The following is a 72,089-nucleotide window of genomic DNA, read 5'->3' as shown; positions in this document are numbered from 1 at the left end:
ATGGGTTACAGAATCTTTAACGTGCATATTTGATCTTCTGCATGCATGTATGTATACACACGAAGGGGGTTCAGGCGCTAGCAGGTCTGCAAATTATGTTGTTGACATGGGAGATCGGAAAAATCTCCACCCTTTACACACCAGGCGCCGTCACCGGGATTCGAACCCGGACCCCCAGATTGAAAGTCCAACGCTTTAACCACTCGGTTATTGAGCCTGTCAAATGAACATATGTTACATGGAAATCTCCGATATGTTCATTCGCACCCAAAGGCTTATAAATTGTTTGGGGGAAAAAACTATGTTAATTTCGTTGTTATGGTTTGTTTATGCATTTTTCTCTAATGCCATTAAGTTTAGGCACAATTACTGTTTCTGACGCATGGCGAGATGCGGTGATCTTCGGATACTTGCGTAAAATTTCGAAACAAGTCAACTTGTTGTTGTTCGATAAGACTGCTTTCAGTTCAATACTTGTTGCATCTAACGTTCCCAACAACAAAGTTCAAAGTAGAAAATTACCCACATTTAATTACCTTGGTTCTGGCTTATGCTGTATTGTGAAGTCTTATCACAAAATGATCTATTATCAGTTCACGTTACAGACGGAGTGTGGAATAAAAAAAAAAATATAAAAAATCGTTTTTATCCGAAACACTTCAGTCCATACAATCTTGTCGTTTTTCAGAATTTGATTTAGAACAGCCACGTTTTACATCACACAAAAACTAAACTACGCACTGATTGTGAATGATTTTTTTGAAAATTAAGTTTGAAGTTTTTCACGATTAGAAGTCTTTGAGAGTGAAGTCAGGTGTTACGTTCGGACACGGAACACGTCTTGTTCTTCCGTTCTGCTTTAAGCAGGTGATAACATTACATTTTCTCATTCTTAGTTCTTATAATAATAATAATAATAATAATAATGTACATTTATATAGCACCCTTTCTCTCTAAGAGCTCAGGGCGCTTTACATGAAAGAAAAATATTACAAGTTACATAAAACATTCATGTTGTTTTCCTTGTTGCTGTTTCTTTATTTTTGTTGTTTTTTTTATCATAGTTTTACTTTTATTACATTTTGGTTGTTTATGTAATCCTACACATTTATTCACTCTGAGGATAAAGCTGATCAGTTTTCTGTTTATTGATCGAATAAAAAGATACTAAGATTACGGTGTTTTTATCACAATTCTTCAGATAAAGAGGATAACTTTTGTCACTGAGTGATTTTGATTATACTGTTCCCATTTCATAATAAAAGGAGCAGTAGTACTTTAAACAGTTAAAAATTGGAGAGAATTAATGTGAAAATGGAGTGCCTGCAATGCTTCTGAAAATGATAAAATCATCCAGGGTGAAAAAGTTAGTTTAGGTATTTTGGGTTCCATGTTACATAATTCATAAGGTTTTAGGTAATCATTAATAAAACACTTAACTATGCGCAGACTTTGTTGATTTCATTGCATGGGCTTAGGATTGCATGATCGATTCATTATTATCATTCGTGGAGTGATGGCCTAGAGGTAACGCGTCCGTCTAGGAAGCGAGAGAATCTGAGCGCGCTGGTTCGAATCACGGCTCAGCCGCCGATATTTTCTCCCCCTCCACTAGACCTTGAGTGGTGGGCTGGACGCTAGTCATTCGGATGAGACGATAAACCGAGGTCCCGTGTGCAGCATGCACTTGGCGCACGTGAAAGAACCCACGGCAACAAAAGGGTTGTTCCTGGCAAAATTCTGTCGAAAATTCTACTTCGATAGGAAAAACAAATAAAACTGCACGCAGGGAAAAAAAAAAAAAAGGGTGGTGCCGTAGTGCAGCGACGCGCTCTCCCTGGGGAGAGCAGCCCGAATTTATCTGTTGTGATAAAAAGAAATACGAATACAGATTATATCAGTATTATTATGAATCCAGTAATTCAACATCTATTTTGGGAAAGTTAGTTTGGGTAACTTGGATTCAATGTTACACATGCTACAACAAAGTGTTATGTAATCATTAATAAAACACGGTCCATTCTTATTATTATCATTATTATTGTAATTATGATTGTCATTATTATTATTTACATCCCACGCTAAATTGACGTCTACTGCGTCAGGGTTCACGAGTCACTTTTGCAAATGCCTTTTCATTTCAAAAGAAAAATACGTATTTCATATCGTTCTTTTCACACCAAGACATGATGTTGGTCGATTTTGCCATCATCTGCTTTCCATACTTTCCGAGTTAATTGTCTGGACAGTGTTTCCACAATGTCCATTCAAACAAACCTGGTTAACACATATGTAGATATTTATATTCTACACGTTAATAAGCAGAGCCTGAAGTGTTTCCAAGCTGTGCATTGCATAAAATTTCAACAAAATTGTACTTACGAACTAAATCAGTAAATGATCTCATGCTGAAACTGGAAACTGGAAAACGTTCATGAAAGCAAATTCGCGTCTTCTACCAATTTAGTGTAAAATACATGAAAATGTTTGTTTCCTTTTGACCCCAAAGAGCTACCTTAATAGCTTTCTGTACAGTATCTGTTGTCTGCCACAGTGTCCTGACAACAGAGCAGCATCAGCGCAGCAGTCAGTCAGTCACATGTACTATTACCGTGCTAAACGCTTTCCTCAGCGCTTGCATAACCTTCACATGCTCTTGCCCTGCGACTTTTTGTAAGGCGCTCTCACACTGGCAGAAGCAATAAAACCACATGAATCTTGACATCAAAAATCAAAATCTATGTTCCCGGCCCACTACAGTGGTAAACTTTATATCAGTGTGACCAGTATGATTTATTCTATTTTATAGTAAAAAGAACGGTTTTGTTGCTTACATTTGGACCAAACGCAAATTTTAATCTAAATTCCCTTGCCTACTACCCTATGAACATGCAGGCTGCAACAGAGCGGTGCGAGAACGACTGGCCAGTCCGAAACACGTCATCACACTGGCCTAGCGAGCACACTTCCTCACGCACTCAACTGAAATTCTGACAAGCGCCCTCTCATAGGGTAGAATTAGTCCCACATTCAAGAGAGCACTCAAAACATATCTTTTCAAACGGTACTTCTCACACTGAAAGTTTTCCATCTGCATGTGCTTGCTGGGATTTTTGTTGCTGGATGTGCTCTCTGTGTTGGTCTGTATGCATCTGTGATGATTTTGGTGTGTTTTTCGTGATACCTGGTTCCCGGGTGTTTATTTTTGACAATGGTGAATGTGATGTGCTTTGCTTTGCTGTGCTGTGATTTGCACCTGTGTGATTTCCTGTGATGGCGCCTGTGTTGATTTACATTTTCAAATTTTTTTATGTCACTTAGTCCTACAAATGTATATTTTAGCCAATGTCGGCGTAACTGTGTTGACTTTGTACATATTTTACGATACTTGGTCTTAAATTTGTATATTTTATTGTAAAGCGCGGTGAGCCCCATCTGAGATGGGGGGAATGCGCTATATGAGCCTACATTCTATTATTCATTATTATCAATAAACTGATCAAACAAGACTTTCCTGGAACATGAAGTCTAATCAGAGTTCTTTCCTATGTGAGGGCGCCCCGAAAGAATTACGGTTTGAGTGTGCGCGCAGTCATGGATTTCTCCAAACTCAGTGACGCCTCCTTGAGAAAGCTGACACCGTGCACATGTCTACAATGCTGCAGGTATTACTACAGCCAGGACGTGTACCACAACCGGTCCCTGTGCGGGGGACGGATGTACGTGTGGCTGGTAATGACGATGACGGGGAAGATCCTCCTCAGCAAGAGCCGGCGGCGGCCTCGCTACTGGGGTCCGGTCCTGGAGCACCGCGACTTCCTGCACTGCCTCGCCGAGCCCCAGGCCTGCGACTGGGTCCACAGGTAAACTTCACACACACACACACACACACATACACACAACACAGCACAACACACACACACACATATCCAGGGTCGTGGTAAGTCGCACAACTCGCCTCAGTATTTCTAATCCTGTCCCAGTCGGTCCTTGTCCAACCCTGGTAATGAACCCTCCCCCATCCCGACCACCACCAGCCCCCCCCCCCCCCACCCCCCGCCCCAGGCCCTCCACCTCTCCCCCATACCCCACTCTCTCCCCACTTCCTCCATTTTGTTGAGAAAAAATATTCTTACAATATCGCGCTGTCATTGAGTGAAAAAAAAAACTTATGATCTGTAGACATTTTATTGACAAATGATTTTTCTGTCTATATATAATTTTTTTTTTTTTTTTTTTTTTTTTGAAGGACTGATGTTTTCCCAATGAATGAAAGATGTTGTCACGACATGTAGACATATCTATTGACAAATGATCTGTTTTCTGTCGGTTTATTTCTTGAAGGGCGGTTTCCATCGAAAAAGCCATGACGACGATAGAAAGTGTCTACTGCTTGGGTCGACCCACTGAGCAGGTTAGTGCATGAGCCAAAGTTTCACTTTCACGTTCTCAAGGAGGCGTCACTGCGTTCGAACATATCAGTCCAGGTCAGTATAATATAAGCTGTACATCTGCCAGACAGATACCTGACATACAGCAGCATAACCCGACGCGCGCTTACTCAGGCGTGGGGTGAATGCATACATGTATTTGTGTATCTATCAGAGTAGATTCCTTTTACAGACGGGCGCAATAGCCGAGTGGTTAAAGCGTTGGACCATCAATCTGAGGGTCCCGGGTTCGAATCGCGATGCGCCTGGTGGGTAAAGGGTGGAGATTTTTCCGATCTCCCAGGTCAACATATGTGCAGACCTGCTAGTGCCTGAGCCCCCTTCGTGTGTATACGCAAGCAGAAGATCAAATGCGCACGTAAAAGATCCTGTAATCCATGTCAGCGTTCGGTGGGTTATGGAAACAAGAATATACCCAGCATGCACACCCCCGAAAGCGGAGTATGACTGCCTCCATGGCGGGGTAAAAACGGTCATACACGTAAATGCCCACTCGTGTGCATACGAGTGAACGTGGGAGTTGCAGCCCACGAACGCAGAAGAAGAAGAAAAAAAGAAGATTCCTTTTACAGAATTTTGCCAACTGAGGACAACACTCTCGTTGCTATGGGTTCTAACTTCTTTTTCAGTGCGCCAAGTGCTTGCTGCACACTGGACTTCGGTTTATCGTCTCATCCGAATGACTAGACGCTCAGTTTGATTTTCCAGTCAAACTTGGGAGAAAGAGCAAGATCGTGATTCGAACCCAGACCCTCACGGACTCTCACTTATTGGCAGAAGAGCGTCTTAACCATTCTGCCACATACCCGGTCTACCTGCATGACACAAGGCAACTGGACTGAGGAGGAGGTAGGAGGGGATGTACTGATGTTATTCTCCAGCTGTGACTTCGTCGGTGTACTAGTACCATCATTTTGCACCCTGCCCTCTCTACTCCCCACTTCCTAAACACCCCTTGATTCGACCCTTCTTATGTCATATATATATATATATATGTAATTGTATTTCTTTTTATCACAACATATTTCTCTGTGATAAATTCGGGCCGCTATCTCCAGGGAGAGCGTGTCGCTACACTATAGCGCCACCCATTTTTTTGTATTTTTTTTCCTGAGTGCAGTTTTATTTGTTTTTCCTATCGAAGTGGATTTTTCGACAGAATTTTGCCAGGAACCGTTTTGTTGCCGTGGATTCTTTTACGTGTGTTAAGTGCATGCTGCACACGGGACCTTGGTTTATCGTGTCTTCCGAATGACTAGCGTCCAGACCACCACTCAAGGGCTAGTGAAGGGGGAGAAAATATCGGCGGCGCTCAGATTCTCTCGCTTCCTGGGCGGACGCGTTGCCTCTGAGCCATCAGTCCATATATGTAAATCCGTTGAGAAAATCGGGGGAGGGTGGGAGGGGGGGGGGGGGGGGGGGGGGGGGGCTCCGACCGACGAAGGTTTCACGAACGTTGTCCGACCGATTGACAAGACAGACCCAAAGCGTTTGCTAAAATGCCCCATATTCGGATAAGCGAACCAATTGAGAATAAGTGTTCCGTTGCTCCTCCGTCATCATCCAGCTTATCCGTATTCGGTCAGGATTACAAAACTTTCGCTCGCGGGCTACACGATTTGTAAAGATACCTGATTCCGTCGATCGTCTTCAAGAATTGATAAATTAGAAAACTCACAAAGGATAAGATTTTTGCAGCAGATATCGATAAAGGAGTGAAAATAAGTGGAATAGGGCCTGGTAAGATGAGATCGTGAAAACAGAAGTGAAGAACAAAAAAAAAATAATACTGATAATAACTTTACGGGTAGGCAACGCTATTCACAAAATCGACGCCGTGGGCAAGGCCAAGTGCGATTGGTGTCAGATTGTATGGGTGCAACTTTTCAGTCTAGTTTCGGAAATCTGTTTTCAGATGTACATTAAAAACGGAGCGTCCGTTTTCTAGAAGAAAAAAGAAAAGCCGTTGCCGGGCCGTTCCGTATCGTTTACCGATGATCTGTCAAAAAATGAAAACGGAATGCTCTTTCGAAAGCGTCGTTTGTTGACTCCTTGAGAGGCGATCCAGTGGCTTGTCAGAGCAGCAAAATCGAAGTCAGAAACTTTCCAAACGGTCGATTGAAGTTGTCAAAATGCCGATAACGAAAGGCGATCCCTACTGTGACACGGCACGCGTTGATATCACTGTGAAAAGCGGCACACACGCGCCGGCACATGCACACACATCTGCAGTCGATCACACACACACACACACATACACAGACATTTGAGCGCGCGCGCACACACACACACACACACATACAAACCGTAGTTGCGCGCACGCACAAATACACGTAAGCGTTGGTCACGTGCGCGAGATCTCCATCCCGGTCAAGCTACAAGGGCCGAGGGTATATCTGCTTGACCCTCTGTTCATTCAGCAAAAGCTGCAAACGTTTGCCACTTTATGCACAAGTAACATTGTTGCGATTGAAACAGAAACTTTGTAGCAATTGACGTCAGTGCCGCAGGCTTTTTCTGACCGGCACAGCCGATGCTGCGGTACTGACAGTTCAGTCAGCTTAGATTTGAGACCTATAGACAGGTTTCCAAAGTCACACACGCACGCACAGACGGACACAGAGCTGAATTGAATGCGCGCGCGCGCACACACGCACACACACACACACACACACACACTTTGAAAACTGAAAAATCACACAAATGCACTCACATATATACACATACTCTGTTTTTGATTTTATCTCCACATACTCTGTTTTTGATTTTATCTCTCTCTCCTTCACACTTGCACATATGCACACACGTGAGCGCTCACACAATCACACAGAGCTTAATAACATACACATGCACACTCTTTCTCTCATTCTCGCACACACACACACACGCGGAGATTGAAAACGCGCGCGCGCGCACACACACACACACACACACACTGTATCACTTTTAAGTATCCCACAGGGTTCAACACATAAATGAAACTAGCTCTGCGGTGCATGGCGTTGTAACAGCATAATACTAGTCATAATAATGTTAATGAAAATGATAATAAAAAGAAGAAGAAGTAATAGTAGTAGGGGTAGTAGAATTATTCCCCATAATCGTTCATAACAGATTACTGCTCGTCGCAGCTTTTTACTATGGTGGTACAGTTCAACTCGTCAGTTGATGGTCATCTTTTTCATTCTGTGGTTGTTTTTTTTCTATCCACATTTTTAATGTTTCTACTTGCCTTGTTCCTTGTAAAGCTGTAGATGTTTCTTCCTAACTCGTATTTAGATCACAACGAACAAAGATGTATGTTTTTTAACTATGGACATAGGACATGGGAGTTGTTAATGTATGATAATGTCATGTCTGGGTCTCTTTATCTTGTATTGTTATTGCTATGTACGTATTTATGTTAGGATATATATATATAAATTATTATTACTATCATTATCATTATTTTTATTAGGTCAAATTTTAATTACACATACTATACCGTGACCCACTGGTGCAGACTCTGGCAAGGATTCTGATACATTATTCTATGCAAACTGCAACCCCACTGAAGGGGTGAAAACGAAAGTAGATGCAGCCACTTACCTCCTCCCCATAGATTACCTCCCCTGTGCGTGCAGAAGAGGATGGAAGCGCAGAAGGACGCCACGGTCCTTCTGGAGCAGCAGCTGGTGGAGTTCACGGACAGGGTGTCCCTCAGCCAGGACTTCCTCCGCCTGGTGCAGCCCCGCAGCCTGACCCGCTTCGTGGATGAGGTGAGGATGGTGGTGGTGATCATGAGGATGGTGGTGATGGTATGATGGTGGTGGTGATGATGATGTCAGATGATGGTAATGATAATGTCAGATGATGGTGATGATGATGATGATGATGATGTTGACTTCCTTCACCTGGAGCAGCCCCTCAACCTGACCCGCTTCGTGCAGGAGGTGAGGATGATGGTGAGGAGGAGGAGGAAGACGATTAGGAGGAGGGTGATGATGATGATGATGATTAGGAGGAGGAGGACGACGATTAGGAGGAGGGTGATGATGATTAGGAGGAGGAGGACAATTAGGAGAAGGGTGATGATTATGATTAGGAGGAGGAGGACGACGATTAGGAGGAGGGTGATGATGATGATTAGGAGGAGGAGGACGACGATTAGGAGGAGGGTGATGATGATTAGGAGGAGGAGGACGACGATTAGGAGGAGGGTGATGATGATGATGATTAGGAGGAGGAGGACGACGATTAGGAGGAGGGTGATGATGATTAGGAGGAGGAGGACAATTAGGAGAAGGGTGATGATGATGATTAGGAGGAGGATGACGACGATCAGGAGGAGGGTGATGATGATTAGGAGGAGGAGGACGATGATTAGGAGGAGGGTGATGATGATGATGATTAGGAGGAGGAGGACGATGATTAGGAGGAGGAGGACGACGATTAGGAGGATGATGATGATGATGATTAGGAGGTGGACGACGACGATTAGGAGGTGGACGACGACGATTAGGAGGAGGGTGATGATGATTAGGAGGAGGAGGACAATTAGGAGAAGGGTGATGATGATTAGGAGGAGGATTACGACGATTAGGAGGAGGGTGATGATGATGATGATTAGGAGGAGGACAACGACGACGATTTGGAGAAGGGTGATGATGATGATGATGATTAGGAGGAGGACGACGACGATTAGGAGGAGGGTGATGATGATGATTAGGAGGAGGACGACGATTAGGAGGAGGGTGATGATGATGATTAGGAGGAGGACGACGACGATTAGGAGGAGGGTGATGATGATTAGGAGGAGGACGACGACGATTAGGATGAGGGTGATGATGATGATGATTAGGAGGATGACGACGATTAGGAGGAGGGTGATGATGATGATTAGGAGGAGGAGGAGGACGACGATCAGGAGGAGGGTGATGATGATGATTAGGAGGAGGAGGACGACGATTAGGAGGAGGGTGATGATGATTAGGAGGAGGATGACGACGATCAGGAGGAGGGTGATGATGATGATTAGGAGGAGGAGGACGACGATTAGGAGGAGGGTGATGATGATGATTAGGAGGAGGAGGAGGACGACGATTAGGAGGAGGGTGATGATGATGATTAGGAGGAGGAGGACGACGATTAGGAGGAGGGTGATGATGATGATTAGGAGGAGGAGGACGACGACGATTAGGAGGAGGGTGATGATGATGATGATTAGGAGGAGTACGACGACGATTAGGAGGAGGGTGATGATGATGATTAGGAGGAGGATGACGACAATTAGGAGGAGGGTGATGATGATGATTAGGAGGAATACGACGACGATTAGGAGGAGTACGATGACGATTAGGACGACGACGATGACAATTAGGAGGAGGGTGATGATGATAATGATTAGGAGGAGGACGATGATTAGGAGGAGGGTGATGATTAGGAGGAGGACGACGATTAGGAGGAGGCTGATGATGATTAGGAGGGTGATGATGATGATTAGGTGGAGGAGGACAACGATTAGGAGGGTGATGATGATGATGATTAGAAGGAAAACGACGACGATGGTGAGGATGATGATGATGATGGTGATGAGGATGATATCAGAGGAGTAGGAAGAGGACAATGATAATGATGTCCATGATGATGCTGAGGAAGAGGAGGACATTGATGACATTGATGATGAGAAAGACTGTGATGATGAGGAGGAGGAAGATGAGGAGGCGAAAGACAACGATGAGGAGGGAGAGGAAGAAGAAGATGAGGAGGACGACGACGATAAATGAGAACGGCGACGACAACAATGATGATGAGGACGATGAGGAGGAGGCCGACGACGATGACAGTGACGTCGACGAAGATGATGATGAAGATATGGACATAACATATAGCGCCTATCCGCGATCAGAGTCCAAGCTGGAAGTGCTTTACAAACACGGAATCATTTGTGCAACAGGCTGCCAACCTGGGTAGAGCCGATGGAGAGCTGCCTTCGGGCGCTCATCATTTTTTTTTCTGCAACATTCAATCAGGTTTCGGTGAAACACACACACACACACACACATACATATATATAAAAGAAGAAAAAGAAAAGAAAAAAGAAAGATAAGAGAACACCGGCCATAGATACACATGTAAAAAGGATGTGTGTGTGTGTGTGTGTGTACTCTATTATGTAGGCTGCCATGCCCCACTTGCGAGGGATGTGTGCGTATTCTGGTATGCTGAGCATATATCCTTGTTGTTTCTATAAACCCACTGACATATATCCCACTGACACTAATCGCTGATGACGACCAGGTGCAGGAGGAGAAGCATCGTGCCCGGGCAATGCTGATGGGCATGGTCCGCATCCTCTTCTCCAGGTCCCAGGATGTGGGGGCTGAGCACGAGCGGCAGGCACAGTGGACAGCGAAGCTCGTGAAGGAGCTGGTGCATATGGCCAGCAGGGCCTTGCCCTGCCTCACCGGGGAGCACCGGCCCAGCAGCAACAGCAGCAGCAGCAACAACAGCGGCACCTCAGGCTCGGGTCCGGCACAGGGAAGCCAGCTGTGTGTGAACAAGGTGAGGTTTTGGCAGAGGGTGTCAGTCACACGCTAACACACACGCACTTGCACGCGCACTCACACGCGTGCGCCCGCATGTACACACACACACACACACACACGTGTGCACACACACACACACACACATACACATTGTTTGGTGGTGGTGGTGTAAGCGTTGTTTTCGGTTTCGTTTGTGTGTGTGTGAGCGCCCGTGTGTGTGTGTGTGTGTGCGTGTGGTATTTATAAAAGTGAAGGTAATAGATCTAGCTACCGACATTTCTGAGCTGAGGATATCTAAAGCCAGGGCAGACTTTCAGTGATGACACTTTACAGGATTGATATTACCGCTGAGCATTGAACTCGCAGGCTTAACCTGTGCAGACCTCCATTGTACAAGACAAAAAGTCATGATAATAATAATATTGCAGTAACTCTAGACACCGCAATAATTCTGTTAAGATCACGTAAATCTGAAAAGTGATTTGTCTGGAGGTTGGTTGGGAGCCGGATGTGGGTAAAGGGATGCTGGTTTGCCGGGCTGCTACAACTGCTAATAATTATCACAGTCCGTATTCATTATGTTAGGGTCTATGGCAGTGATATCACTGCATGCCGTTTTGTAACGACTTGAATGTTTGCTGAAGTATGCATGTGAATATTTTAGAGTAGAAAGGACTTTTGGTGCCATATATACTGTACCATGTCAAACTGATACAAACTAGGCCTATTAGTTTGCTCTGTTCTGCCAGTTTTTTCTTTCTTTCTTTCTTTTTCTTTCATTCTTTCTTTTTTTCTTTTTCTTTTTTTTTTCAAATTTCAGACAGTTGAAATCACCACCACCAAAACTACTTTAACTAGACTATTTCTTTATTTTTAATCTTTTTTTATTATTATTATTTTTAATTGTTGCCATCACACACACACACACACACACACACACACACACACACACACACACACACAGATAGTTTATTTTCAACTGATAGATACATGTAACAATCGTTCTATTTCCACTTCAGGCGATTAAAATCTTGACGAAGCTGCCTCCAGAGTTCATCATCCCTGAGTTATGCTCCCTGATCTTCAGAAGCAGGAGGTCTGAGTTCCTTCGGGAAGTGTGTGGCGCTGTCCTGCAGGACTCCCGTCACTCGAGTCACTTCAAGGACCACATTTCTCGCGGACTTCCGGCGTTCAGGCAGTCCACTGTCGGACACTTTGAGTTCAACGAAGTGCTGTCGTGGGCGCTTGAGTTGCTTGGAGACGTGCCCGTGAAGAGCCTGGTGGAGGTGCTGTGTGCCTCTGTGTTGCTTCTGGAGCCAATTTTCGAGTAGGTTTAAAAAAGCAAACTTGCGTATGTTTGGTAGTCTGGTTTTGTTGTTTGTTTCAAGTAGATAGTTTACGGGAATGATGTTGAAATATTATGTTATCTGTATTGTGTTAAATTTGTGTAGGAAAAGTTGTATGTGCAAAGTCAAGAAAGGGACAAAACTGATGTGAAAATTCAACTGACAAACAGGGACTGTCACTCCTTGGTCAAATGAAATAAAAGGTAAATAGACTTAAAGACCATTGAGGCTTATTGCTTCGTATCAGCAAGCATACAGGTGAATATGAAGGTACGGAAAAATGAATTCAGAAAAGAAAAGCAGCTCTGAGCCCATCAGTGTCAACCAGAACCTTTCTTCTGACATGTGGTGATGTACACATACAAACAATGTATGTAAATACAAACAGCAGTTAGTCAAAACTAGCCAATGCCCTTTGGTCTGCTCATCAATTCACCTGGGATATCGGAGTGGAAAAAATACCCACCTTTTACCCACCAAGTGCCCCCAAACCGGGACTCGAACCAAGGACTCTCAAATTTTATTTTTTTTAAATAAAATAATATAAGCGCTTTAACCACTCAGCTGTTGTGCCTGTGATGGCAGGTGATGAAGAATCAGTGCTCAGGAATGGAAGAGTGGTGAAGTATGACACATGCAAGTTACAAGCACAACAGTATAATACACAACATAAAAACATGCAGCAAAGTCAAAGCAAACCTAGTATATAAAAACAAAAAAAGTATCTTCACTTTTCCTTATGTACTCTCTCTCTCACACACACACACACACACACACACACAGAACTCTCTCTCTCTCTCTCTCTCTTCTCTCTCTCTTTCTCTGACTCAAATAAGCGCAATCATACACACACACTCACACACACTCCATGCAATTCAAGCACAAAATCTTGGACAAATGAAAAGGTAATTCACACACACACACACACACATTTCCACACTAAAAATAAAATAAGATAAAAGAATTTTTTTTAAATTTAAAAACCAACTTAACACCACCCGCCGTTTTCAATTACCCATCCAGCCACAGGGATCGAAAGGAGATTATGCACCTGATGAAGGGCCGCCTGCAGGCGCTGTACTTGCTGCACGAGGCTGTCAAACAGTGCGGTGGCCCCGCCCTCAATACCGGGGAGGAGATGAAACTACTGGTGAAGGAGGTGGACCACCTCGTGTTTGGGGAAGACGACTTTGCCGCGGAGTACGACAAACCCAGTACGAGTCAGTCTGGAGATGATGAGAGTAATTCGTCCTGCCTGCTGCAGTGAGAATGAACGGTGGTGGTGTTTTGGCCGGGTATGTGCTTTGTGTGTGTGTGTGTGTGTGTGAATGGGGAGCTGAGGGTTGGGGGAGGGATGGGGTGGAGGTGTGTGTGGTAGCCCAGAGACGATGAGAGTGTTGACAGTGACTCGCCCTGCCTACTGCAGTGTGAAGTTACAAATGGTGGTGGTGTTTTGGCTTCAGGGTATGTGTTGTGTGTGTGTGTGTGTGTGTGTGTGTGAGGGGGGGGGGGTTATGTGGTGGTGAATGTGTGTGGGGGAGCCTGCAGATGAGTGACTGTGACACGTCCTGCCTGCCGCAGTGAAGGAACGAAAGGTGGTGGTGTTTTGGCTGCCGGGTATGTGGTGTGTGTGTGTTTGTGTATGGGAGGCGGATGATGTGGCGATGAGGTTGTAGAGGTGTTTGTGGGAGCCTGGAGACGATGATTGTGACTGCCTGCTGCAGTGAGTTGGAACAGTGGTGGTGTTTTGGCCGGGTATGTGTTGTGTTTGTGTGTTTGTAGGGGAGGAAGGGTGGGTGGTGCGTGGTTGTGGAGGTGTGTGTGGGAGCCTGTAGCCGATGAGAGTGTTGACAGTGACTCGCCCTGCATGCTGCAGTGTGAAGGAATGAAAGGTGGTGGTGTTTTGGCTTCTGGGTATTTGTTGTGTGTGCGTATGTGAGAAGGAACGGTGGCGGTGTTTTGGCTTCTGGGTATTTGTTGGGGGGGGGGGGGGGGGCTTCGAAGGGGGTTGAGTGGAGGTGGATGTGTGTGGGGGAGCCTGCAGACAATGAGGGTGACTGTGACATGTCCTGCCTGCTGCAGTGAAGGAACGATAGGTGGTGGAGTTTTGGCTGCCGGGTATGTGGTGTGTGTGTGGGGGGGTGGGGGTGGGGGGGGGGAGGGAGGCGGTTGATGTGGTGGTGTTGTAGGTTGTAGAGGTGGTGGTGGGAGCCTGGAGACAATGATTATAACTGCCTGCTGCAGTGAGAAGGAACAGTGGTGGTGTTTCGGCCGGGTATGTGTTGTGTTTGTGTGTGTGTGTATGTGGGTCAGGTTGGTGCATGGTGGCGGAGGTGTGTGTGTGAGAGCCTTCAGACAGTGACTGTGACTCGTCCTGTCTTCTGCAGTGAGAAGGAACAGTGGCAGTGTTTTGGCCGGGTATGTGTTTGTGTGTGTGTGGGAGGGGGGCGGGGGCGGTGGGGGGGTGCATGTTGGTGGAGGTGTGTGTGGGAGCCTGGAGACAATGAGAGTGTTGACAGTGACTCGCCCTGCCTGCTGCAGTATGAAGGAACAAAAGGTGGTGGTGTTTTGGGTTTGCAGGGTATGGTGTGTGTGTCTGTGTGTGTGAGAGAGAGAGAAAGAGAGAGTGTGTGTGAGGGAGATCTCGAAAGTTTGTGAAAGGGGTGGAGCGGTTGGGTGGCATGAGGGAAAGAGACACTGAGTGTGTGAATGTGTAAGTGTTTGTGTGTGTGTGTGTGTGTGTGTGTTTGCACGCAAGTGTGTGTTTGTGTGTGTGTGTTTTCTTGTGTGGATTGGTTCTGACTGATGTGTTATTGCAAAGGTGTTTAAATATGCAATTCAAATGTATGTTTGTTGTTTTTAAAACAGTGAATGCCAAACGATGTGAATGATATGCCTGATTTGAGTAGAATTGTTCACACTTCTGCACAAAGCCCATCCATTCAAAAAAACAACTGCAACTCGTTTTCTGAAGGTGACTAAAACGCATCATTTGGATCATTTTGTTTAGTTTTACACATAACAGTTTTGCAGTAATTCAAAATATATGTCCTTTATAGATCTAAGATTAATCTGAAACAATGTCACTAAATCAATAATGTTCTGTTTGAAATATTTGACAAGCTGCTGAAGTATTCAAGCCAGACAGTTATGATTATATAGGAAGGAAAAGGTTGAAACATTGTTAGATGTGACAGAAAAATATACCTAGATATCAAAACGTGACATGCTGAAAATGTTTACCGCCATAAGTGTAAACGTTCACATCCCAGCACACATCTTTCGTTTTGTGGCAAAGAGCGAAAGATACAGACTGGGTCAGCTGATGAAACTGATACTTCTTAAAAAGAAATATGCATGATTTTCATGCTTTCATTCATGTTTTGAGGGGTGGGTGGGGGGGTTGTTTTGTTTTTGTTGGGTTTTTTTTGTTGTTTTTTTTGCTACTCTCAAACAACGGAAATGCTGTTCATCAGTGTAGTTAAGGATTGCAGGCTGAAATGTTCTTTCTCTTCACAGGACACATAGTCACTCTTTCTATGTTTTGAATTTCTTTCCAGTTCCCCAAGTCTTCAGAGGAACACGGAGGAGAGAACACCACCTTCCCAGAGAATGAGAGATGCACGTGTGATTCCCATCCATGGAAGTACTGTACACGGCCTGGGGAAGACAGAAAATCCGTCACCTTCAGTGGTTGCTGGACGACAATTCAGTGCCAATGAGGCCGATACGTATCCGACACACGTCACCACATCACCTTAATTAAAAGAATTATGAATGAATGTCGGGAGATGAATGAGCAAGGTGTTGGGAGTTGGGGAGGGGGGAGCGGGGGGGGGGTAGGGTTGGCGCCTGACTCATGCATAGATCCAATAGGTATACGTCTTGGGAGCCTACACTGCAGTACCAGAAGCTACACTGAATAGGAATGAAGGAGATGAGCAAAAAGCACCGTCGCTTCAGAAAGGACCGTCATTGCCATAAGGGAATGGACTTTTTCACTCGAACAAAGGAGAACTGTATGTCTGTGGTGACTTTATTCCGTTCTGAACTTGCACTGACCTATGACGACACTTCAGCTGATGATATCACTTCCTGTCACACCACTTCACTTCCGTTGATGTCACTTCTGCTGATTACGTCACTTCTGAGATCCCTCTGCATAATCCTTTTTATGTTAATCTAGTCAGTGTGCCAGTGTGTGTGTGTGTGGCTTGTTTTGGTCTATTGACAGTTATTGTGGATTTTTTTAAACACGTTCTGATCTCCATTGATTTTTTTAAACACGTTCTGATCTCCATTGATATGTGCCTTATCATTTTATGCGTGTGTTCATATTGGGAAGTGACTGCACAAATGAATTTCCCATGTGGATTTTTTTTTTTAATTAAGTGTACTCAGTTTGATTTGAGGAGAGTTGGTGAGTGGAAGAGATTGGTCAGTAAAATTCTGAAGAAAAAAAAATCCTTTGAAATAGGAAAACAAATAAGATTGCTTGCAGAAAAAAAACGCAAAAAATGGGTGGTGCTCTTGGTGTAGCGACACGCTCCTAGGGTGAGCAGCCCGAATTTCACACAGAGGAATCTGTTGTGACTAAAAGAATAATACAATACAGTACAATACAATACAATATGTGCGAGGAATTGAATATCAGAAATTACCATTCAGTCCCAGTAGTGGTCCTGGCTCAAGCCATATCCTGGGTGCCAGAATCAGTCAGGAACCACGAGCAGACCCGCTAAAAACGAAGTTTGGTTTACCTTTTTGAATTAGTGGCCATAATTGTGTTTTGATGATGCGGGTTTGTGATGTTGCTCTTATATTGATTGTGCATGAATTGGAACAAACAAGTCCTCATCGTTAACGATTAAGTTGGCCCGTGAGGTTAAAAGTATTCTTCAACTTTCACAACGAACTGGAAGAGAGAGGTTTTGTGAACGAATGCGATGTGAATCTCAGGCAAGCTAACATTTCTCTGTCTGTCGCTCTGCCAAAGTCCCCACAGGTATCTTTTACAAGATTCGTGCTAAATGATTGAAAGATGATAGACGAAACTTGACGTGGACATCCACAATCAAATTATATTCAATTTATTTGAATAGAGGGATGCACTCCGCATACAGTATAGGAGATTCATGGGCAAGGAAAAGACTGGCGATTGTTTTAAAAGACTGAAATGAATATCAGTATCAGTAGCTCAAGGAGGCATCACTGCATTCGGTCAAATCCATGATACGCTACACCACATCTGCCAAGCAGATGCCTGACCAGCAGCGTAACCCAACGCGCTTAGTCAGGCCTTGAAAAAAAAAATTTTTTCAAATAAAATAAATGAAAATAAAATAAAAATAAAATTAAATAAAAATAAATAATAATTAAAACAGAAAAATAAATAAAGTAAAAAATCACAAAAATTAAATAATGATTTTTAATAATAATTATTATTATTATTATTTAAAAAATAAAAATAGAATAAATAAATAAATTTTTAAAATAAAAATTCTGGAAAACAAAACACTGTAGCATAATCTGTTGAGGGCCAAGTGCAATAATATGTTTTACGTTTTCAGGCTTTAATTTCTGTGAGGATGAGATCTCATTTCGTTCGGAAGCATCAGATAGTAATTCCAAACAAGAGTTTAGCTGTCACTCCTATGAAGGGACAAGATTGAAAGTTGTACAACAAAAATTGTTCATCTTCTTTTGTGTGTATTTGAAGATGTTTGAAACACCAAAGTGTATGCACATATATATTCGAAAATACCAATATGTGTCTTTGTTAATCGATTTTATAATACATGTTTTGCATTGCTTGCTCAATCCGTAAATGAAACAGTCTTTCACGGACACGTTTCTGTTTCTCGTTTTTTGATATGCTGACTGTTGGATGTTTATTTGTACTATTCTACTGAAGTCTCTGTAAACATTCCGAACAAAAATAAAGTAATTGTTCACACCACGTTGATAGTGTGTGGACTCGTATGCGTCTGTCACAGATAGTGTGTGTGTGTGTGTGTGTGTGTGCACGATCGCACGCGCGTCGCGTTCTATGTGTTTTCTGTGTGCGTGTGTGTATGACTGTGTGTGTGTGTTTAGTGAGAGAAAGAGAGCTACGAGCAACCTGCGCACGCGCACACAGTTGCACGTTAGTTCATGAGAGGAAAAGAGATAAGAGCAGCCAGCGCCAAGTTCATGTTTTCATACGTGGGCTATGATAAGTAAGACTGCCAAGAAAGCTGATGGAAACTTAATCTCAGTGCTCAGTAGGAATCTCCGGTTCTGTTCCCAGAAACTTGATGCACAACACAAAACACACACACACACACACACACACACACACACACACAAGCAGCGTAGATACACCATGCACTCCATGGAGTGTCAGACTCATCCGGGGAATGGATTGCAGCTGAGCTCCATAGCACGGGATTCGTCAGTCCCTTCAAATACGAAAAGTTATGAGGAATGATAATTATGATTAGGATATAATTATATCATGCTTCTATGGTGCAATCTCCGCATACTTATAGCTGGCTCTAAGCGCCTCCCGTGTAGAAATACACATCAAATTCACAAGACATCTAATACAGATTGCAAACGTGAATCATCACATAAAAAAGCACAAAATATCATGTTTTACACACACAAATTCAAGTTTTGATTATCCTTTCACTCCTATTGGAGTATGGAGGGTTACTGCGAAATGTTTTCATGCCCAGAACAAACATTTCCAAATACACAACAATGTCACATAAAAGTTGAGAAAACACAAATGTCTTTTAACTCCAAAAGTGAAGCTAGGCAACATTTGCAAATCTAGTCATCTTATTTACAGCTAAAATGACTTTTTTCGCCTCCTTTGAGCATATTACAAATATTAAAAACCAATTGTGGAGACAAATATTTTTTAGGAACATATCTATTTCGTAACTGATCATAATTGGGACATTCCATTATAAAATGAAACTCATCCCCAATCACATGTACAAACCTTGCAAAGCCGTAACTCTCGTGGTATGCCTTTGTGTCTCCCTGTTTCTATCTCCAGCTTCTGATTATACTACTTCGAAATGTGAAGAAGCTGATAACTTAATTATCAGGCATTTGACTTAAATATTTTCTCTACCAAACCCACTTTTGAAATTTCGATAAAACAAACATTTACTACTTGCCTCTAGAGCATGTCTCCATAGATTTTGAAAACTATCTCTCAAAGCAATGTTGACATTTTAATTCTTGCAGAAAGATTCCCTCTCTAAGAAGAATTGAGCGCATCCCAAACACAGTCATACCCTGTTTCTATTAAAATTCGTCTGATATAACTCATCCATTTTGAAGAATAAATACCATTTCGATATAAATCAGGTAATATCAAACAGTATATTTTCCCAGAATATTTTTCTGTGTTTGATATCACTCACTCCTCCAAAATCGAATTGATCTCATTTTCACTAACACACTAACTGGATAGGTACCAGTTTCTCCACAAACAATTTGGGTCATAGTATTCCTGTTCAGTTTGAACAAGCGATTCAAATATTTCAAATCTAATTTTTCAAGTATATCTACATTTTCATAACCACTGACATATATTTCTGCATCATACAACAAAATAGGAACAATCATAGACTGGTACATGTCCAGAACGATATGTAAAGGTAAATCTTGATTTCTGGCTGACTGAAGTAACGAAAACATCGCTTTTTGAGCCTGTTCATAAAGCATTTTTTTTTTAGCTTTGTAAAATGTTCCGTTTCTACTAAATTCAATACCAATATATTTAACAGAATCGACAACATCCAAACATGTATCACCAAACTTAAAACAGGCTTTAGCTTGTTTGTAGAATTAAATATCATCACTTTAGTTTTCTTTACATTAACCACTTGTGATTTTAAACAATGTTTGTGAAAAACATTGATGGACTGCTGTAATCCTTCTTTCATCTCCGAAAGTAAAAACTGATTGTGTCATCCGTGTATACAAGAGTACAAATAATCGCATGTAACTATCCAAGTCTGAAATGTTAACATTCAATAAAAGATTAACAGATGGACTCTTATGTTCAGTCAAATACGACTCGAAATCATTGAGATACAGAGAAAAAAGCAATAAAGGCGAGAGATTTTCTCCTTGTCGTACACCCTTACAAATGCTAAAGAAATCACCATTTAAAAACACACATGACTTAATTCAATCATACATGTTCATTATGACACGCAAAATTTTACCATTCACGCCTTCATGAACAAGTTTTTGCCATAACCCACTTCTCCAAACTGAATCAAAGGCTTTTGTAAAATCAACAAAAGCACAATAAAGTTTCTTCTTTTTCATGGAGAAAATACCAATTAGTGATTTCAAAACAAACATTTGCTCTAATGTAGAATGGGACTGTCTAAATCCTGCTTGGGCCCCTGAAAGTTTTTGGTTTACATTGATATAATCAGTCAGTATAGCATTTAACACTGTATATATAGTGGATAGTTTTCCAACACAACAGAGCCAAGATTTTCCCCTATAATTATCACAGTCAAGTGTATCACCTTTGCATTCACACACACACACACACACACACACACACACACACACACACACACACACACACACACTGGCACACACACACACACACACACACACACACACACACACACACACTCACTCCTCACACGGCGAACACGCATGCACGCACACACTGAGAATACACACCTACATGCATGCGCACAGAACACACATGCGCACATTCGCACACACACACACAGAGTGAACAAACACTTAACGCGGAGGTGGAAAAGGAAAACGAGAAAAATTATATTAAAAAAGCAACAACAAAAACAAAAACAGATGACTATGCTTCATCACATAGAAGATTATAGGCCATGTTGAGCAGATATACATTTAAACTTGTATTGAGCAGATATTGGGTTACGCTGCTGGTCAGGCATCTGCTTGGCAGATGTAGTGTAGCGTATATGGATTTGTCCGAACGCAGTGACGCCTCCTTGAGCTCAGTACTGAAACTGAAACTGAAAATAGACAGCTGGTGAGTGACGAAGGTCCAGAACAAAAAAAGCCAACAAACAACAACAAATCCAGACAGCATTCAAGAGCTTGATACTGAAATGCCCTGTGACCAAATGTCCTTGGAGACTTGAGGACTTGAAGGAGCTTTGAAATATGGAGAGAAAAAAAACAAAAAAAAAAACAAACAAAAAAAACCATGAAGGGACGTAAAATTTAAAACGTAGAACAAGACAAATATTACAGGAGAGATCATTCGAAGTGACAATAATCTTATGTCAGGTTTTTACTTAATTCTGTACTGGCTCCGTAACCAAAGAAACTCACGTAAGATATGGCTAATCTGATTACACACACACACACACACACACACACACACACACAGATATATATATATATATATATATATATATATATATATATATACGCTTTTGCACTGCATTTTTCCAGACTCATCTGAAGGCGTGACGTCAAATCAACTGAAAAGCAAAGCAGAAGTACTCCGACAATCGCAGTTGTCAATACATAACACAATGTCAAGGAGTCATTGTTTTAACAGTCGATATACTGTTTAATTGTACGGTTGCACGGCGCAGCTCGACCTGTTTCATCATTCAGTACCCTGGCTGGTTATACTACATACAGTGTGCGTGGATTGCAATGCTCGAAGATCTTCAGCCGGAGACAGTGTCATCTAAACTTGATAGGCTTACTTGATATATTTGTTCTTAACTTCAACTCCCACCAGCTCCAAAGAGTGTTATGTAAATACTGAGGCCTTCTTGTTGTTCCCAACTTCAGTTCCCAAGACTCTATATAGTCCTTCGAACAACAAAGAGCCCGAGAAAAAGATTTTCTTGCACCAATGTGTGCCACGATGTTCAATGGTGTGGACAATTCACTCATCCCCTGCACAGCACTGGATATTATCAAAGACCAAAACACACTCATTATTCAGCAACTGAGACGAAAGTGAATATAAAGTTGTTTTTTGTTTTTTTGTTGTTGTTTTTTCTTTTTTTTTTTCTTTACTGAAGATTGTTTGGGGCTGGAACTGCCTTTATGAAGAAACTGTTTGTGATGAGACGATCAGAGCTTTCAAACACTGCCTCTTTTCCCATGCAAACCTTTTTTCTTTTTTTTTAAAATTTTCTTTTTTTTTTCTTTTTTTTTTTTTGTCCCCCGAACTTCTTTTCCCAACTGATATCAATAATACCAACGCATTAGACACATATGCATATTCTCCAGGCTTTTCCTATGTTTCTACGTCAGTCAAGTTTCTACAAACCCAATTTGATTTGTTGTTGTCCCCCCGCCGAACTGAACTTCTGTTTCCAACTGATATCAGTAATACCAACGCAACAGACACATAAACATATTCTCTTTTCCCGTGTTTCTACAACCCCATGCAGTTTGAATCAGTTTTCTCGTACACTGCATTACTATTCTGTAATAAGACACAGGCAACGCAACCGAAAACCGGAAGTTGTGTAATCGAAAGTAGAGAGCCACCATTTAGTAGGGGGCATAACTTTAAAAAGTTCGCGGGAAGAAAATGGAAGATGTTTGACGGACTTCGCTGGTGACTTTTATGCCCACAGAGCTTAGAAAGGTGGTCAAAGTATGAACAATTCATTGTAGAGGACAGCCGGCAAGCTTGACTGAAATTGCCATTTTATTTCTACTTTTTTGTTTCTTCTCTGGTAACGAAAAGAAAAACAAAAAGCAACAGAAGCTGACAGTGGATAAACCTCAGGTAAGATCAGAAACAATTATCCAATGTTCAATGATGTTATTTTAGGATCCATACTTGTTTTCACGAGCTCAGTCAGTGTTCCACAATGTCCTGTCATGGTGTTGCACAGCATAATTAGATATATATATATATATATATATATATATAACTAGTTTCTTGTGGGATACTAAAAGGCATAGATGTTTCCATTTAGGATCAAAATTAAACCACCGTAAAGTTCTATGTAGGTTTCCAAACATATTTGCTCATGTATATAGTATATTAAGAACACAGTTTAAATACATGCTGATTATACAGTGATAGATTGGTGACACTTGCATTCACACATTTTTGTGATGCATATCATGTAAATGTAAAACACTTTCGACACAAAGTGAACATAAAACTTAAAAGATTCAGGACCTTCAGTACTATGCAAAAAACACAGAAGAGTATTTATCACCTTATACTATCGGTATGTATTAGTAATACAGCCAGGCAGACTTTTTCACTTATCTTTTCCACTTGGTATGATCTTACACACACACGCAGAACACACACACATGCACACATGTATGGAAGACAGGCCATGGAAAACAAGAACGTCAAAAAGAAAAAATCTGTAAGAATTGAAATTCCTAAGTATTTTAAACTAAAGTGATAGTCATAAATTCTGGAGCGGGATGAATTTTTTTCATGCCACATACAGTTTTTTACTTGTAGTGACCACTGAGGTGATACATTTTTTTTTTAAACTGTAGTGACCACTGAAGTGTCACTTCACTTCATCATGGGGAGTGTGTGTTGGACATGTTCATGGTTCCATAGATAATCCACCAGTTCCTGACATAAAGTGATAAATGTACAGACTTTTTTTTTTCTTTTTTTAGCCCCCCCCCAAAAAAATACAACTAAGAGAATCAGAGTGGTGGGTGGCGCAGGATGGAGGTCCCCGATCATGTGAAAGTGAACATCCTGGCTGTAGTGGTGCTGAACGATGACAAGAAAGGCGTAGCGCTGGACAGGCTGGAGGCTCTGTACGAAGACCACTACAGGGAGCCTCTGGACTTCAGGGCTCTGGGCTTCTCCTTCCTCATGCAGCTCTTTCAGGCCATGCCTGACGTCTTCAGGTTCCTACAGTGCTTTTAACATTTTGTTGTTGTTGTTGTTGCTTTCTTCCTGATGCAGTTCTTTCAGGCCATGGCAGACATGTTCAGGTTCCTGCAGTGGTTTTAACTATTTAAGGTTGTTTTTTGGGTTGTTTTTTTCTTTCTTCCTGATGCAGTTCTTACAGGCCATGCCAGATGTGTTCAGGTTCCTGCAATGCTTTTAAAGTTTTTATTTATTTATTTATTTGTTTATTTAGATTGTTTTTCCTTCCTCATGCAGTTCTTTCAGGCCATGCCAGACATGTTCAGGTTCCTACAGTGCTTTTAACGTTTTTATTTGTTTTTTATTTGTTTTTATTTCATTTTTTTTCTTTCTTCCTCATGCACTCTCTCCAGGCCACACCAGACATGTTCAGACTCCTGCAGTGGTTTTAACGTTTTGTATTTTATTTTATTTTATTTTTATTTTTATTCTTCTAATACTAGGAGGCGCTGTGGCAGAATCGATTTGGCATTGGTTTTCGAGTCCAGTGTTCATCAGTAATTATGGTTTGAGGCTCAGTTTCAGCAAGGTGTTGTGTCCTTTGGGAAAGGCACTTTACACCAATTTTCCTCACTCCACCCAGGTGTGAATGGGTTCCTGAATTCAGTTGTGGAAGGTTAAAACAGTTGGAGAAGAGGATTGGGCCCTGCCTTTCAGTGCCGAGCCCTAGACACAGTGGATATCAGTTCACTGCCCTAGTGGCCGTAAAAAGCTTTTTTTAAGCATTAAAAAGATGACAGAAGTGCTAATCCATTTTTTTTTTTAAAGTGGTCTTCCATAACTGATATTACAAACATAAGATGTACAAACCCAAAGGACTGTATAATTAAAAGAAATTAAGTTCATTAGTTTTTTAAGTCTCCAATAATCAGTAAGTGATATTATTTCAAACATTAGTATTTAGATGCATGTGCACCGATGATTGGACTAGCTTTTTAGATAAAATATTTAAAAAAATCTTCTGAATCTAATCAGTGAAAAATATTACAAGCACATGCATGTACCCTCAGGACTGTACAGGAACTCTGTAGGGGAATTGTATTACTTAGTTTAGGGGCTGTACATTTTTTTTTCAGAAACTGATTATGCTTTTTGCTATCTTTAGATATTAAAAAAAAAAAGCTGTGTTGTAGACAAGAACAAAATTTCAAGTCTGTGGCAAATCTGCTTTTCAGTGATATACTGTATTACTTATTTAGTTATTTACTAACTCTATAACAACTTTGAAGAAGATAATGTTGGATGTGTGTATTGTGGAGTGGGTAACCTACAAACATGGCCAGTGAGTTTGCAAAGAATATTGGATTATTTTGAATGATTATAATTTGTGTATATTTTGAAAGCTGATTCCTGTTTTATTCATTTGCTTACAAAATGTCAGAAAGTAACATGAATGTCTGCTGAATGAACATCATTTTCTTCTCCCCTCTGCCCCAAACCCTCCACTTTTTTCTTTTCTTTTTCTTTCTCTCTTTTTTTTTTTTCTTTTCTTTTTTTCTTTCTTAATGATTGGATCAGCTGCTGTCTTGACTTTCACCGATTTCCCATGGATATCCAGCTTTGCAGAATCAGGAATTTTGTTTCCTAGAAATGTACGCTTAGTTTATAGAAAGAAGACAAAGGAGAAGGGGGAAAAAAGAAAGCACACAATAATCAAAACATAATCCATTATCATGAAAAAGAACTTAAGTGTTGACACATTGCAGAATCATCATTGTTGGGGTGGATTTTGAATAGACTGAAGTACCTGTGGAGAGATAATTATCATTGTTCGGGGTGGATTTGGGAACACTGGAAGTATGTGTGGAGAGATAATTATTGTTGGCGTGGATTTCGCGACAGACTAAAGTATGTGTGGAGAGATGATTATCATTGTTGGGGTGGATTTCCGACAGACTAAAGTATGAGTGGAGAGATGATTATCATTGTTGGGGTGGATTTCTGACAGACTGAAGTATGTGCAGAGAGATAATTATCATTGTTGGGGTGGATTTCCGACAGACTAAAGTATGTGTGGAGAGATAATTATCATTGTTGGGGTGGATTTCCGACAGACTGAAGTATGTGTGGAGAGGTTATCATTGTTGGGGTGGATTTTGGACAGAATTAAGTATGTGTGGAGAGAGAATTATCATTGTTGGGGTGGATTTTGAAAAGACTGAAGTAAATATGAAGAGATAATTATCATTGTTGGGGTGGATTTCCGACAGACTGAAGTATGTGCAGAGAGATAATTATCATTGTTGGGGTGGATTTCCGACAAACTGAAGTATGTGCAGAGAGATAATTATCATTGTTGGGGTGGATTTCGGACAGACTGAACTATGTGTGGTGAGATAATTATCATTGTTGGGATGGATTTCTGACAGACTGAAGTATGTGCGGAGAGAGGAATCGTGGAAGGTGTTTCCCCAGCTGAAGAGACACCCTCTGCTGCCCAAAAACACCATGAACACATTTCCCCAGCCAGAGGTGTTGTCAGGTCAGGACCATCCTCACACACTGGCCGGGTCCGCAGGTGAGATGTTTATTTTTGTTTATTCTCTTCTTCTTCTTCTTCTTCGTTCGTGGGCTGCAACTCTCAAGTTCACTCGTATGCACACAAGTGGTATTTTACGTGTGCGACCGTTTTTACCCCGCCATGTAGGCAGCCACACTCCGTTTTTGGGGTTGTTTTTGTTTATTTCTTGCTTTTAGTCCAGCCGACTGTACATGACCATAACAGGACTGACCACCTACACAAATGCTGAAAAGCATCAACACAAAACTGTCACATCTACAGAAGGAAAAAATCATCAAGACAAACCCTCAGAACACAGTTCATGACACGTTACCCTAACCATTTATTGATTTAGCTCCTTTGAGCAAATAAAACTAGGCCATGAGGAGGATGTCAGCCCTTCCACTTAATTTATCATCTATAGAAAACAAAAAATCGTGACAGTGTGTGAAAGTTGGTGAGTGTCGCTGATGACGTCCTGGTTCCTTTGCAGGGCAGGACACAAGCAACAACTGCAGCACTGAGGACGCTGACATCAAGTCTGACGACGTCAGCCACCTGACGCTGGTTCCTGATGCCAAGGGCATGTACTCTGTCTGCTTTCCTTCGGACAGAACACCTGAAGAGTGGACAGTAGGTTTCTCCCCACCTCCCCTCCCCCCACACCCCCACAATAAATGTTCATAGGTTTCAGGCTTTGGCACACAACTGGCAGACCTGGAGGAGTCTGGTGAACAGTTCTTCAGTGAGGCATCCCAACGACTCTTCACAGAGTTAAGGGAGAAGAAGAAGAAACATTTGTGGCATTGGATAATTACGCGAATGTGTATTCATTATGTGTTCATAGATTAAATTTCCGACATACACAGTGTGTATATTCAAACTGTGTATTCAGTATGATTGTGTTGATTAGCTTCTTTTCACATAAGTAGAGATAGCTGTTTTTTTACAGGTGCTCACAGAGTTCAGTGACAACTGACAATATTGTTACATCTGATGTGAAGTACTGTAGCATTTGCTCCCAGTTTGGACAGGGAGGGTGTGTGGTACGGACAGTGGATAGAATGGAGGATTAGGAATAGGTTGTTGCAAAGTCAGGGTGTGTGGTACAGACAGTGGATAGAATGGAGGATTAGGAATAGGTTGTTGCAAAGTCAGGGTGTGTGGTACAGACGGTGGATAGAATGGAGGTTGTTGCAAAGTCGCGAGACTGATTCAGAGCAGCGGTAGACACTGTGGTCAAAAGAGATGGATGTGAGAGTGCACACAATTTGGTGATTCGTACATGGGAAACTGGCCAATGATTGGGTCAATGCCTGATAGGTTAATGGAAGAACTCTTCACGCCTCAAGACATGGACTAGAACTAAACCCCAAAAACGGAGTATGACTGCCTACATGGTAAAAACGATCATACAGGTGAAAGCCCACTCGTGTACATACGAGTGAATATGGAAGTTGCAGCCCACGAACAAAGAAGAAAAGGACCAGAACTTTTTTGGGTGCCAAATAGCATGTGAGCTTTACTCATTGAGCTCTGTGTGGGAGCAATGCTCTGGGCTAAAAAAATTCTTCTCATTAACACCGTTTTCACGTTCCTACGTATGCATAAACCACACAGAAAGGGAATTAACTTCTGCAGTATTTTGGGATGTGTCCACATGTAATTTTGGAGGAAAAAACAGTATATTTTCTGCATTTTTTTCACATGAATATGGCAAGGAAGTCTGTCCAGGCTGTAAACTCCCTGGGTTGAATGGGTCAATGGGGGCCTGGGATGGGTTGCATACGTGAACTTAGCAGCGCTAAGTTTGCTTAGAGTTACGAATGTTCCTAAGTATATGGAGTTTTATCGTGGAGTTAGGAACGTTCTTAACGATTAAGTTTACTTATCGTTAAGAATGTTCCTAACTCCATGATAAACTCCATATGCTTGGGAACATTCCTAACTCTAAGCAAACTTAGCGCTGCAAAGATTGCCTTATGCAACCCGGCCCTGGTGCATGTGGCACTTTTGACAGAGTAAGGGGACATAACTTGGCCTTTTAGCATTCATGTAGCAGATATGTTGAATGTCCCAGTTTGTGAAGTTATGAATGCACATAACTTAAGTGTGTGTGTGTGTTAGCATTTCTTTCTATGTGTTTTGCCTGTTTGTTAGTATTAGTCTGTTGGTATTTGTGCAGGATGGTTTTGAATGAACATGACTTTGTGTGTGTGTGTGTGTGTGTGTTTTAGCATTTCTTTCTGTGGGTTTGCCTGTCTATTAGTGTTGGTATGTTTGCATGTGTGCAGGATGGTTATGAATGAACATGACTTGTGGGTGTGGGTGTGTCTGTGTTTTAGCACTTCATTCTGTGCGTTAGCCTGTCAGCTAGAGTTGGTCTGTTTGTGCCTGTGCAGGATCTGAAACAAATGTTCAGCTCGGCCGGACCTGTCGTGGAGATTCACAAAACCCTCAAGTGAGTACTGAGACTGGTTTTGGTGTAATTGCTCATTATGCCTGTTATAAAGATTGCTTACACACACAGAGACACTGGTTGACTCTGAAAACAGAATTCTGTATGGATTAGGAAAGGCTTTGGACACTCAAGTAAGTAATGTTGTTTTTGATTTTTGTGTTATTTTCTCTCTTTTTTGTGGCCTCAGTTGCGTGCAAGTCCATGGAGCACATGTTTTCTCTTTTTTTCTGTTTCTCTTGTTTTTTTACTTTCTGTCCGTTCTTTGTTTTGTTTGTTTTGAATGCTCAGTCTGATGCTTTCTTCACTGGTCCAAAAAAAAAACCCCACAAAATAACATACATGCATGCATGCGCTCACGCACACATGCACGCGCACACACAAGAAAACAGAAAAGAATATAAACAAAAGTGGAGACAAAAGATCCACGAGACACATGCACAACCCACATCTAGACACCCTTGCCCCATACCCCTCACACACACACTGACATCCTGGAAGACGAAATCCATCTTCTTGATCATTGTATTAAATATAAAACCTTAACTCACTCAGTACGACCAGTCCTCTCTTCTCCTCTACACAGACCCCTCAGATGTCCAGTGGGTGTCTGAATGACCCAACCTTTAGCTTCCGTCATCAGAATTGTGGTATTCTTTGTCAACATTCACGTCTTCAGTATAAGAGCCTTCCGCTTGCAATATTTTGATGATGGTAATTGCGGTGAAACGCTGTTAACGTCGTCTCTTTCGCCGTTCGTATGGAAAGAGTTAAGGCAACAAGGATATTCAAAATTCAAATAACACAGGACATATTCCCAGTCCGGTGATGCTAACAGATGATGAATATATACAAACAAGATTGGGAAAATTTGTTTATGAATGCTGCTGCAATTTACTGCATTAACTGATTGATTAATTGTGTTTTTTCATTCGTTCATTCATTTACCATTGCACTTGTGTCTTATAAACCTTACGGTTTCATGACAATAAAATCTATTCTATTCTATTCTATTCTGACTCAGGCTGTTATATGTCTGTATATTTCTGCTACAGTGGACAATTGAAGCATTCTTTAATGTTCGACATGTGTTTGAAATGTCTGGGTTTTTTTTTTTTACCTGTCCTAGTGAGTGGTGCATAATGTAGCATGTGTCTCTTTCTCTCATTTCCCATGATGATAATTTTTGGTGTGTGCGGTTGTTTTATTTATATTTGCCTACCTGAGCGAGCATGTGAGCGTATACTAAATATTGCTCGTAGGAAATAGGAGATCAGAAGAAATAAAGTTGTTGTTTTTTTATAAACACAATTATTTAAAGAAATAACTCTCCTGTTTTAAGTTGTGTAGATACTGGGTGAATTATTGTGTAGCTGTGTCAAAGCATATATTTATTTTTTGGTGGGTTATGGAAACAAGAACATAACCAGGATGCACACCCCCGAAGACAGTATGGCTGCCTACATGGCGAAGTAGACAAACAATAACAGTCATACACTTAAGATGTTACATGTCTGTGCGAGTGTGTGTGCATGCGTGCGTATGACTGAAACCTGATTGATTTGACACAGGAAACGAATGGTGCGCCCAGTAGCAGCTGTCATTTGGCTCTGCGCAGGTAGGCAGCCTGTTGTGCAGGTGAATGTTTGTAAAGCGGTTAGAGCTTGGTCTCTGACTGAGGATAGGTGCTAGATAAGTACCTATATCATATTCATCATCAAGTATATATTTACAAGCTTTTAGAGATGGTCAGTTGAAAGTGGTAACAGACACTGATGACCTGATTTTCATGTAAGTGGCAGGAAAACCTTTGCTGTTGGCCTAGAGGTAACATGTCCACCTAGGAAACAAGAGAATCTGAGTGCACTGGTTCGAATCACATCAGCAGTTGCCAGTATTTTCTCCCCCTCCACAAGACCTTGAGTGGTGGTCTGGACGCTAGTCATTTGGATGAGATGACAAACCAAGGTCCCATGTGCAGCATGCATTTAGTGCATGTAAAAGAACCCGTGGCAACAAAAGGGTTGTCCCTGGCAAGTAGATATCTGGGCAGTGAGAAAGTGACGGACAGAGTTAGGCCTTAAATAAGCCATACTTGATGCCCTTTCCCATGCTTTTTGTGTTTTTATGTGCTTGTGCTATGTTGTCTCTTTGAATGAAAGTTGTTTGAGAGCAAACATGAGGGACAGGTGACAGCAGAGCCTTGCCGGTTTCAGGACCACCTTCGTGCGATACAGTTCCCCGGATGTGGTTCACCTGGCTCTGAAGATGTTCCCCTACCTGCATCTGGCGGTGGCCAAGGTCAACGTCCTCAAACAGCCACCTGACCTGGCCTCCACAGCGCCTGTACCTGCAGGTAACTGGTGACAGTCGTTATAATTGTTGTTGTTTTTTTCATTTTTGTTATTGTTTGTTATTCTTATTGTTGTTGTTATTAGTATTGTTGTTGTTGTTACTACTACTACTATTACTGCTACTGTTGCTGCTACTACTTCTACTGCTGTGCACCTGCAGGTGACTGATAATAGTCATTTTGATGATTATTTTTGATAGTAGTAGTAGTGGTTGTAGTAGCAGTAATACTATTATTATTCAGGTAATGGATGATGAGCACCCAATGGCAGCCGTCAGTCAGTTCTACCCATGTAAGCAGCCTGTTGGGCAAAAGACCTCCTGTGTTTTTGTAGCGCTTAGAGCTTGGTCTCCGACCCAAGGATAGGCACTGTATAAGTATCCGTATCATTCATCATCATTATTGTTATTATTGTCATTGTTACTACTACTACTACTACTACTACTACTAGTACCACCACTACAATTTCAGGGTTTGCGAGCGTAGGGGGTAGTGGGGGTCTGGAGTCGACCGGAGGTAGCGGAGGAAGTGGAGGTGGCGTGGGGTTGGCGTTGCTGAGAGAGCCAGAGGTAGACGGCCCAGACTGATCGCGAATCGATTGCGATCGTACCTTAATTTTAGCCCAATCTCCCAATCAAGCTACATAATTGTGCGACCTGTTTGAAGACATAATTGGACACAAAACAGAAACGCCAAAGAATCGATAGACAGATAGAAAATGCGAAAAACTTAGCCGTATGAAGTTCACAGGAACAGGTGTCGAGATGGCTGCCGGAAAAAGAGGGCGCTAGCCAGGGGGACAAAGGGGACGTTACCTACTTCCAGGAGGTTATCGGCCGTAGTTCTCTCATTTTCTCCGCATAGGCGGATAGTAGTTTGCACAGGACAGGAATGTCAGACCCCTGCCGGAGTCTGCACTAGTTGGGTCACGGTAAGTATGTTATTTAAAGGTAATTTTAGATAGAAAATTTCCTTTCCACAACAGGGTATGCATTTTCAGAAATGACCTGCCTCCCAAACCGATCCTCCAGTCATAGTTTCTGAAAGAACTGGACTCATCCAGAGTGGTTATTGTGTGTAATTGATTAAACCTGAAAATACTTCTGGCAGTTTTTTTTTTAAAGTAATTTAACAAAGCCGAGAAGTCATGATAAAGCCAGGGTAAGTTTGAAACTTTGGTGGAGTTTTATTATGGTTGTAAAACAGTGAAAATGCTGATCAGTGTTGGTTGCTTTAACTTTGATTGATCTATATTATGATCGTAATACAATCAACGAAACGCAGATTGATTAGGGCTACTTAAGATGGAATTTGCTGGCAAAAGATTGGACGTGAGAGACGGGCGCAATAGCCGAGTGGTTAAAGCGTTGGACTGTCAATCTGAGGGTCCCGGGTTCGAATCACGGTGACGGCGCCTGGTGGGTAAAGGGTGGAGATTTTTACGATCTCCCAGGTCAACATATGTGCAGACCTGCTAGTGCCTGAACCCCCTTCGTGTGTATATGCAAGCAGAAGATCAAATACGCACGTTAAAGATCCTGTAGTCCATGTCAGCGTTCGGTGGATTATGGAAACAAGAACATACCCAGCATGCACACCCCCAAAAACGGAGTATGGCTGCCTACATGGCAGGGTAAAAACAGTCATACATGAAAAAGCCCACTCATGTGCATACGAGTGAACGTGGGAGTTGCAGCCCATGAACGCAGAAGAAGAAGAAGAAGAAGGATGTGAGAGATACGTTCTGTTGGCGAATAACAGTGCAACAAAAGAGATAGAAGTCTCAGGTCCTAAGGCATGCAATTGGTTCAGTATTATGATACTGGTATAAGTGTTGATATGAAATTGCATCATTTCGTTATTGTGATGTTTGATGCATATGTTGATTGTTACATTGTGTGTGATGTTTTTGAATGTGTACCATACTTCTTCAGCTTTCCCCAAATGTGTACCATACATAAGTTACTGTTGGTGTTTGATGGATGTCCGTGCGGGGTCAGGCATGTAAGTTGTTATGTTTGCGTTTCACTGCATGTTGTACACATTGGTTTTACACTATTCAGTGTAGTTGAGCTTGTTATACATGGAAAGGTGCTATGTAAATTAAATTACGATCATTGTTTTTACTGTAACAAAGCTTTGCTCAGCACTTCCGTCATATATCGGTCACACTCTGCCCCCTACAGGCCTGGCCAAGGGGGAACAACTCTCAGCACGACACACAACTTGCCCCTGGCACCTCCAGGCACAGAGATGCCAACTGTTAGGATTTCGCCGTATTAATTTACGCTGGATCGCAGTTTGATCCGACGTTACACCAACGTCAAAATTGTTCATTTTCGACTACATAGCATGGTCACATGCTTTCCTGTCGGAACATTACCCAGGCACTCTTGACCTATCGATCACGAGGCCAGGGCAGTCACTACTAACCCTGGTCTCACGTGATTATGCTCAGCTAATCACGTGCATGTTTTCATTGAAACAGCAATGAGTGGACTTATCAGCTTAATCACTGCAGTTACACTATGTTGCAGGTAGGTCTAAGTGTTTGTATGCCTTATAGATTAAAAGTACGTTTGCTGGCGTGGCTCGGAGTCTGAGTGTTCCTTCCAAATTCAAACTGTTCCTACCAAATTTCCTGATTGTTCCTACAAACACTTGAAAGGGGTTGGCATCTGTGCAGGCAGGTCGCTGACCTGTGGGAATCAGGAAGGGAGCAGACCACAGACTGAACCACCGGCTGACAGTGAACGGTCCACTCTGGGGGTGAAAGCAGAGGACGTCACTCACTGTTGGAGCATAGGTCTGGGACCTTCTGTATCTGACTACGATGGAAGGATGGAGGAAGGTGTGGGGAGGCTGTGCTTGCAGAGTTCTGTCCCCAGACAGGTGTTCAGAGAGTCTTCCGCAGGTGGCGATGGTGCTCATCTGAAGAAAGCCTGTCAGAGACAGGTGCCTGAGTATGAAACTGAGCAGGTGAGAGGGGAGGGGACAGGGGTGCACAACGGCCATGTTAGGTGTGGCGGTGGGTCTGAAAGAGGTCTGTCGCAAAACGGAGAAGAGTGCTCTTGGCAGGGGAATCTACGTCATGGAGAAGGGTGTATCAGAGAAAACAGGCATCTGCAGCAAATAAGAAAGCCGGAAACACCGCACTGGGCAGAAACATTTGACATGAAGGGCGTATACACGCAACTCCTGCCCACAAAAAGAATACTGTACGTAGGAGAAGAGTGTTCTTGCTCTGGGAACGGCTGCGTCAGACAGGTGGGCAACAGTGAGGCAGCAGCACATGGACATTGTTCACACCTGGAGAACTCGTACCCAGCACAGGTGTCTTGGATTCAGAGAGAAGAAAGGAGACAGGAAGTGTGTTACCTGGAAAACCACCAGCACCCCCACAGTCACGTGTCTGCTGGAGGCGCGGTGCACACACAGGAAGAGTACATCTACCAGGCGTCAAGCAGGGAGACGTCAGAAACCAGATGGGGGTGCTCTGTCATCAAGAGCACGTTCCTGCGAGAAACGTCCCGTTCAGAGACACCACCACACGGGACTGAAAACCGCGCACACCTGAACAGCGGCTTCCTGAAAGTACAGCCCTACAGGGAAGGAGCATGGTGGGGGGACCGGGAGGAGGAGGGTGTTGTGCGGGAGGGTGGCCATTTGGGGCAGGGGATGGAGGAGGGGCGTGGGGGAGGGCGTGGGGAGCAGGAGCAGGTGCCCCAGATGTCCCCTGTGGAGATGAGGGTGAAGCAGACAGGTGTGGAGGTCCCCTGCATCTTCATCACCAACTTCCTCAGGTCCACCACAGAGGTAACCTTTTGTTTTCTTTTCGTTTTTTTTTCTTTTCTTTTTTTCCTCCTTGCATGAAAGTGAGGGTGAGTGAGTGAGTGCTCACGCACGTGTATGTGTCAGTGTGTGTGTGTGCATCAAAGGTTATGTTTTCTTGTATTGAAACAATATTTTCATCATTAACTCACTCCATACTGGGCAATTTATGAACGCACATTCCTCTTTATACCAGGCATTTATATAATTTTTAAGAAATGAATCAGTAAAAATAACGACAAAAGACAGGTTTATGAAATTTGGACATATGATTGTTGAGACCTTGAATGAATAGAGCACATGGTTACAAAGCTCTTGCATTTAAGTTTATTTGCAGCAGGAGGTAAAACAAGATCTATTTTCATGATGCAAAACTTGAGGGCGAAAGAAATTGAAAACAAGTGAAGTCTACACTGTTCATGAAAAAAGAAGTGTTTTTTCCACAATCCCATTAGTGTGAATAATGAAATGAATAAGAGCCTCTTCGAGCCACAAGTGGTACGTTGCATGGAGTGAGTGAACATTTCCATTTTGCACATTTCACATATTATCACTGCAGAACAATTTCACCATTAACACATGAATCGCAGTGCACTTCAGTGACAGTTGTCAGGGTGTAATTTCTATTTCATGACACATAAAGGAGAAAAGAAAAGAGAAAAGAAAAAAAAAGAAAAGATTTAATCACCACAGAGGTAAGTTGTGCAATGGTGCATGGTGTATTGGACTGTGTTGTCTTGGTTTCATTTTTCTTTCTTTCTTTTTTTCCTTGCAAAGAATTTTCTTTTGTTCGTCACAACCAACATGATACAGTCCTCATTCAACACATCTTTTCTTCCATTCATAAAAGGCCCTTTTCTGCCCAGTCAGTGAAACGCACTTGACATTCATTATGAAACGAGAAACAGTTGACATTCAGCTCCACCAATAATGTGAATAAAAGATTACTACTGTGCACACAAGTTGTATGGACTAACAGTCACCAGTAAGACATTACTATCTCACACCCATAGGTCTTAAAAACATAAATCTGAACCTCCGTGAATATTTAAGTGTATATTCCACGTTGCACAGATACAATATGTTATCGTTTAGAATCTGAACACTGGTACAAGATACAATGTGTTATCGTTTTGAATCTGGACACTGGCAGAAGATACAATGTGTTATTGATTAAAATCTTTACGCTGACCAGTACAAGATACAATGTTTTATCATTAAGAATCTTAACATTCGTACAAGATACAGTGTGTTATTGTTCAGAATCTGAACACTGTTTTCAGATACAATATGTGATTGTGTAAAATCTGAACACTGGTACAATATTCTTCTTCTTCTGCGTTCGTGGGCTGCAACTCCCATGTTCACTTTTGTGCACACGAGTGGGCTTTTATGTGTATGACCGTTTTGACCCCGCCATATAGGCAGCCATACTCCGCTTTCGGGGGTGGTACAATATTCAATATGTAATTGTTTAGTATTGGAACACTGGTATGAGATACAACGTGCTCTTTTTTTCTTTTTTTTTTTTTTTTTTTTACTGATCTTGACCCACAGGTGAGAGATAAAATGTGTCATTAATTGTGACCTCAAGAGAATCTCAATGAAGGCAATAGATACAATGTGTTAATGTTCAGAATCTTGACCTCCAGGTGTGAGATACAATGTGTTAGTGTGTACAATCTATAGGAACAGCTGTCCCAGTTGTTTGCTGACTACAATCCCATCACAGTCTGCTTGATGGAATGCACTTCTAAAGAGTGAGTCATGTCTGTTCCTCTTTCTCTCCTCCTTTCATTTTTCTGGTTGTTTTTTTCTGCGTTTATTGGCTGCAAACTTCCATGTTTACTTGTATCAACGAGTGGGCTGTTTCATGTATAATTGTTTTTTTTATCCTGCTGCATTGGTAGCCATACTTTGTTTTCCGGGATGTGCATTTCTGTGAATGTACTTATTTCTATTACGCACTTAACACTGGCATGAGTTATGGGATCTTTATCAAGTGTGTTTGATCTTCTGCATGTGTGTGCACATGAAGGGAATATCTGTGTGTGTGTGTGTGTGTGTGTGTGTACAGAATGGTTTAGGCCTACACAGAGAGACGTGTTTGTGTGTACAGAATGGTTTAGGCCTACACAGAGTGATGTGTTTGTGTGTACAGAATGGTTTAGGCCTACACAGAGTGTTGTGTGTGTGTGTGTATGTACAGAATGGTTTAGGCCTACACAGAGTGACATGTGTGTGTGCAGAATGGTTTAGGCCTACACAGTGATGTATGTGTGTACAGAATGGTTTAGGCCTACACAGAGTGACGTGTGTGTGTGTACAGAATGGTTTAGGCCTACACAGAGGGACGTGTTTGTGTGTACAGAATGGTTTAGGCCTACACAGAGTGATGTGTGTGTGTGTACAGAATGGTTTAGGCCTACACAGAGTGATGTGTGTGTGTGTGTACAGAATGGTTTAGGCCTACACAGAGTGATGTGTGTGTGTGTGTGTACAGAATGGTTTAGGCCTACACAGAGTGATGTGTGTGTGTGTACAGAATGGTTTAGGCCTACACAGAGTGATGTGTGTGTGTACAGAATGGTTTGGGCCTACACAGAGTGATGTGTGTGTGTGTACAGAATGGTTTAGGCCTACACAGAGTGATGTGTGTGTGTGTGTGTGTACAGAATGGTTTAGGCCTACACAGAGTGATGTGTGTGTGTGTACAGAATGGTTTAGGCCTACACAGAGTGATGTGTGTGTGTGTACAGAATGGTTTAGGCCTACACAGAGTGATGTGTGTGTGTGTGCAGAATGGTTTAGGTCTACACAGAGTGACATAATTATGTGTACAGAATGGTTTAGGCCTACACAGAGTGACGTGTGTGTGTGTACAGAATGGTTTAGGCCTACACAGAGTGACTTGTTTGTGTGTACAGAATGGTTTAGGCCTGCACAGGGTGACTTGTTTGTGTGTACAGAATGGTTTAGGCCTACACAGTGATGTATGTGTGTGTACAGAATGGTTTAGGCCTACACAGAGTGACGTGTGTGTGTGTACAGAATGGTTTAGGCCTACACAGAGGGACGTGTTTGTGTGTGCAGAATGGTTTAGGCCTACACAGAGTGACATAATTATGTGTACAGAATGGTTTAGGCCTACACAGAGTGACGTGTTTGTGTGTACAGAATGGTGAAGGCCCACATGGAGCTGCCCGATGTGGAGAGTGTGCGGAGGGCTGTGGGCGAGATGAACCAGAGGAAGGTGTGTGGGCTGAGGATGAAGGTGGACGTGCCGTACTTCCTGCCCAGCCTGAGAGCACAGGTTCTGGGGGTCAACCCTGTGGGCCCGAATCATGTGAAGCACCTCAACGTCACTGGTGAGAGTCTGGCAACGGTGGATTCTCCCAGAGCGGGATGCCGGGGATCCTTTCAGCTTCAGCTTCTAAAGGAGGCGTCACCGCATGCAGATAAATCCATCTACACTGCACCACATCTGCTTGGTAGGTGCCTGACCAGTAGCGTGACCCAGCATGCTAAGGCCTCGAGTGCGTGTATATATTTTTGTGTGCCTATCAGAGTGGATTTCTTCTCCTGATTTTTGCCAGAGAACAACACTTGTGTTGCTATGGGTTCTTCTTCTTCTGCGTTCACTTGTATGCACACGAGTGGGCTTTTACGTGTATGACCGTTTTTACCCCGCCATGTAGGCAGCCATACTCCGTTTTCGGGGGTGTGCATGCTGGGTATGTTCTTGTTTCCATAACCCACCGAACGCTGACATGGATTACAGGATCTTTAACGCGCGTATTTGATCTTCTGCTTGCATATACACACGAAGGGGGTTCAGGCACTAGCAGGTCTGCACATATGTTGACCTGGGAGATCGGAAAAATCTCCACCGTTTACCCACCAGGCGCCGTCACCGTGATTCGAACCCGGGACCCTCAGATTGAAAGTCCAACGCTTTAACCACTCGGCTATTGCGCCCGTCACTATGGGTTCTTTTTCAGTACACCAAGTGTGTGTCGCTCATGGGACCTCAGTTGATCGTCCCTTGTGGACGCTGTATTGGCAGATAAGCATCTTGATCATTCTACCGCCTGCCTCTTTCAGTATAAACAGTACCCGACCTTCTGGAAATTTTGTGCTGGAGAAATTTCCTCTTTTCTATCGTTCTCTTAGTTTCCGGATTTTTTTCTTCTTTTTTTTCTTTTTTTTTCCTTTCTGTCATGTTTTTTTCTTTCTTATTTTCTGTGTTGCTGGTTCATTCACGTAGGTTTTTTTTTCAAGAAAGCCTTGGATATGTTTCCATCTGTTTTGGACTTGATAACTGGGCGTTCTTTTTTTTATTTTTTTTTTTTTTTTATGTATGATTGCATTCAGATCAGTTGTTTTCGTTTTCTTTTCATCTTGTGCTAAAAAATTTAACTGAATTGTCAACATCAGAGGCATCTCCTTGTTTTATTAAGCTCCTGAATGTGACTGTGCTTTTAGCCCAGTTTTACTTACGCTTAATTTTCTTTCCCAGGTGTTTTGTTCTTTCAGGTAGATTTTTTCAGACAGGGTTTATATTTCTTCAGCAGGGTTTTTATTTTTTCAGGTAGTTGTTTTTTTGGGGGGGTGGGAGGGATGGTTGGCTTTTCTTTTTTCTTTTTTTTTCTTTTTTTTATTTAGGGCAGGGTTTTTTTGGCTTTTTTTCTGGCAGTTTTTTTTTTTTTAATTCCAGTCAGGTTATTTGTTTTTCAAGGCAGGTTTCTGTTTTTCAGACAAGTTATTTCTTTTTTTCAGGCAGGTTATTTGTTTGTTGTTGTTTTTTCAGGCAGAATATTGGTTGTTTTTTAGACAGGTTTTTTTGTTTTTTCAAGCAGGTTTTGGGATGGGGTTTTTTTTTTAGGATGGTTTTATGTTTTTAAGGCAGTTTTTTTTTTGGTTTTTGGTTTTTTCAGGCAGGCTGTTATATTTTTTTCAAGGAGGGTGATTTTTTGTTGTTTTTTTGTCAGGTGTGCTTCAGGACTTGGCAGAGCAGCGTGTGAGGGTGAGGGAACTGCTGCAGACTGCAGAGCTCCCTGTGTTCTGTGGTGACGAGGTGGAGGTGGTGGTGACCCACGTGGTCAGCGACAGTCTGTTCATGGGGACGCCTGTCTGTGAGGTGAGTCACTGTGTGTGTGTGCGGTGAGTCGCTGTGTGTGTGTGTGTGAGGTGATTCACTGTGTGTGTGTGTGAGGTGATTCACTGTGTGTGTGTGAGGTGATTCACTGTGTGTGTGTGAGGTGAGTCGCTGTGTGTGTGTGAGGTGAGTCGCTGTGTGTGTGTGTGTGAGGTGATTCACTGTGTGTGTGTGAGGTGATTCACTGTGTGTGTGTGAGGTGATTCACTGTGTGTGAGGTGATTCACTGTGTGTGAGGTGAGTCGCTGTGTGTGCGCGTGTGTGTGTGAGGTGATTCACTGTGTGTGTGTGAGGTGATTCACTGTGTGTGTGTGAGGTGAGTTGCTGTGTGTGTGTGAGGTGATTCACTGTGTGTGTGTGTGTGTGAGGTGAGTCGCTGTGTGTGTGTGTGAGGTGAGTCGCTGTGTGTGTGTGAGGTGATTCACTGTGTGTGTGTGTGTGTGAGGTGATTCACTGTGTGTGTGTGTGTGTGAGGTGAGTCGCTGTGTGTGTGTGTGTGTGAGGTGATTCACTGTGTGTGTGTGTGTGTGTGAGGTGAGTCGCTGTGTGTGTGTGAGGTGATTGACTGTGTGTGTGTGAGGTGAGTCGCTGTGTGTGTGTGAGGTGATTGACTGTGTGTGTGAGAGGTGAGTTGCTGTGTGTGTGTGAGGTGATTGACTGTGTGTGTGAGAGGTGAGTCGCTGTGTGTGTGTGTGTGAGGTGAGTCGCTGTGTGTGTGTGAGGTGAGTCACTGTGTGTGTGTGAGGTGAGTCGCTGTGTGTGTGTGTGTGAGGTGATTCGTTGTGTGTGTGTGAGGTGAGTCGCTGTGTGTGTGTGAGGTGAGTTGCTGTGTGTGTGTGAGGTGAGTTGCTGTGTGTGTGAGGTGAGTCGCTGTGTGTGTGAGGTGAGTTGCTGTGTGTGTGTGAGGTGAGTCGCTGTGTGTGTGTGTGTGTGGTGAGTCGCTGTGTGTGTGTGAGGTGAGTCGCTGTGTGTGTGTGAGGTGAGTCGCTGTGTGTGTGTGAGGTGAGTTGCTGTGTGTGTGAGGTGAGTCGCTGTGTGTGTGTGAGGTGAGTCGCTGTGTGTGTGTGAGGTGAGTTGCTGTGTGTGTGAGGTGAGTCGCTGTGTGTGTGAGGTGAGTCGCTGTGTGTGTGTGAGGTGAGTTGCTGTGTGTGTGTGAGGTGAGTTGCTGTGTGTGTGTGAGGTGAGTCGTTGTGTGTGTGTGTGAGGTGAGTCGCTGTGTGTGTGTGAGATGATTCGCTGTGTGTGTGTGAGGTGAGTCACTCTGTACGCCAGTCTGTTCATGGGGCTGTCTGTGCGTGAGGTGAGTTGCTGTGTGTGTGTGGTGAGTCACTGTCTGTGTGTGAGGTGAGTTTCTCTGTGTGTTTCATGGGGCTGTCTGTGTGTTGAGTAACTCTGTAAATCAGTGACACTCTGTTCATGGGGCTGTCTCTGTGTGAAGTGAGTCGCTCTGTAAGACAGTCTGTTCATAGGACTGCCTGTGTGTGAAGTGAGTCGCTCTGTACCTCAGAGACAGTCTGTTCATGGGGCTGCCTGTGTGTGAAGTGAGTCACTGTGTATGCTCTGTTCATGGGGCTGTCTGTGTGTGTGAAGTGAGTCGCTCTGTACATCAGCGACAGTCTGTTCATGGGGCTGTCTGTGTGTGAAGTGAGGGGCTGTCTGTGTGTGTGAAGTGAGTCGCTCTGTACATCAGCGACAGTCTGTTCATGGAATTGCCTGTGTGTGTGAGGTGAGTCGCTCTGTACCTCAGCGAGTCTCTTCATGGGGCTGTCTGTGTGTGAGGTGAGTCGCTATGTATGACAGTCTGTTCATGGGGCTGTCTGTGTGTGAAGTGAGTTGCTCTGTATGACAGTCTGTTCATGGGGCTGCCTGTGCGTTAGGTGAGTCACTGTCTGTGTGTGAGGTGAGTTTCTCTCTGTGTGTGAGGTGAGTCGCTCTGTATGACAGTCTGTTCATGGGGCTGCCTGTGTGTGAAGTGAGACGCTCTGTACCTCAGCGAGTCTGTTCATGGGGCTGTCTGTGTGTGTGAAGTGAGTCCCTGTGTACATCAGTGACAGTCTGTTCATGGGGCTTCTTCTGCTGGAAGTGAGTGGCTCTGTGCATCATCTGAATAACCATAAGCATGATAATGAGAAGAAGAAAAGGGAAAAGATTTGAGCAGTGTACCCCATACCAAGACTGGTGTGGGCAGACTCATGACAGTGTGTACTGAAACGCAAAATAAAAGTCATTTTTTAATGCACAGATCATGTGGAGTGATGGCCTAGAGGTAACACGTCCGCCTAGGAAGCGAGAGAATCTGAGCGCGCTGGTTCGAATCATGGCTCAGCCGCCAATATTTTCTCCCCCTCCACTAGACCTTGAGTGGTGGTCTGGACGCTAGTCATCTCGATGAGACGATAAACCGAGGTCCCGAGTGCAGCATGCACTTAGCGCACGTAAAAGAACCCACGGCAACAAAAGGATTGTTCCTGGCAAAATTCTGCAGAAAAATCCACTTTGATAGGAAAAACAAATAAAACTGCATGCAGGAAAAAATACGAAAAAAATGGGTGGCGGTGTAGTGTAGCAATGCGCTCTCCCTGGGGAGAGCAGCCCTGAATTTCACACAGAGAAATCTGTTGTGATAAAAAAATTAAAAAAATCCAAATAAAGAGATTCAGCTCACACACAAAAATAAAATAGATAAGTACTTGACTATGAAACGAAAAAGTCACAGATCCTTGTGACTCATGACAGTGTACTACGAAACGCAAAGTAAACGTGAATTATTTAGACGCACAGATCATAAACAGATTGAACTTACAAAAAAAATAAAATAAATAAATAAAGTGGATTACTGCTTCACTGTGAAACGAAAGAGTCTGTGAGATGCTTGAACTGTTCTGTGCACAGGATGTTTTGGAGAGACTGCAGGAAGTGTGTGAAGAGATGAGTGCCGCTGCAGAAAACCTGCCCCCTGTGCCTGTTGCCCTCCGTCAGGACTTTGAGGGTCCATGTATCGTGCGGCGGAGAGCGGACCACAAGTGGCACAGGTATTTTGGCAGACACACACACACACACACACACACACACACATACGCACACACATACGCATGCACGCACGCATGTGTGCATGTACGCACACACACATACGGGGGCACGCACACACACACACACACACACACACACACACACACACACACACACACACACATACTTTGAGGGTCTGTGTATTGTGCAGCGGAAAGCGGACCACAAGTGGCACAGTTTTTTTGGCAGACATGCACACGCACACACACATACGCATGCACACACATGCATGCACACATGTGCATGTACGCACACACTTGTGCGGGGGCATGTACACACACACACACACATACTTTGAGGGTCTGTGTATTGTGCAGCAGAAAGCGGACCACAAGTGGCACAGTTTTTTTGGCAGACATGCACACGCACACACACACATATGCTTGCACGCACACACATGCACACCCGCACACACACGCATGGGCGTGTGCACACACACTCACTTTGAGGGTCCATGTATTGTGCAGCGGAAAGCGGACCACAAGTGGCACTGGTTTTTTGGCAGACTCACACACACGCGCATGCATGCATGCACACACACTCATACTTACACACACACATGCACAAACAGACATGCGTGCACACACACACACACACACACTCACTCACACTGACACACACACACACACACACACACACACACTCTCTCTCTCTCTCTCTCTCTCTCTCTCTCTCTCTCTCTCTCTCTCACTCACTCACTCACTCACTCACTCACACTCACACTGTGGCTGTGATTACTGTCGTCATGATGTCCAGTGTTCTTGTGTGGACGTGAGCAAAAAAATGACTTGCAGACATATCTGCCGCATCATCAAACTCACTCACAAACACACACATACCTGAGCATGCACACACTCACAGGTACTCACAAACAAGGCGCTCACACTGTGCCACACTCTCACATGCATTCACATGCTCTCGATCCCATTTTTCAGAACAGATCCAGAGGTTAACAGAAGAGTTTAACGGAATTAGATAAGAACACACTGAAGAGAGATAGGAGACACACTTACATCTTCTTCTTCTGCGTTCACTCATATGCACACGAGTGGGCTTTTACGTGTATGACCATTTTTACCCCGCCATGTAGGCAGCCATACTCCGTTTTCGGGTTGTGCATGCTGGGTATGTTCTTGTTTCCATAACCCACCGAACGCTGACATGGATTACAGGATCTTTAACGTGCGTATTTGATCTTCTGCTTGCATATACACACGAAGGGGGTTCAGGCACTAGCAGGTCTGCACATGTGTTGACTTGGGAGATCGTAAAAATCTCCACCCTTTACCCACCAGGCACCGTCACCGTGATTTGAACCCGGGACCCTCAGATTGACAGTCCAATGCTTTAACCACTCGGCTATTGCGCCCGTCACTTACATTCTTTTCTCTAAAACCTCTCTTCTTCTTTTTTTTCCTTTTCTCTTTTGGCTATTATTTGTATTTGTATTTCTTTTTATTTCAACAGATTTCTCTGTGTGAAATCCGGGCTGCTCTCCCCCAAGGAGAGCGCATCGCTACACTACAGCGCCACCCTTTTTTTTTTCTTTTTTTTTTCCTGCGTGTAGTTTTATTTGTTTTTCCTATCAAAGTGGATTTTTCTACAGAATTTCGACAGGAACAACCCTTTTGTTGCTGTGGGTTCTTTTACGTGCGCTACGTGCATGCTGCACACAGGACCTCGGTTTATCATCTCATCGGAATGATGAAGAATGACTATCTGCAAGAAATTATAAGGGAATGTGGAGGTTGATTATTATAACTTTATATTAGGGTGTTTTTGATTGAATTTGTTATGTATATGAATATGTATAAGCATATAATGCCGTGAGCGTGACTGTTAACTGATACTTTGTTGTTGTTGTTTTTGTTTAGTCGCCTTTGAAACATAACTCCAGGAACTGGTTATCAACTTCCAGGTTAAAGAGAGGGCAGAAAAATAAATTATTTATCATATGTTCTTCCTTCTCCACTCATTATTCCCTGTCATTTCCGCATGTGTATGTGGTGTGTGTGTGTGTGTGTGTGCGCACAAGCACTTACATATATATCCAGATTTGTCTGGAAACTGTGTTTGAATTGGATTTCTGATTCATGTATGTACTGTTTATGTAATATCAACCCCCCAGCCCCTCTCTCCACTATTCCTTGTGACCCAGTAAACTTGGTAATAAAGGCATGTTCTGTTCTGTTCTGTTCTATTTTATTCTGTTGTTTCTGTTCTGTTCTATTTCATTCTGTTCTATTTTTTTCTATACTGTTCTTTCTATTCTGTTCTTTCAGTTCTGTTCTATTCTTTCCTTTCTGTTCTGTTCTGTTCTATTCCATTCTGTTCTGTTCTATTTTATTATTTCTATTCCATTCTGTTCTGTTCTTTCTGTTCTGTTCTGTTTTTTTTCTATTCAATTCTGTGTTATTCTATCCTATCCTATTATGTAATTGTATTCTGTTCTGTTCCATTTTATTCTTTCTGTTCTGTTCTGTTGCATTCTATTCCGTTCTGTTCTGTTCTGTTCCATCGTATTCTTTCTGTTCTGTTCTGTTCTTTCCATTCTGTTCTTTCTATTCCATTCTATTCTGTTCGGTTCTATTCCATTCTATTCTTTCTATTCTGTTCTATTCTGTTCTATTCCATTCCATTCCATTCACACTGTGTTGTGTCCACACGTGGTGCAGAGCCTGCCTGTGGCGGGGACAGGCCCACACCAGGCCGGGGGGAGGAGCCTACCTGTTGGACGTGGGCGTGACCCAGCAGGTGGACTGGGCGTGCGTCCGTCGCTATGATGACCCCAAGCTGTGGGGGCTGCCCCCCCTCGCCCTGCCCTTCAGCCTCACAGGTCAGTTTGTTTGTTCGTTGGATCGTCTTTTTCTGTTGTTTGAAATAGAGAAATGAATAAAGTACAACGACAGTTCATCATGTATATCCCAGTACTAAGCGTGGATAGTATTTTTGTCTCTTTCAGACCCAGTTGTGAACCTGAAAAACCGACTTCACTCACGGATCACCTTGATGGTCACTGCCTATGACCAGGTGAGTTCTTATTGTTATTGATGCTTATATAGCGCCTGTCTTCGGTCAGGAACCATGCTTTATGGGCTTTACAAACATAGAGTGATTTGCACACCAGGCTGACTGACAGCTGCCTTTAGATGCGCATCATTCTTTTCCTGCGTCGGTCCGTCAGGCTTTGAGTCGCGCGCACATATCCACATGTTATGTTAGAATGAATTATTCTTGAGAATTTTTGCCTCGTGTAACCCTTTTTGTCGCTGTGGGTTCCTTGCCATGTGCTTAAGTGCATGCACAGGTTTGTCATCTCGATCGAATGACTAGCGTCCAGACCACCACAGAGTGTAGTGGAGGGGGAGAAAATAGTGGCAAGTGTAGGATTCGATCTTGGGCTGTCAGATTTTCAAGACTGTGATATTACCGTTGTTTTCATTTGTGTTGTGATAGTTATAGTCATGCAGCAAAACAATGCCAAATGAACATGCTTAATAACCAAAAAAAAAAAAAGCGTAAGACGAGACAGAGCGTAAACCTGACAAGATAGTGTGGAGAGCCTTGGCCAAAGGAATGATTCAGCGCTTGTAGCTTTTAGAGGCGTTTGATTGGCTAAGAGCGGACCGGGCAAGACGGGTTGTCTTTTCACTGTTAGCTGCATGAAATTTGGCCAAGCAGAGCAAACCGATAGGCCTAGTTTGCATCAGTTTGACATGGTAAGTATATGTATCACCAAACATGGAGTATAATACAAACTCCTCCTTTTTTTTAGTATTGTTCTTATTATTTTCAATTGTGAGCTGCACACGGGACCTTGATTTATCACCTCATCTGATTGACTAGACGCCCAGTGTTATTTTCCAGTCGAACTTTGGAGACCGGGCAAGACAAGGATTCGAACTTGTCACAGAGGGAAGACGAAAATCTCCATGTGGCGATGATTTTTCAGCATTGTGTGATCAGGAGCAAGGGAGATTTCTTTCTTTCTGCACTCGCAGGCAGCAACTCCCACAGTTTCTTGCAGCTTCACATGCTGTACCTGTGCCACCATTGTTACCTCGCAGTACAGTGCAAACATCTTACTCTGATGTCAGGGGTGTACATGCCGGGCATTTCCACGGTTCCATGACCTACTGAACACTTGACATGGAATATCAGATCTGTAATTTGCTCCCCCTTTTTTTTCATCTTTTATGTATGTACATACTCAAAATGGGTTCAGGCACTAATAGGTCTGCATATATTTTGACCTGGGAGATCGGAAAAAATCAAGACTGCTGTTGTCATGTTGTGATATGTGGAATTTTTATTCTGTATCTCTGACAGAAAGGGAAGCAGTTAGGATTTCTAGTGTTGTTAACCCATTGACTGCTGCTTACAAGTATGCTGGTCAGTGAAGGGCTGTCACCTCACTGAGATGGGACATCTTACAGGTCAGGATGTCAGTGAAGGGCTGTCACCTCACTGAGATAGACAGAGCTTACAGGTCAGGATGTCAGTGAAGGGCTGTCACCTCACAGATAAGACAGAGCTTACAGGTCAGGATGTCAGTGAAGGGCTGTCACCCCATTGAGATAGACAGAGCTTACAGGTCAGGATGTCAGTGAAGGGCTGTCACCTCACTGAGATATGACAGCTTACAGGTCAGGATGTCAGTGAAGGGCTGTCACCTCACTGAGATGAGACAGAGCTTACAGGTCAGGATGTCAGTGAAGGGCTGTCACCTCACTGAGATAAGACAGAGCGTACAGGTCAGGATGTCACTGAAGGGCTGTCACCTCACTGAGTTAAGACAGAGCTTTCAGGTCAGGATGTCACTGAAAGGCTGCCACCTCACACATAAAACAGAGCTTTCAGGTCAGGATGTCAGTGAAGGGCTGTCACCTCACTGAGATCAGATAGAGCGTACAGGTCAGGATGTCAGTGAAAGGCTATCACCTCACTGAAATAAGACAGAGTGTACAGGTCAGGATGTCACTGAAGGGCTGTCACCTCACTGAGATAAGACAGAGCGTACAGGTCAGGATGTCACTGAAGGGCTGTCACCTCACTGAGTTAAGACAGAGCTTTCAGGTCAGGATGTTAGTGAAAGGCTGTCACCTCACTGAGATAGACAGAGCTTACAGGTCAGGATGTCAGTGAAGGGCTGTCACCTCACTGAGATAAGACAGAGCTTACGGGTCAGGATGTCATTGAAGGACTGTCACCTCACTGAGATAAGACAGAGCGTACAGGTCAGGATGTCAGTGAAGGGCTGTCACCTCACTGAGATAAGACAGAGCTTACAGATCAGGACATCAGTGAAGGGCTGTCACCTCACTGAGTTAAGACAGAGCTTTCAGGTCAGGATGTCAGTGAAGGGCTGTACCTCACTGAATTAAGACAGAGCTTTCAGGTCAGGATGTCAGTGAAAGGCTGTCACCTCACAGATAAGGCAGAGCTTAGAGGTCAGGTTGTCTGTGAAGGGCTGTCACCTTGCAGATAAGACAGACAGGGTTCAAATTTAGTGGGTGCCTGGGTGCAAAATGCTTTGAAAAGTTGGCTCACTAAAAAATTGATTGAGGCGAAATAAAATTGATCAAAAGACACACCAAGAAAGCAAGCTCGAACGCGGTCGATCGAATTGTAAAGTGTCATCTGCTGCAGTTTGCTTCGCGGAGCAGCATCTTTGGGCGTACACGATCAGATGTTGACGTTCATGGCGCGTTAGCAACGAATGATGTTTCCCATCTTCGATGTTAAAAGTAAGACTCCCGAAACAGAGACGAAAGTAAGGCTCCCGAAACAGAGATGAAAGAAAAGCTCCCGAAACAGAGACGAAAGCTCAGGATGACAAAAATGAATAAACTGCAGGAGTACAAATCAAAGCGCCAGCGCATGCACAATGAAGCCGCCTGACAGAAAGACTTTCCGTAGCACACCATTGAAACAAAGGAAGATTTTATTTCATTTTATTATGCTGGCACCCAAAACCACAATTGGGCTGTCAAATGTTTTGTCCAGAGTGCCCGACTGGCACTCAAAAAAAAAAGTTAAATTCGAACACTGACAGAGCTTAAGGGTCAGGACATCAGTCAACATTCTTTATTCGGACTTTAACCTCTTGGGTTAGCTCTACTTTCTGATCATCAAAATCAATGACACATTTGACAAGTGCACACTCAGCAAGTAGTGACCGCACTTGCAACACATGCCACACCAATCTCATTTCACAGAGGCTCAGCAGTGAAAGGGTTAATGTGGGTGTATGCATTTTGTGTCTGTGCCTGGAGCATTTCTGTGTGTGTGTGTTTTATTTTTTCTCTTCTGTTGTCAGGACGGAATAGTGACGGCCAAAGCTGTTTCACTTGTCAGCCACTGGAAGGAGTTGCTGAACTTGGACACGGTCATTCTGTGCTGATGGGCTCACGCATGTACACACACACATGCACACACACACACACACACACACACACACACACACATGCAGAGGACAGGTCGCAGTTCTGTTGATGCTTCCCCTCCACAGTGAATCACTTGACATGATGGAACCTCCTCCACAGTGAATCACTTGACATGATGGAACCTGAGGCAGTCCACCAGCCTCCCTTGGATTAAAAAAAAAAATTTTTTATTTCATTTTATAGTTTTTAGCATCTCATTTTAGCAGAAGAAAAGAAATAATTCAAATTACATGAATAATGAGCATCTTATGAAGTTTTCTTTTTTTTTCCAAGTTATAAATCTTGTCTTCTCTTTTATTTTATTTTATCTTATTTTTATTTTTAACCTATTTTTTTTCTCACTCCACCTTGGAGTGAATTTTGGCAGGTGACTTCATTTGGGGAAGGTGAAAGTGGTGGAAGGAGAAGGTTGGGCCCACTGATCTAAAAATACACGGATAGCTCGTTGGCCATGAAAGCTGAAGCCAACTGGACACTATATTGTTTCTCGTATCTGGCCGTCAGTCCTTTGACAAGTCGTCTGCTAACTGGTGGTAGTTTCTGAACTGTAACCCGTGTATCTTCGATGCAGTCGTGTTTTGCTTCCCCCACGACATGCCAAATGTTGTGTCTTGATTGAAATCTGCCAAAGGGTTATCTACCAAAGTTGTTACAGGAAAACAGTGCAGTGACGCATGGCGCAAACTTGCAGTGGAGACACACACACAGGAATGTCAGCTTAACTAACACCGCGAGCAAGTGAAAGCTTGCTGTGAAGTCAGCTGAGCGCTCAGCTACACATATGAAGTCACCACTTCGCACTATACTGACAATAGAAGCAAAATGGCTGATTGAACACTTCCGCTGGCTTCAGTTAGCAAAGGGGCTCAAAGAAGGCATGAGCTGTCCATGTATTTTCAGATTAGTGGGTGGGCCTCACCTTTCTATGCCAAACTATAGACACTGTGGATGTGAATTCACTGCCCTGATGACTGTAAAAGCGGAAGGGACCTTTAACCTTAATCTTTGACCTTATCTGGAACATGAATGATTGCAACATCTTGGTGTTTTCAGACATTGTAAACTTGCTTGATTTCAGCCCAGATATTTTTTACTTGCCATGAATTGCAGAAACTGAAAAGAGATTTTGGTGCAACATATTTTTCAGGCAACCACTTTTTTTTTCTTTTTTCTTTTTTTTTTTTAGATGGTCATTCCATGATGATCTTAAACTGATCTGGTCTCCCTGTTCTGATATGGTGCATTGTTCGCTGATGAGAAACTGACATCCAGTGCCATTGGGCTGCCCAGTTCGGTCTGTCTTTTGTGATCGTTGCAGTTATTTTGGGCTTATGAAACTAACGACTTGTATATGTCTGGCAAAATGTGTTTTATTTGGGCTTATGAAAATAATGATATGTATATGTCTGGCAAATTTGTGATTATTTCATTTAGGTTTATGAAACAAATGACATGTATGTCTCTGCAAAAATGTGATTGTTGCATTTGGGCCTATGAAACTAATGACACATATATATGTCTGGCAAATTCGTGATTGTTTCATTTAAATTGGATTAAACTAATGACATGTATGTGTCTGGCAAAAATGAGATTGTTGCATTTGGGTTAATGAAACTGATGAATTTCATGTATGTCAGGAAATTTGTGATATATTTCTCTCTGTGAAACATACAACATTCCCAAAGTGTTAACCTTGATGATTCTTCTCTGGTGGTTCTCTCCATGTGTGAAAACATTTTCAAATCTCAGGAAACAATTTTCACAGAAGATATTTCTGTCCATAAATGGCTATGAGTTACTTATACATTAATGTTTTTCATAAAGTCTTGTTTAATTTTGTGAGTCTGTTTTGAGATAGTAGATTTTTCACTATTAGAACCAAGTCAATTTGAGAATGTGGAGGAAATTCATCACTAACACACACACACACACACACACACACACACACACACACCACAACACAACACAACACAACACAACACAATGAACAACCACCTCCACCACCTTGGGGAAAAAAGCGCTGAAAACGCATTGTTGATCAACAACTTGTTTTTCTAACTTCTACATAAAATACTTCTTCTTCTTCTTCTGCATTCGTGGGCTGCAACTCCCACGTTCACTCGTATGCACACGAGCGGGCTTTTATGTGTATGACCGTTTTTACCCCGCCATGTAGGCAGCCATACTCCGTTTTCGGGGGTCATAAAATACATATCATGCTGAAATGTGCATCCAGAAGCAAAATCCCTATCCGTAAACTGGTGTCCTGTGAAATAAACATGTTGCCATGTATTTTGATTATCTGCATGGGTATACAAACAATAGGAAGTACCACCTTGACATGCCTAAGAGTGTATTGGCCTTGGAGCTGATGTGAAAAATATATCCAAAGAATCAACAGGTCTCCCCCCACACCCCCGCCCCCCGCCCCCCTCCAACCCCTTTCTAAACAGATCGTCAGTGACAGAATCAAGAAAGAATTCCTATGTTTGATATCTTGTTTTATAATTTGGATATCTTTAGCTTTGAGTCATTTACTTTTTAGTTTTGGGGAGGACGTGGGTAGAAAGATTTAAATGGCCAAAGTGACCAGTTTTTTGTTGTTGTGAAATGTTTTATGCATGTCTTTGTGTCTGTTGCTTACAGGCAAGCAACATGTGTGTGTGTGTGTGTTCCAAAAATGTTGATGTTGGTTGGTGTGTGTGTCTGTCGTTATGTGCTTGTGTAGATGTATTATGATTATGTTTTGTTTTGTTCATACACAGTGATGTGAAGTTGATGATTAGGATTTCTTTAGGCATCACCTAGGGAGTGCAGTGACCAAATCGGTTAGGCACTAGACTTTTGACCCAGTGTTCACCCTCTGCTCAGAGAAGTGATGGCCTAGAGGTAACGCATCCGCCTAGGAAGCAAGAGAATCTGAGCGTGCTGGTTCGAATCACGGCTCAGCTGCCGATATTTTCTCCCCCTCCACTAGACCTTGAGTGGTGGTCTGGATGCTAGTCATTCGGATGAGACAATAAACTGAAGTCCTGTGTGCAGCATGCACTTAGCGCACGTAAAAGAACCCATGGCACCAAAAGGGTTGTTCCTGGCAAAATACTGTAGAAAAATCCACTTCGATAGGAAAAACAAATAAAACTGCACGCAGGAAAAAATGCCAAAAAAATGGGTGGTGCTGTAGTGTAGCGACACGCTTTCCCTGGGGAGAGCAGCCTGAATTTCACGCAGACAAATCTGTTGTGACCATAAAAATAAAAAAAAAAGAAGAAGAAAAAAGGCCTTGTTTGAGCATGGTGTGGTGTGTCCTTGGGAGAGGCCCTTTACTCTGATTTTCCAGACTCCACCCAGGTGTGAATGGGTACCTTACATTGTGGGAGGTGGATGGGGGTTCAAGCAGCAAAAGAGAGGACTGGAGCCAGTTGCATTGCTCGGACGGAAGAGCCTGGTATGGTCATAACCTGCTACTAACTGTGTGTGTGTAGTATGGAACTGACCAGTGGCGTAGTTCAGTCAACATAGGCATTTGGTCGCGTGTAACTGTCAAAAAGTTATGTTTTTTCTTTCTCCAATCACTGACACTCACCCTCTCCATTTTCGATTTTGTACTCGTTATCTTTTCCACATTCTGTTCTCTCTCTCTCTCTCTCTCTCTCTCTCTCTCTCTCTCTCTCTCTCTCTGTCTGTCTCTCTCTCTCTTCCTTTCTTAGTCCCCCTTTTGTTTTGTTTTGTTCTTTTAGTTGTTTTATTTCTTTTTGGAAATGACAAGTCTTCATGTCATCTGTCATAATGATTTATTTTAGAAATTGTTGGGGTTTTTTGTCACCTTTTCCTTTTGTGACATGTATATCTGGTTTACAATGGCAATGGGCTGTGCTTTTTTTTTCTTTTTTTTTTTTTTTTTTTTTGCTTTAATTTTTGTGAAAATTTACAAGAAGAAAAGCTTGAATTTTTGTTTTTGTTTTTTGTTGTTTTTTTACCATTCCAAGTGTTTGATGATGATGTTCATGTCAAAGCACACACCCAGCTTTGAGAAACTATGCCATTTCTTCATGTAAAAAAACAAAAAACCCGGTCATACACGTAAAATGTTACATGTCTGTCTGAGCGTGTATGTGTACGTGCCTGAAATCTGACTGAATGACACAGGAAACGAATGATGAGCGCCCAGTGGCAGCCGTCAGTTGGCTCTACCGAGGTAGGCAGCCAGTTGTGTAAATGACCCGGTGTTTCTAAAGCGCTTTGAGCTTGGTCTCCGACTGCGGATAGGTGCTATATAAGTATCCACATCGATCAATCAGTCAATGTTTCTGATGGAAGTATTCATATATTTTTTTTAATTTACACATGTCTCGCGTTCATCTACTGTTTTACAAAGTGAAGATACTGCGTTGTTGTACTCATGTGTGTTTGTTCTTCGTTCTTTAGTTTAATGTCTTTTCACTGTAAGTGATACTAGATGAAAGGTGTGTGAATCGTTTGTGTGGACATTAAAAAAAGAACAGACCAACTGCAATGTGTTTCACTTGGATTATTTTGTCTTCCCATCATCAGTTGCTTGTGCATTGCTGTGTTTTAGTTTGGTGCGTTGTGCAGTAGTGTCAGTGGACACAGCTACAGGATTGGTGCTATGTTGTCACAGGACATTTTAAGGCCTCAGCATGGACACACACAGTCTTGGTGGGCTGGAGGAAAAAATGATGATTTGATCAATTCATTTGTTTGAGTTTGCAAGAGTATCAATAAGGAAAAGAAAAAGAAAAAAAAAAAAATATATATATATATATATATATATAAACTGTCAGTTTCTTATCATCGAGTTTGCAAGAGTATCAAGAAAAAAAACTGTTTTCTTTTCATTGAGTTTGCAAGAGTATCAATAATAAAACTGTTGATTTCTTTTCATCGAGTTTGCAAGAGTATCAATAATAAAACTGTTGATTTCTTTCCATCGAGTTTGCAAGAGTATCAAGAAAAAAAGTGTTGGTTTTTGTTTGAAGAGTTTGCAAGATAATGAAGAATAAAACCATTGATTTCTGTTTGTTGAGTATGCAGGATTATGAAGAAGAAAGCCATCAGTTTCTCGAGTCTTAATTGTCAGAGAGCTGGTGCTCACTAAGTCTTTGGGAGACCAGGGGATAGTCCGAACAGGGCCATTGTTAGTGATGTGATGAAAAGTACCAACAACAATAAGAGATGCTCTGGGGGTTTTTTCTTGGGTTTTTTTTTCATTTCTTTGCAACAAAAATGGCCATGTCTTGTTACAATGATTTTGACATTTTTGTTTGAATTAATGGACTGCTTTTTTGTTGTTGTTTTTTTGTTTTTTTTCTTAGCAGATGTTTTTGAATGTATATGGATCAGTTAACACACCTGTGGTCTACACTCCATGAAACTGACACTAAAACTTAAGTGTGATCAGTGTCAGTACGAGTAGATTTAATGGAAGGAAAAATGTTTTCTGTTTAATTTGGAACTGATTAGTTATTCAACCAGCTGCATTGCAGTGTTTTGTTGTCTTACTTTGGTATGATTGTCATCAGGAAGAAAGTGGAATAATGTAAAATGCTTGTTACTGTTACTGATTTTCTTCTGAAGGAAGATTTGACATTGTGCAAATGTTTGAGTTGAACAGAAACTCCTGTTGAACCATGAAAAGGAGAGCTGTTAAAATAAACGAGTTATGGAATTATTCAATTGATGTTGTTCGTGTTTGGTTACCATTGTTCTCTTCCTGCTCGTTCACCTCTAACCCTGCATTGTGTGTGGAAAAAGACTAAGCAGTGTCTTCAAATCCTCAAAAACTCTTGTGCTCTGGGGACTCATACACTACAAAGACCAGGACATCCTTAAGTTCTTCTTGGGCAGTGTGTGGGCGTTGATGATTTCAGAATGTCTACTATTCAAACACACACAAAAAAATGGCCAGGTCTGCAAAATGTTAACCCTCTCAGTTTCAGTTTCAGTTTCTCAAGGAGTTCATTCGGACAAATCCATATACGCTACACCATATCTGCTGGGCAGATGCCTGACAGCAGCATAACCCAACACGCTTGCCAGGCCTTCAGTGAATGGATATATGTTGGATTGTTGGCCTAGAGGTAACGCATCCGCCTAGGAAGCGAGAGAATCTGAGCGCGGCGCTGGTTCGAATCACGGCTCGGCCGCCCGATATTTTCTCCCCATCCACTAGACCTTGAGTGGTGGTCTGGACGCTAGTCATTCGGATGAGACGATAAACTGAGGTCCCGTGTGCAGCATGCACTTAGCGCATGTAAAAGAACCCACGGCAACAAAAGGGTTTTTCCTGGCAAAATTCTGTAGAAAAATCCACTTGGACAGGAAAAACATCTCAAACTGCACGCAGGAAAAAATACAAAAAAATGGGTGGTGCTGTACTGTAGAGATGCGCTCTCCCTGGGGAGAGCAGCCCGAATTTCACACAGAGAAATCTGTTGTGATAAAAAGAAATACAAATGTATTTGTGTACCTATTAGAATGGATTTCTTTTATTGAATTTTGCCAGAGGACTACGCTTTTGTTGCCATGGGTTCTTTTCCAGTGCGCCCAGTGCGTTCTGCACACAGGACCATGGTTGATCATCCCATCCAGTTGACTAGATGCTCAGTTTGATTTTTCAGTCAAACTTGGTAGAAAGGGCGAGAGCAGGATTTGAACGCAAACCTTCATGGACACTGTATTGGCAGATACATGCCTTAACCATTCTGCCACCTTCCTCCTACATTCTGCCTACCTTCTCATGGTAATCAGGGGTCAAATGAGACTCATCTGTGCAATGTATGGGCCTGTTCAACCACAGGAAGGAGTGCTTAGTGACCTTTATTAATTAATCCAAATGGAAATTATGAAGCATTGATTCTGGGGAAAACGTGGGTCTTTTGCTGCTCAAAGCATGGGAAGAGGCTTGTACTGTGTCGGTGCTGTGTAAAGTGGTCTTTTCGACCCTGGAAACAAGCTTAGGCACACACACACACACACACACACACACACACACACATACACTTTGGTTACACACACACACACTCTTCTGTCAAATGATAAAGTTTAATCCTCATGTGTTGATGAAGATGCAAGAATCTACATGTATGCTTTCAGCCAAACTACAAACCAGCCTGACTGGGTGTGGAAATTATAAAGCATTGCGACTTGACTGCCACTGTGACATAGTTGTCTTCTCTTCTGTTTCTGAGATCAGCCAGTTGACTGTAACTGAATACCCTATCGCAATGCTCAGAAAATTAAGATCAAAAGTGCACTGAGTACAACTAAATTAAGACGAGAGAAAAGTGCACTTTCTACAACTAATAAATACCTTCCACAACACCACTGCACAGGCCTACCCATCTCAACCCTATCCCTTCCTGTGCCTCTCTCTCTCTCTCTCTCTCTCTCTCTCTCTCAAAGCCTGTGACAAAAGAAGAATACTCTTCTCAGATATCATCACACAGCTATACAGATGCCATTGACTTCTAGTTTTCGTCTTGTAACGAATCAAAGTGGATTTTTCCACACAACTTTGACAGGGGCAAACCTGTTGTTGCCGTGGGTTCTTTTACCTGTGCTGAGTGAATGCTGCACGTGAGACCTTGATTTATTGTCTCGTTCAAAAGGCAAGCACCAAAACCAACACTCGAGGTCCAGTGAAGGGGGAAGTTAAAACTCCTGGTCTGTATGTGAGACTCTTCTTCTTCTTCTGCGTTCGTGGGCTGCAACTCCCACGTTCACTCGTATATACGCGAGTGGGCTTTTACGTGTTTGACCGTTTTTACCCCGCCATGTCGGAGGTGTGCATGCTGGGTGTGTTCTTGTTTCCATAACCCACCGAACGCTGACATGGATTACAGGATCTTTAACGTGCGTATTTGATCTTCTGCTTGCGTATACACACGAAGGGGGTTCAGGCACTAGCAGGTCTGCACATATGTTGACCTGGGAGATCAGAAAAATCTCCACCCTTTACCCACCAGGTGCCTTCACCGTGATTCGAACCCGGGACCCTCAGATTGAAAGTCCAACGCTTTAACCATTCAGCTGTTGCGCCCGTCTATGTGAGACTCAAATCTGTGGACACTCACTTCCTAGGTGGATTACTACAAGGCCACTGCTAGGTATTCCACACTGACAGGGTGCTCATGAGACACACATCTTGACCTCCACCTTTCAGATGGTAAGAAAAGTGATAGCTGTGCAGCCTGTGGAGGTCGGCACTAGAATGGCTAAGATGTTTTTTTCTGCCGATGCAGTGTCTGTGAGGGTCTGGGTTCGAATCCCGATCTCACCCTTTTCCCCCAAGTTCGACTGAAAAATCCAACCGAGCATCTAGTCATTCGGATGAGATGATAAACCAAGGTCCCATGTGCAGCACATGCTTGGCGCACTGAATAAGAACCCAAGGCAACATGAGTGTTAATGTTGTTCTCTGGCAAAGTTCTGTAGAATAAATCCACTCTGATAGGCACACAAACATACATGCATGCACTCAAGGCTTGGCTAAGCGCATTGGGTTATGCTGCTGGTCAGGCATCTGCCTCGCAGATGTGGCGTTGCTTATATGGATTCGTCTGAACTGACAAGAGTGATGCCGTCTTCTTGAGAAACAGAAACACAAGATGGGTCTGAAGAGGTGGCTGTTTGTTTGCGAGTTCCCTCATACTCTTAGCAGAGGATGACCAAGGCGTTTGTGGGCTGCATCTCCCACGTTCACTCGCATGTACATGAGTGGGCTTTTTACGTGTATGACCGTTTTTACCCCATCATGTAGGCAGCCGTACTCAGTTTTCGGGGGGAGTGCATGCTGGATATGTTCTTGTTTCCATAACCCGCCGGACGCTGACATGGATTACAGGATCATTAACGTGTGTATTTGATCTTCTGCTTCCGTATACACAAAGGGGGGTCCAGGCACAAGCAGGTCTGCACATATGTTGACCTGGGAGATCGGAAAAAATCTCCACCCTTTACCCACCAAGCGCCGTTACCGAGATTCGAAACCGGGACCCTCAGATTGAAAGTCCAACGCTCTAACCACTTCGCTATTGCGCGCGTCGTTCGGCTGATGTGATTGCTTTATGAAGATGGTTTGATAATCAGCACTGACATACATGACCTCCATCTCTTTTGAAATCAGAACACCTCCCAGAAAAGTGAAGGGCGGAAATGCTACGCAAGAAACATCACCGGACATGCACTGGAGTGGGACCCTCAAGGGGAAAGGAAAGTGAACAGACCAAGACAGACGGGGACATACATCACCTCCGTCTCTTTTTAACTCTCTCCATACGAACGGCGAAAGAGACGACGTTAACAGCGTTTCACTCCAATTACCATCATCAAAATATTGCAAGCGGAAGGCTTTTATACTGAAGACGTGAATGTTGACAAAGAATACCACAATTCTGACGACGGAAGCTAAAGGTTGGGTCATTCAGACACCTGCTATGCAACTGAGGAAACATCACTGGACAAGCACTGGAGTGGGACCCTCAAGGGAAAAGAAAAGTGGACAGACCCAGACAGAGGAAACACAGAGGTACAAGATGAAGGTAGCCGGCTGGACATGGACCCAGCTGAAGGGGACATCCCTAAACTGAGTCTCAGTGTTGGGGAAGCTTTGTGGCCCCCAAATTGTGAGTCTCCAGAGGCGACCCTGTATCAGTTGTGTCACTTCCGTGTCCGTCCTCAGTCGTCACAGTCATACAGCGGGGCACGACTCCATCTCAAGTTAGGCCAGAAAGGAACCGTGTTGGTGGTGGGTTGTTTTTGTTTTTTGTTGTTGTTGGGATTTGTGTGTGTGTGTGTGTGTGTGTGTGTGTGTGTGTGTGTGTGTGTGTGTGTGTGTGTGTGTGTGTGTGTGTGTGTGTATTTTGAAGAAATACATCTTAGTGTTGCAGCCTTGGGGACTCAGTACTGAGCAGGCCTTTGGGGACCATCCCAACGCCGACTGTCCTGTTGAAGAAATACATCAGTCTTAGTGTTGCAGCCTTGGGGACTCAGTACTGAGCTGACCTTTGGGGACCATCCCAACGCCAACTGTCCAAAAGCCCACTTGCCCGAGAAGTTGAACCGGAAGAAACGTGGGCGTGATACTCTCAAGTTCTAGCCCAGATAGTCGGGGCAGCACTGAGTTGCCTCCTCTGCTGCTCTGATAGTCATAGTAGTTGGACACGACTGACTATCATGATATTTATTTTTCATACATACACCCATTGCACAATGTTGAGACTGACGTCCTTTTAATCAGATGGTTAACTTAACACAATCCACTAACAATAACACCGGTTACAATGCGCGTAGACCAACGGAGTTCAAATAAGAGAACAGAATACTGTATACGAAACAACCGGAAACTACATAAAGAACTGTAGCACACGTATATATGCATGTATGCGTTATTCTAATATGTTCAGATATCAGCGGCATAGAACAGCGGTGAAAATATGGCTGAACATAACAGGGACGAAGAGGTCACCCTAACAAGCCGCATACATGAATGATCCGTCATGGCAATAGGGTGGAGAAGAATCAAAGTGCAGACAAATAAAACTCCAACTGCACACCATGACGATTCAGTGAACCATGAAATGTGTTTGAAATCCCCCTGAAGATCACACCGGTTTTTGTGATGGCTGAGACAAACATCATGAAAGTTGTTCCGCCAAGAAATATAGCTCGGCTGGATTAATGGCGGGGTAGATATCTGTTGTGAGAGGACTGACGACGCCATGGCAGGTATTTAGGCGTCGGACATCCACACTTGTCAGTGTCCACCAAACAGTGATCGGACTTCGAGATCAATATTGTGCCCAGTCCTTGGGGAAAGTGCTTTACTCCCCATGTGTGTGTGTGTGTGTGTGTGTGTGTGTGTGTGTGAACTTCGTTCGTGGGCTGCAACTCCCACGTTCACTCGTATGTACACGAGTGGGCTTTTACGTGCATGACCGTCAGTTTTTACTCCGCCATGTAGGCAGCCATACTCCGTTTTCGGGGTTGGAGAGAGAACAAAGACCATTGTTATAACTGGAGACTGGGTCTGAAGCGGTGAAAATGAGCCGGAAAGTCATACAGACCTGTTGGAAAACCCAAACCCATTCCATATGTAGAGGGTACCCACAACAGTCTCTCAGCCATTCCCAGCAATCTCCCTATTCCATTATTATGTAGGGGGTACCCAACAGTCTCTCAGCCATTCCCATCAAATTCAATATTTTAGCTGACATTTTTACTGACTCAGTTGATCAGCGACATGGAAAGGGCACCATCTGCCACCACATGTCGGAACCTTCTCCTGTGGGTCGCTGCACTCATCTCAGTGACTCCTGTCTGCTGCGGACAGTTCCTCGATCGGTTCTCCCTTGAGACCTGTGGGGGAAAACCTTTCTTTGTCTTTAGCCCCACTGTCTGGAACTCCCTGCCTCAGACTTCAGGAAAAACAACAAGAAAAATACTTAAGTGTTTTCCAGCTCATGTTTGAAAAGCATTTAAATACACACCTTTTTTCAACTTCACCTCTCATGATGTGTACAAATAAGAGCTTGTTTCTGTTTTTTCTGCGTGTGGTGATTTGTTCTGGCGAGGTGGGGACTGTTCTTACATTTTGTATTTTAGAATTGATAAAGTGTAATCTTTAGTGTATTGTCATGTATGTGACTAGCTTTCAGAGTGGGGAGTAGATTTGAAAGTATATTGTATTCTACGTTTCTTATGTATTTTGACATTGAGAGTAGTTTTCAGTGTTGTGCTGATACAGTTTTTATGTACTGTGATGTTGATATATAAGTATTGTGATACCGACGATGTGCATAGTTGTTTTGGTACTGTGATGTATCATATGTATCAGTAATATGTGTAGTCTGTGATGATTGTATGTGTGAATAGATATACTAAAGATGAGTGTTTGGGTGTCTGCTTAGTGGTTGGCTGTCTGTACATGGTTATAGAAAGTGGGGTTTTTTTTTTTTTTTTTTTTTTTTTTAGTATTTAAATGCATGTTTGGTTTTTATACATTAGTATACCTACAGCTCATCTCAGCTTATCAGGAAAGGTCGCACTGACGACTGTATGAATTAAATCATAATTATTGTTGTTCATCTGTGATGATGGTGGACCTCAGTTTTCAGTGAGGAACTGAAGATGGCAGAAGGGTTCAGACTGATGCTCGTCTGTCTGCCAATGCAGAGTCCCGGTGAGGACGGATCTCAGTGGGTTTAGTTCGAGTCCCGCTCTTCAGCCGTGCCCTTTCAGTCCCAGGTTTCATTGGAAAATCGAACTGGGCGTCTAGTCATTCGGATGAGACAATAAACCGAGGCCCCGTGTGCAGCACGCACTTGGCGCACTGAAAAAGAACCCATGGCCACGAGAGTGTTATCCTCTGGCACCGGCTGAAAATCAGTTCTGCCGGGAATCCACTCTGATAGGTACTGACAAATATATAGGCATGCTCTCAAGGCCTGACTAAGCGCGTTGGGTTATGCTGCTCAGTGGTCAGGCATCTGCCTGGTAGTTGTGGCGTAGCGTATATGGATTTGTCCGAACGCAGTGACGCCACTTGCCAGAGACTCACTGGCAGCCGAAGAAACAGCCAGTGAAACTGAAACTCAGTTCAGTGACTAGCTTCTCACAAACATCTTCCTGAAATAATGATAATAATAATGTAGTTGTTGTTATTATGGTAAGGTTCGTTTGTTATACTGGTCGGAGTATTGGATTCTTTATTTTATTCAACTACTAGGCCATCACACCGTCAGAGAGTTTGCCTATTTTTAGGGTTGCTGCAATCACTTGGGCTGGCCACACTCCACAGTTAAACATAAGACAAATCTGGATCGCTCACGGCACTCCCAAAGAACCGTGTTCTTTGGAAGTATCGCCTCTGTTGTCTCTGACTACTTGGCAACTAAATATATAGTTTGTATGTTATTCTTTTCTTCAGTGGACGTTATAGCTGTTGACTGCTGGTTGTAGCAGCAAAGAATCTGGAGGCTCTTTTTGGTCGTAGCCTCCGGGCTGCTGACTGAGCTTACCGCCCGTGTGCTGTTCACTTTTCTGGGATTCCGAAAAAACACACACACAAAAACTGAACAGAGGAATCCAGAGAGCAAAGCTTTTGCTACATATCGTCTTCTGACGGCACAACCTCAGTCATCGGTTTTAATGTTGTGCTCTCTCTTTCTCTTCGAGGTTCTCTCTCTCTCCGAGGTTCTCACCGGCTCTCTCTCTCCCCAGCTGAGGTTCTCTCTCTCTCTCTCGTCTTCTGATGGCACAACCTGATCGGTTTTAATGTTATGCTCTGTCTCTCTCTCTCTCTCTCTCTCTCTCTCTCACACACACACACACACACACACTGACACACACACACACACACACACACACACACGCTGACACCGGCCTGGGCACACCGGCTGGCACACACACACACCGGCACACACACTGACACACACACACACACACACACACACACACACACACACACCCGGCGAAACACACACACACAACTTCACACTTCAGAATTTTACTTCAAGGACTCAGTAACACGCGGGAAGACTATCGCAGTGATTTTTTGCACGGTTCAGTTCTGTGTCAAGTTATATGTGCGTGCATCACAGAGTGCGTGACTGCCGTGCCTCTGTGTGTGTGTGTGTGTGTGTGTGTGTGTGTGTGTGTGTGTGTGTGTGAGAGAGAGAGAGAGAGAGAGAGAGAGAGAGGGAGAGAATAAATACCAGCCGCTGTAAATGTAAGTTAGTATTTTTTTCCCTTCAGTTCCATGCCACCATTCAGTCTTCATTCATGATTGATGTGACGGAAATGCCGACTGATGAATTTTCAGTCTCGCGCAGATAGTTCGGCGGTGGGACCGCAGTTGCTTCCTCTGTTGTTCTGGTGGTCATCATCGTCGGACATGACTGACTATCATACATTCCTATTATTAGCATTATTATTATTATTACTGATTATTATTATTGCAATTCTATTTGTTTAATTATTTATTTATTCTTATTTTCCATTTATTATTATTATTATTATTATTATTGTTATTATTATTAAGTTTTCTTTCAGTGATCCACCAGGGATTTGAACCCGGGACCCTCTACCTCTGTGCTGAATGGGAAGGAGTGGCGGCCGCGGTAATACACGAAACAGGCCGTCGCGCGCGTCAGCCGGTTCCGAGTCCGGGCCATCTTGCTAGAGGCTGGCAGCGTACATTTCACTGCCGAGCACTGAGTAGTAGAGTGTAGACATTTTCAGCAAAATATTCATTAACCGTTGTTTGGCAATAAACTGCGACAATAGGTATGGGAACGAGTACTATTTTATTTTTCATTTTTATTCTTATTTTTCAAAAACGGCAAACAAACGATCTTTTTTTTTTGGCGACATCTCTCTCTCTCTCTGTCTCTCTCTTAGTCTTGACCATAATAATAATATTCATAATAATAACTTCGGCGACTAATAAAAATGATAATTATAATATAAATGATGTTCATAATGATAATAACAATTAATAATGATAATAATACCAATAATGATAAAATGATAATAATAATGATAACACTACTACTACTACTACTACTACTACTACTAAAAGCAACAAATAGTTGTCTGAGACAGTATCAGTATCAGCAGCTCAAGAAGGCGTCACTGCGTTTGGACAAATTCAGATACCCTACACGACATCTACTAAGCAGATGCCTGATCAGCAGTATAACCCAACGCGCGTAGTCCTTGAGAAAAAATAAACAGAAGTAAATTAACAATAAAAAAAAAACCAATAAGAAAAAAATAATGATAATGAAAATAAAAATAGAAGAAAAAAAAAGGAAAAAGAATTTTAAAATAATGATAATGATAAATAAGGAGGAAATAAAATAGAATAGATAGATAAATTAATAAACAGGTAATTTAGAAATAAAATAAAATAGATAAATAAATAAGAAAAAAATAATACTTTATATATATATATATATATATATATATATATATATATAACACAACAACTTTGTCTGAGACAAAGTTCATGTAGCAAATCGCACACTTAAGTCGACAAAATGTTGCCCACCAATAGAAAGACAGGCAGACAAGGAAGTGTGCATGAATGGATGTAAAGGGAAAGAAAATGAAAGAAGTCTTTAAAGAAAGAGTCAGAAAAGAAAAGAAAAAAAAAACCGAAAGAAAAACAGAAACAAAGTAGAGGGAAAAAACTGAATGTGAGAAAAATAGAAGGTTGGAGGCCCGGCCACAAAAGACACAAAAAAACAGTGTGTGTGTGTGTGCCGGTGTGTGTGTGTGTGTGTGTGTGTGTGTGTGTGTGTGTGTGTGTGTGTGTGTGTGTGTGTGACAAAAAAAAAAAGGATAAAAAAGAACGTGGAAAAAACTAGCTAGGAGGTTGGAGGTCCCGCAAAAAACAACAACGGCAACACTTGAATAGCAAACAAAAACAACAACAAAACAAACTGAAACAAGAAAACAACAGCCAAAAACCGGCAGTGTGTGTGTGTGTGTGTGTGTGTGTGTGTGTGTGTGTGTGTGTGTGTGTGTGTGTGTGTGTGTGAATGATCACCTTTATCTTCGTTTTCTCTCTGGCTCCTTCCTGTACGCTTGGCGTCGCAGTCAACATTTTACAGCTGAGTTACCTTTCGTTTCTCTCTCTCTCTCTCTCTCTCTCTCTCTCTCTTGTCCAGTTGTTTGGAGACATTAAAACCAAGGTAATTTTCAGGCACAACAGATTTGCCAGCTTTATTAGAGAGACTTGAGAGAGAGGGCGACTCGGAGGTGTTCGCCGCCGGCCGGGCAGGCAGTAGCCTCCAGCAAGATGGCAGCCTGCTGGCGCGCGGCCGGCCGCGCCTACCTTCTTCCCCTCCATACTATTGAGTTCGATGCCCTCTACCGAGAATGAAAGTTAAACACTTTGATCACTTGGGTGTGTCCCAAACAACACCTCAGTACTGGGTGAGGGGTCAGTGGACTCACTGAGCTGAGAGCGATAAATTATGTGGACTGAGGTTTTCCCGGCACTGAGAATCAGTCCACTGAGCCACCATCAGTCTCGGCACGGCGGATCACCGGCTGAGCATTTCGATGTGAACGGGCCGGGCGAGTGGTGAAAGCGTTGGACAGAGTTCAATCCGGTTGAGGGTACCGGGGTTCGAGTCTTGGTAACGGCGCCTGGTGGGTGAAGGGTCATGTCAGTGGAGATTTTTCCGATCTCCCGGCACGGCAGGTCAGCATATGTGCAAACCTACAATAGCGCCTGAACCCCCTTCGTGTGTACTACGCCTGCAGAAGATCAAATACGCACGTTAAAGGTCCTATGATCCACGTCAACGTTGGGCGGTGGGTTCGGCAGTTGGTTGTAGAAACACTAGGAGCATACCCAGCTTGCACCCCCCACCCCCCTCAAAAAAGTATGGTGGCGGGGTAAATGAACAAAACGGTCATAATGTTACATGTCTGTGCCGCGCCGGTGTACATGTGAGCTGCTTCAAAAAACTAACTGAAGACATTCACGGCCAAATCAAACCCGCCGGCCTTTATTCACGCTTTTTTTTTTTTCTTTTTTTTTCTTTTTCTTTTTTAAAGTTTTACTATCAGGGTTGTTAACTCTAGGAATAATCTGCCCAGTAACATTGTCACTGCAGGAACACTTGGCAATTTTACTTCAATAATTTATTAGACTAAACACTGGAAAGATTATCGATTCCAATTAGTTAATTTCTCCATCAGTAGGAAGCAAGCCATAACATTAGTAATTGCGCACTCTTATGTAAAGTATCATAAAAAAAGGGGGGAAAAAAGAAGTCCTACTTGATCAAACAACTGAAAGGCTGATAAAGGCTAAAAGCCGTGACACTTGATATGATATGATGTGATGACACAGCTGGAAACGAATGATGAGCGCCCAATGCCGTGATAGCCGTCAGTCGGTTCCACCTATGTCAGTAAGCCGCCTGTTGTGCAAATGACGCCGAGTTGGTAAAGCGCTCACAGCTTGGTCACGGTCCGACAAGTATCCATATCTAACAGGCGCGTAACTGCTTAATTGTCGGTCTTTTCCACGAACACAGGTCAAGAATCGTGAGCCACAGGTAATGAGAATGACAAGCTGTGAGACAGATACATTTCAGGTTCCTGCTCCAAATCCTCGAACAAGTTGTGTGCGAAGCTGACCAGTTTCCGCTCAGTGACGTCCCAGACACAGCCTCAGATTTCAAGTCTTGTCTTTTAGTCAGCAATTTCTTGCGTTTTAGTATCGCTACTGGGTAACCACTGCTTCGTGAAGAAAAACAACAACAACAAAACAGCTACTTTGACTGCCTTGACAATGTTGTTGCTTTTCGTCACAGTGTAGATAAGAAAACAACAACTGCAGCTGGGGAAGCTGACTCATGGTCGACAGACTTTTGATTCAGTTTGACAAAGTCCGTGCAGGCATGAGATCCGCATTAGACATATAACGACGTGGTGTGTGTGTGTGTGTGTGTGTGTGTGTGTGTGCGTGTGCGCGTGTGTGCGTGTACGCGCGCGCTTGTGTGCGTGCAGTGGGTTCGTGGGAGTCAGTTTATGAAGGGAACAGCTGAATGGACACGACATAAAACTGTTTTGTCAGTAATCGGAGAGCTACCGGCTTTTGTTGTTGTTGTTGTTGTGCCAGACATGAACTTAATGATTACATGTATACTGACACTTGATTGGGTGGAATGACCCCTGCGTAAACAGCTGCATATTCAGGGAGCGCGAGTTTGCATTCACTGCTCTGAAAACACGTGCGGGAAGAGCGAACACGTGAGCTCAGTTTTATTTGGGCACCGCCTTGGCGGGTAGCACAGCGCTACCACCCACACGCACGCAGCGCGCATGACTTACGTGTACACACAAATTCACCTTTTCGTCTGCTACAGTCTGCAGGGCGCGCAGTAAAGAAAACATTGGGGCAAAACGGGGGAGAAAAACACATCTGTCAAACACGGCCGGATTAGCATAACGTTTCTTTTTTTTTTCTTTTCTAGACACACTATAATAAATTTGGCCCGTTTCACCACATGGTATGTTTATGAATCGACTGCTCTTTGTGGTAATGTTAATAGTTTTTAAGTTTTGTTTATTTCAGCCGAAATTTATGGCGACTCTGGTGGTGCATAAATTCAGCGTGAAACAAAGAACACGAGCAACTAGAGCACCGCTTAAGTCAGCGCGCTTGTCAATGAAATAGTTGGTAACAACGACACAACGATCCGTGGCAAGTGCGTGTCCTTGATAACTGCTTCGCAACTAGCGGCTGTTTGTATTTGAGTGGCTCCGGATCCGATGTCGACCAATCATTGCGAGGACATGTTTACGTCTTGTTTTCCGCTGCTGCGAGCGCTGGCTGAGAAAAAAAAAGTGTTTAGGGGATTTGGAGAGGGCTTTTTTTTTCCTTGCCAGTTCGTGTCAGTGAACCAATCAGTGATCACCTTATGATAAATATGTGAAGTACATTCTTTGTGTCCAGTACACCCAGATAGCCGTATTTTTGTTTCAGGTTTTAATTAGGAACAATTACAGCGCACCGTTGGCCAGGACGAGAAGTTCAAGGCTAGGAAGGCAGATTATTTTTGTGCTTCTGCTTTAGCCATAAAAATCGAGCGGATGTGGCTTTGTATTAGCTTTGACGGAAACTAAGCCTTCTGTTCCACGACAGTTTTCGTGGTGTTCATGGCTACACAATGTGACCATGGAAAGTGAATGGCAGTGGACGTGTACTTGTTTGCGAGACAGTGGGAATTGATTATACCACGACCAGACCCAACACAGCGATGGTGGACTGAAAGTTATGTATCGGTCACGCGTGCGAGTGGCAGATTGCCCCTTGAACACAGATCTACCTTAGAAAAAGGCAGATAAACAGAACAGTTATCATGTACACAAAAAACATACTCATTGCAGTATGGTGGTGTGGCTTGTTGAATATCGTTCCCGTTGGCAGTTCCTGTGGTGGTGAAAGTCGACAAAGGAATGAGGTGGAAGCGAATCCAACCGATGGAGGTGAATTTAAGTTTCACGTTCTTGTTTGATTGTTTTGACTGTGAAGTTAATTTGTTGTTTGATTTGATGTCTGAACTAAGCTTAAGTCTATGAATAGAATTAACGCAACAAACAAACAAGTGTCTGTTGGGTAATTGACCACACAGCACCACACGTTTACAGTCAAAGCTCATTTCCTGTGATTCTGGGAGTGGTCTAAAGTGTTTTGATATGGTTTTATGTATTGTGATATTGGATTTAAGTATTGTTATATGACATACATGTATATTTTTTATGCATTGTGATGTATGGTTTGTGTTATGAGTGTTGTGTGTGATGATTTTGAGTGTATTCAGAACATAAATTGGTGTTTGACTTCGAGTGTTTGGTTTGATGTCTGTGCACAATATGTGCCTTTAACTTTAGTTTTTCCTTTAAGTTTTGAAGCACAGGTTTTAAAAATAAGCTTTTACATTGTGCAGCGCACTTAAGTGTGTTTCACATAGAAAGGGGCTTTGTAAATTCAATTGTTAAGAGCAATTATTATCATGAAGTCAGTATATAGTATTATTACTTCTTGAACCAAGTTCGTCAAATTGTGCCTACCAGTTAATTCTTTATTCATGCCAAATGTTAAGCTGACACATTATAACTTTACACTTTAGATTTCAGAAGGAAAAAGGTAATTGTGATTTCATTTAAATTGCATTAAAAAAAAAAAAAAGAAAAGAAAAGAAAGAAAGAAAAAAAAGGATGCTATTTTCTACTCAGGTGACTAGCTCCTTATTCTTTCACTTTTTATCAGTGTATTTGATAACACAGCTGTTTGGACATGATACATAGAGACAAGTACAAATACTGTAGTACTCAGGTAGTCTGTTCATGTTATCCAGATAAGAGAGAGGTTACATTGACATTAATTAATTCAGACAGAACTGGAGACATTTCTCATTTTCTGGAGACAAAATTGACACAGAAGTACAAATAGAACAATTATTTTCATGTTTCCAAGTTGAAATTACCAGAGGAATCACCCATAATCCATTTTTTTGAATGGATTGATACAGATAGTATATGTTTCCATCCTTTACTTCACCATTATTATTTAAACACAGAAGCATTTAAAAAAAGCGTATCCCCATTACATTTCGCAGTGTAACTGTAACTTGTAGGAGAGAGAATAACACACAAACATGTACACACACACACACATGTGCACACAAACACAAATACATGTATGTGCACATGCACACACACACGTGTACACACATGCACATACACAGTGACTCGCATACACATTGAAACACATGAACACAGTCACACACACACACTCACACACACCTACACACACTCACACACACCTACACACACACACACATGTACACACACATGCACACACACACACATGTACACACACACACACACACACACACACACACACACACACACTCACACACACACACACGCAGATAGTATATGTTCCTGTTTACTTCACCATTATTGTTTATCACACTCACATCATCTATTTAACTCTCAATAGAAATCTCTATTATTCTAAGCATATATAAATTGATCACCATTTGATTTATACTTGTAAATAACAAGACTTACATAATGCTGGAAGTTCACCTGTTGTGTTACTAAGCCACAGGGCAATTCCCATGGAAGTCGGCATTGCATGTGTGTCCAGTTTGCATACGCATTACATGTGTCCAGTTTGTTGTGGTTGATGGAAACGGAGCTGTAGAAATAGTATAGCACTTACACAAACACATGGCACCATGCACATGCACGCTTGTTGTAGTTGTATGCTCATGCAGGAATTACAGTATGCATGATACAGAGAACCTGTAACATGCTGTATGTAGTAACTTGCACTCATCATGCAACACAGGTGTGTGCGCACACTGGTCTCAGACTCAAGGAAATGAAAACAGTGAATTACATTAAATATATTGTGTATACAAACACGCATGCTCAGACTCAAGGGAAAGAAAACAATTACTGTATACATGCACACACACTTACATGCACACACACTTGCTCACTAAGACAGACACATCCGACATATTAATAATTTATATATGCTGAAGTACAAACATAGACAAACAGACAGACAGACATGTAAATGATGTATGCATATATGTGTATATATATATATAATATTCATATATGTATACATATATATATATATAATAATAATAATAATAATCCTTACATGTATGAATAATATATCATTATATGTATACTCATGACACACATCTGCACACATGCACGTGCGTGCACCCAACCACCCCCACACACAGTGTCACATGCACACACCCACATACACAGATTGCCACATACATAAGGTGACAGATGTATACATTTTGCAGTTGCAGTCATGTAACCAGTAAAAACACCTGTCAATTGTCATGTACTGAAATGTAAACATGACACGACCAGCAGTTGACAGACACTGATGGACAGAGTCAGTGAGTGAATTGGTACCTTCATCACGTTTACGATTCAAGTCTTCAGCTGAAGAATCATATTATTTTTTGTAGCCTGTAGCTTCAGCATTAGACTCCTGTCCTGTGGGTCTGGGGGATCAGTGGTTTGAATCTTCGTCGCAGATGATTTCTGGTTTTTACCCTCTTGGCACTGGCAGTGCTACAGCCTGTGTAATCTTCCCTGCCTATGACAAGTATGAGGTTTTAGCTCTAAGGTTGACAGGTTTAGATGATTTGAATACTCCACAATGATTTTTCACGTAACTTTGCGACTGAAGTATTGCCTCGCTCATTATTAGTGTTTAGTAATGATTCATTGATTGATTGATATGTCAGATATTATTGTCAGTATTTGAACCACTGATAAGATCTTGGAATGGTTTGTTGAATTCAAGTTTGCTGTTTAGTGAAACACAACTTCCTTGTTATTACATGTATCACAAACAAAACTTGCAAAACTGTACCTAGAAATGTTCAAATTATGCCCAAACTTTGTCAGTAAGTCGACAGAAGTGGATGAAGAGTTATGTCCCTGT

General features: G+C 42.8%; 2 protein-coding genes across 3 annotated transcripts in view; both read left to right on the top strand.

Annotated features, from left to right (window-relative positions):
- The first annotated feature begins 35,248 nt into the window (after window positions 1-35,248).
- On the top strand, window positions 35,249-50,165 carry LOC143282353 (uncharacterized). Of its 2 annotated transcripts, XM_076587963.1 has the most exons (8): window positions 35,263-35,359; window positions 37,064-37,134; window positions 38,552-38,865; window positions 40,366-40,514; window positions 43,425-43,564; window positions 46,277-46,437; window positions 46,564-46,631; window positions 49,921-50,165. In XM_076587963.1, exons 1-8 carry the CDS (start codon window positions 35,273-35,275, stop codon window positions 50,002-50,004), a joined length of 1,074 nt encoding a protein of 357 aa, XP_076444078.1. In that variant the 5' UTR covers window positions 35,263-35,272; the 3' UTR covers window positions 50,005-50,165. The 2 variants fall into 2 exon arrangements, with proteins under 2 accessions (XP_076444079.1, XP_076444078.1); XM_076587964.1 differs by lacking the exon at window positions 37,064-37,134 and having other exon boundaries at window positions 35,249-35,359.
- Window positions 50,166-68,416: 18,251 nt separating this feature from the next.
- LOC143281913 (putative molluscan insulin-related peptide(s) receptor) overlaps window positions 68,417-72,089 on the top strand; it is an 81,464-nt gene continuing 77,791 nt past the window's right edge. Inside the window, exon 1 of the mRNA XM_076587209.1 lies at window positions 68,417-69,082. Coding sequence (XP_076443324.1) covers window positions 68,956-69,082 — 127 coding nt within the window. The 5' untranslated portion in view covers window positions 68,417-68,955. The remainder of the gene's footprint in view (window positions 69,083-72,089) is intronic.

The sequence above is a fragment of the Babylonia areolata genome, chromosome 5 (genome assembly GCF_041734735.1).
Source record: "Babylonia areolata isolate BAREFJ2019XMU chromosome 5, ASM4173473v1, whole genome shotgun sequence".
In the NCBI taxonomy this organism is placed as follows: domain Eukaryota; kingdom Metazoa; phylum Mollusca; class Gastropoda; order Neogastropoda; family Buccinidae; genus Babylonia; species Babylonia areolata.
Note: the sequence above shows the minus strand (reverse complement) of the source record. Positions and strands in the feature narration are given on the sequence as shown.

Excerpts from the sequence above, each read along its gene's own strand:
- LOC143282353 (XM_076587963.1), top strand. The coding sequence starts at position 35,273 with ATGTCCCCTGTGGAGATGAGGGTGAAGCAGACAGGTGTGGAGGTCCCC. Across the intron at positions 35,360-37,063 it reads TCCTCAGGTCCACCACAGAG|GAACAGCTGTCCCAGTTGTT; the intron begins GTAACCTTTTGT and ends TACAATCTATAG. Across the intron at positions 46,632-49,920 it reads TGGTCACTGCCTATGACCAG|GACGGAATAGTGACGGCCAA; the intron begins GTGAGTTCTTAT and ends TTCTGTTGTCAG.